General features: G+C 41.3%; 2 protein-coding genes and 1 pseudogene across 2 annotated transcripts; all 3 read right to left on the bottom strand.

Annotated features, from left to right (window-relative positions):
- Nucleotides 1-6,985: 6,985 nt before the first annotated feature.
- Nucleotides 6,986-29,660, bottom strand: LOC120575343 (annotated as a pseudogene).
- Nucleotides 29,661-44,437: 14,777 nt separating this feature from the next.
- On the bottom strand, nucleotides 44,438-47,552 carry LOC120573911 (myosin light chain 4-like). Its single transcript, XM_039823826.1, has 8 exons — nucleotides 47,346-47,552; nucleotides 46,744-46,771; nucleotides 46,453-46,602; nucleotides 45,852-45,925; nucleotides 45,665-45,764; nucleotides 44,782-44,859; nucleotides 44,670-44,706; nucleotides 44,438-44,595 (listed from the first exon to the last, which is right to left on the bottom strand). The coding sequence occupies exons 1-7, from the start codon at nucleotides 47,445-47,447 to the stop codon at nucleotides 44,678-44,680; spliced, it is 561 nt and encodes a 186-aa protein (XP_039679760.1). The 5' UTR covers nucleotides 47,448-47,552; the 3' UTR covers nucleotides 44,438-44,595; nucleotides 44,670-44,677.
- Nucleotides 47,553-52,663: 5,111 nt separating this feature from the next.
- Nucleotides 52,664-55,286, bottom strand: LOC120575342. The gene is made up of 9 exons (XM_039826059.1): nucleotides 55,220-55,286; nucleotides 54,843-55,116; nucleotides 54,585-54,762; nucleotides 54,416-54,492; nucleotides 54,123-54,303; nucleotides 53,762-54,010; nucleotides 53,415-53,586; nucleotides 53,151-53,299; nucleotides 52,664-52,860 (listed from the first exon to the last, which is right to left on the bottom strand). The coding sequence occupies exons 1-9, from the start codon at nucleotides 55,222-55,224 to the stop codon at nucleotides 52,664-52,666; spliced, it is 1,482 nt and encodes a 493-aa protein (XP_039681993.1). The 5' UTR covers nucleotides 55,225-55,286.
- Nucleotides 55,287-61,302: the final 6,016 nt, after the last annotated feature.

Raw genomic sequence — 61,302 nt, 5'->3', positions numbered from 1 at the left:
TTGGTAGCCCTTTTCCGGTTACGTATTTAGCGGCGTTTTTGTACATCTTGACATGTTTTACATATGTGTACCAAAAGTTTACATAGAGTCACGTTAAAGCTTTACAGGGCTCAATTTTTCTTAACTTTCACAGAGTGAAACCATTTTGTCTAGCCTATTCGAAACCCTTAAAATCACGTAAATTTTCACCAGACTTGTCACAATGTGGAATTTGGGTGAGTTTAGGGGTATGTTAGGACCCTCAAAACCAATTAATTTGTTGGGAAGAAAGAAGAAGAAGAATAGATTCCTTCCGAAGTTTCAAATAGGCCTTCCCCGCTGTAGCATTTCGAGACTACCTAATAACAATAAAGATCAACAAGCCACTGGCAGAAATGTTTCAAATTTGAGTTAATTCAATAAATTATTGTTTGTCTTAAATCCATCAATCCATTTTCATATGGCGGACATTTGCAGCATCCTGAGCCTTGTTGGTTACTAGGAAAACTCAAAGAGTAATTGCTTTTATTCTCCCGAAACGAGTTTATTTTCATTTTTAAGGAGTATACCAAGAAACAAATTACAATAGACATCACAACTTTATTGCATTTTTTACAAAAATTCCCTACAATCCAGAATTTTTGGATGCAACAATCTCAAAAAAACCATGAAATACTGGAGACTTGTCTGATGGTAAGGTTTGGGTCGGGGGTGGGGAAGACTCTGGACAGACCTGGTAATATGTCATCAGGAGGGTCTCGAGGAAGGTAGCAGCAGGGCACTGGCGGACCCAAAGACCTCAGTCTTTGGTGTGAAGAGCGTAAAGCAGCGGGTGTGGGAGAAGTTGGGAGAAGATATGGAGAAAGACTTTCACAACTGTTGGACTCATATTGTGTGACATAATTAATATCCATGTGTTTATCAGATCCATCAGATTCCAACACCTTTTATCATCAGAGTGGTAGATCCTGCTGCTGACTCTGCTGTTGGTGAGGAACATCTTGCCCTTTACTTTCTACTACAAGGTACAGACACTGTACTTGTACTGCCTGTTGTTTGGACCACTGTTTTTCAACCTGGGGTCCTGACCCTCAATAGGGGTCGCCAAAGCTTTACAGGGGGCCGCAATGCCTTGTTGATTTAAGGAGGATAGAGAGAGGTTTATAAACTAAGCGGTTAAAAGTTTGTAATACTATAATATATAATAACACTGCTTTAAAATTGCTAAAAAATAACAGAAAACTCATTTATCCAATTCATCATCAAATCATGCAAATTAAAAACTCATCTCTGATGGAACATTCACAGAAATTAATCTGCTGATCAAAATCCAAATCCCTAGTTTCCATCAAACTTCCTGCACTTCACTATTTGGGTTTAATCAGTGTTTATACCATTGTTATACAATATTACACTTAGTCAGTTTACTGAATGATAACAATAACCACCACCACTCCTTGTCATCCTGGACATAACATCTGGCCATACTATATATTATTTGTACATTCTGCACTAAACCATTCAGCCTTGTTTTCTTTATGCAACAGTTATGTTGTATGTATATATTGTTTCTGTATTCATTGTTTATGTAAAATATGTTTGTTTGTTTGTTCATTAACATTCACCCAAGGAAAATTCCACATCAGTGTAACTTGTATTGTGGCAATAAAGCCTTTTCTGATTCTGACATCTGTGTGCTGTAATGTGTCTCCAGGACAGCAGGGGGGAAGCCGGAAAGACAAGGGGACATGGAGCTGGACTATTATAACCTGGGTGTCCCTGCGCACGAAGGAGGGGCCGGAGGAAGAGGAAGCAGCTTCGGGGGCAGAGTAGCACCTCGACTCAAACTTGATGTCTCCACATAGCCAGACATTACTCCACAGTGCAGAGGAACAGATAACGTTTAGTTTGACAGGGTTTGACAGACACCCTATCTCGGTTTAAAATCACTCACCGTTTGTCGGCTACAGCCGCTGGAACAGGCTACATGGTTGTTTTGCCAAAGTTAAATTGCATGTTTCCATTATGAGGAAGCCTTTTAAAAATGATATCATATTAGTAAACAGAATGTGCCTTTGGAACATTGGATGAATGGTTGCTGATAATGGGCAATGTTGAATTAAAGAATCAGCCACTTCTTTCTACAACATTGGAGAACCCTTTTCAAATTCTATAAGCACATGATGTAATCTGAAAACTGCTGCCCTGATTAAAAAAACAATGCAACTGATCTCAGCTGGTATTCTGTCTGGAATGGAGTGGAATGCAGGTTATGAGAGGTCACTAAAGTAGTTTTTCAGATGTCTGATTTCTCGAGAATACAACTTCTGGACAACTTGCGGTGTGAATGCTGTATGCTAAAAGGCAGACACTACACTGGATTATTGAATTGAATTATACCAATGTTTGAAAGTTGTGGAATATATATATATATGTATTTTAAAGCTGACAATAAAAAACGATGGCTTCAATTTGGTAGAAGAAGCAGCTGAAGGAATATGAATGAGATGGAAACATTTAAAAAAAGCTGTGTTGAATATTTTCAGAAAGGTTGGATAGGATATAAAAGTTGTATTAGGGTGTTTTCACATATAGTTCTCTCTACAATACCTCAGTCTTCTTAAACTGGTCCCACAGAAAAGGGACTCAGTTCTTTTAGTGCTCACATTGTCAGTTTACTTAAAGGGGACTCTGTTCTCTTTGTGATTGGGCCTCAGGGATTAAATATACACAGGGTAAAAGGCCAAATCAACCTGAAGCATGTTGTGTTCACAATGCACAGGTGAAGAGAACCACATCACAGACTTGAAGCAAACCGAGACAAACCGAGGGGTCTTAGTCACTCTGGAGTGTTCACATACAGTACGTGCAAAAAGTGCTGACTAATAGGTCTGATTTCTGTTGGAGCGCTGAAACGTACCAAGTGTGACAACACACTCAAACTCTGAATGGTTTAAAGATGTAAAACATTTTAATGTTTGGAGTATGAATCGGTAGATAAGAGTTCAAAATGCCTGAAAAAGCAGCTGAAGTATGAATATTTGGAAAAGTGGGAACAGGATGAAGAAGAGTAGGAAAAGAAAGTTTAAATGTTTTAGAGCTAAAGCTTAAAGGACAATTCCAGTTCAAAATGAACCTAGGGGGTTAATAACATACATATCAAATCAAAACTGTAACCATTTTTAACTATTATTAGTATTATTTTGTTTAGTTGTGTAGTGAGTGAAGGTGTGTGTGTATGAAGAAATGTCAATGATTTCTCTCTTTTTTTATGTATCTGTTTTATAATGTTCTTAGAAATGAAAAGAGTTGAGAATTAGCATTAGCTATAAACTCTATATGCTGCGCATCAGTTACAGGCTTTGTATTGTAATGTTTGCTTGTATGGTCCCTGTTAAATAAACAAATAAATGAAATGAAAAATATATAGTGTACCGAATCGACCGTTCTCTGGTTTTGGTTCACATGTTAAATCGCTATTTTATACATGAGCAGTTGAACGACAAACGCCATGCAACCAGTAACATAGCTCAAACACAGCATTCGTGATTCGACTGCTCGTGACTGTTTTCCAAGATGGTAAACATGAACGGCTACTGTCTTTATAATCTATCTTTTTAATAAACTGTCTGTACAACTTACACAGGGCTTAAAAGTGAAAAAATCCTGAGCCTGAAACTTTTTTTTTGAACGGGGGGAGGGGTTGGGGGAGTTCACAGTGTAATATTTCAATATGCACTCATTAAAAGTGAGTCCTTCTGACATTACACAATAATAAAAGTCATAATTTTTCAAAACTAAAAGTTTTGGATAAATTTATACTGAAGTGCCTAACAGCTTCCCGTCTCCACCCTTTTCCTCTTGTCCTCTATTCATGCCCAGCCATTTGTTTTTAACTCTTTCTCAACTAAAGGGTATCTACATGCTCCAAGTTTGATAAACTTTGCCTCCATTTTTTAGCCGCGTTACCACGGAGACCACACCAGCACTGCACTCTCACATTTCGGCAAAGACCCGCCTCTACTTTGCATCCGATTGGCTAGAACTAGTGGAAGTTCGAGGATTGGTTAAATCCAACGCATCAAAACAAATCCCATGTGGACTTTTTAATGTATTTATTTTTCTAAAATAGTCAAACACCAGAAATCGGGCACCAGGGGCCTGTTTCACAAAACCAAGATAAGGGATTAAGCCGGGATTTCCTGGTTATCCTGGATGAATTAAGCCTTGATTCGGTTTCACGAAAGCGGAGGCACATAAATCACCATGGAGATTTATTCTGTGCAGCTAGCCTGGTCCTGACCAGGCTAACAGCCAGGATTTATTTAATCCTGGAGCCTTTTCTGATCACCCAGCAGAGGTTTTACCCTGTTGTTATTATCAGCCTGGATTAAAATACAACAGGTGCATATTGCCTGTTTATTTAAGTACTGTTATTATTTTATTGTTGTGACCATTATTTTTTTTATTTATAATTATTCATGTGACAGTCATTGTTACTGTTATATTGCTGTATGAAGACTGCTGTTCATATTGTTGTTAGAAGTTTGATGAATATATTATGGCAGTTGTTGAGATAATTAGAAAAGGCTGATAACATTTCAAATGTGTTTTAAATGAAGTCTGTTACTAAGGGCAATACATACAATGCTGTACATTTCTATAGTTGGCCAATGCACCTTGAATTATCTTAGTTGATTAATTTTTTTAAATTCTTTAACAATAAGGATCATGTTTGCATTGTATTTGGCATTCTTAGCACACAATTTATTGTTGTCCAGTAAACTGGGAATATAATTTGGGAGGATTGGCACAATTTAAGAACATATCCTAATGGTACAATCCTCCCAAATGATAGTCTTAGTTCACTGGACCACTAACTATCTAGTGATGTAGGCTACTGTACATTCATGTAACAACAGGGAGAGGACACCTCAATGGTTTTTGACCTCATATTTGGGGGGAAATAACTAATGAATATACTCTGTTCCATTCAGTGTGCATGGAATTTATCACTTCATTTATCATCACTTCATTATTATCTTCATAGTTTCTAGATTTTAGAGTCCAATTTCTTCAGTGTCTTTATTTTCTATGTCCATATATACAAGGAGCAAGGCATATAATATGTAGAGAAGGAAACTCGGCCTCTATAAAAAATTAAAAAATGAAACGCGGAAAAGCGTGGCAGATATCGGACCGACTGAATGATAGTCTAAAAATATACATTTATGAACTACTGTTCTTAACTGAAACCCTTCAATGAGTCACTGTCATTTGCAAAAACGAACAGTTGTACACTTTTGCATTAAAAGCGAGCAGTGGAAGTTAATATGACTTAGGAAACTTATATTTTAGCCCATGAGAGGAGGAGGAACAGAGTGAAAGAGATATTTACGCATCATGCTCACTTTTAAGGCAAAGAGTACAACTGTTAATGTGTGCAAATGATTAGTAGCCTAATCCTTGAATGGAATGATTATGACGGCTTCAATTCAGAGCCGTGGTCAGTTAATGTATATATTTAGGCTACAATTACGCATTCAGTCGGTCCGTGATCGTCTGCTACGCCTTCTCTGCGGTTTCATTACGCAGCCGTTTCTTTTCTTTTATACAAGTAATGTGTTTCCGCGCGTCATACTTCCACAAGAAGCTGCTGCTCACTCTGTATAAAGTATGTACACGTATGCATTCTCCATTGTGGCATCAGTAAATCTGTGATCGACCTCGCGGTCTTTTGAGGAAAGCCGTGGACGCCCAACTCCTATCTGAATTACTTCAGCCTGGCTCGACCTAGTCGCTCCTCCTCAGCCGGGCTTGGTCTTTGTGAAACGCACCAAGCCAGGCTGCACAGATGAGACTAGGTCAAGCCTCGTTTATCAATTATCCTGGATTTAGATATTCTGCTTTTGTGAAACAGGCCCCAGGCCCGAGTACTTAAGCCCTGCGTTAGTTAGAGCTGCGTTCCTCTCATATGATTGGTAGGTGAAATCAATTGACTCGACTTGTGTTTACATTTAGGGACCCTCATTATGCTACCGTGGAAGTGTGGTGCTATCTTGAGCCTTGTTAGTGATATAAAATAGTGATTTACCATCTGCCCCGAAACTAGCATTAGCAGCTAACCACCAGTTTGATGTAGCTTGTCGTCTACCCGTCAACTTTTTTTTTTTTCCAACGTTTTTGATGCCTTTTTTCAGTTTTAAATTGTAAAATTTTTCGCGCTTATTTCTACATCCCATATTTCCCTGATACAAAACAAAAATTGAAAACGGGTCAATGTGACCCGAAGTCAACACAAGGGTTTAAGGTCCAATGTGTAGGAATTTCTCCCATCTAGCATTGAGATCATATATCACAATCAACTCTCACTCGCCATGCAGCTCAAAGTACGTATTGCAGCTATGGTAGCCTTCACGCTTCAAAAAGCGAAGGTGTACAAAAGGCCATGTCTTTCTCTATCACTCTGCTGTCAATCGCCGTGGTTGTTGGAGTGCAAGTCGGAGAGCGAAAGGAGAAAGAAAGCCTGCAGCGGGCCGAGGGATAATGAACTAGTTGGGATTTGGTGTGGCGTCCAAAAGCAGCTCCAATGTTTACTCTTTTTCTGATGGCGCCGGTCTCTCTTCTTTTTGACGCGGAAGAAGAAGACTCCTGTTCCTGAAATTTAGATTTTGAATACGATGTGGCCCTCCATGTTTCCTTCTTCAAACTTGCCGGGGGGCCGGGAAGCTACGATACCCATTAGCAGCAGCTGTGAGTCGAAAACTTAAAAGGCGAAGCAGTATGCAAAATTACTGAATCCCAGCTTTGGGCAGCAGAAAGTAAACGGACAGCGGTGGGTGGGGTTTACACATTTTTATTGATTTATTTCCATAACGATGATAAAAAGAACATAAAAACAGCTGTGATGTTGTACGAGGAAGGCGGGGCTTCAGGGCAGCAGCAGTCTGTTTCAGCCAATCAGAGGACAGGGATGAAGGCTGGGGCGAAACTGGAGATCTGTCTGTTAGAATGTTGCCTAGCAACAGTACTCCTCCAGCCAATCAGGACAGGGGGGCGGGGCTAAAGGATGTCATCACTCTCCGCTGTGTGAAGCTGAGTGTCATCAGCGTCTGTCATCACGCTGCTGTCCTGACTGTCATCTACCTCCGCAGCTAGACAGGTACAGAGACAGACAGGTAGAGAGAGAGGTACAGAGACAGACAGGTAGAGAGAGAGGTACAGAGACAGACAGACAGACAGACAGACAGAGAGAGAGACGTGTATAACATTTACAGTAATCATATTAAATCTTAGCAGATCATCAGGGCTTGATGTTAACTTTGATTGCTGTAGGAAACATCTTGTTTGAATCAAGTTGACTGTGTGCTACAGTTAACTTGAAGAAGAACAAGCCTTTAAATATAAATGAGCACTGTACATGTGTCTAACACTGCAGTCATTGAATATTCAGCTGAGTGAAGCGGAGGACAGAGCAAAGTTTCTGCTGCAGCTGGCAGACAAAAGCCTCAAAAAATAGATGGCAGTTCACGTGTTTACTCAGACTCACATCACAGTAAATCAACTCCAGCGCTGATTTATTGTGATGGGAGTCTAATTCAACATGTTTTTCCTCTATAACATGGGAACTTGAGATGTGCTGCCTTCACTTCCTGTGGTGGGACCTGTCTGTCTGATGTGCCTGTCTCACCTTCGTCCTCCGGCAGGTATCTCTTGTCGATGGCTTCTTTGATCTGGTTGTTGGCTCCTTTAGGATCCAGATCCATCGCCCAGCTGAAGTTCATCAGAGCCAGGTGGGTCTGCCCCAGCTTCTTATACACCTGAGAGACAGACAGACAGACAGACAGGTACATCAGAGAGAGAGAGAGAGAGAGAGAGAGAGAGAGAGAGAGAGAGAAAAAAAAAAAAAAAAAAAAAAAAAAAAAAAAAAAAAAAGAGAGAGGTGGGTCTTCATCTCATTCTTGCCACTGTAAATGTGCTTCTATTCTTTGCATTGACTTTGTAGGTTTGCTCTGCTGCATAACTATAGTCAGTTGTAGTTAACGCTCTGCTGTAGGGGCTTCTTGTATTTCTATAAACCAATCACAGCCGGGGGAGGAGTCACATGAACAGATGACGGGTCAGACTTACCTTTCCTATGAGGAAGTAAACCAGAGACTCTTTGGGAACAATCTGTTTCAACTCCTCCAACTCCTGAAGAGCCGCCTGCAGACAGACAGGTCAGAGACAGTTCAGACAGACAGGTCAGAGAGAGAGACATAATGTGAAAACCAGTTACGTGAAATTTAATTTTTGGATTGAATTTCAACACCTTTTGGGGCTGAGATTAAGCCCCCAGGAACAGCTACTATGAGTTACCCTAACCAAGGTTATTATAGTTTAGCATTTTTCATTAGTGTTTATATTTATTTTGTTTTGACTATTGTTTTGAAATTCTGTTTAGTTTTTATTTTTTTTTAAAATGCATAGTTTTAGTTTTTATTAGTTTTAGTCTTTTTTGTAATATGGGTTATTTGTTGGGGGATTCAAAAACGTCAGAAAAAGTATTGTGTAATAACTCAATAAAAACATCATACAATTTTAGAAATATGTATTCACAATCTATTCAACAGTAACACCAGTTCAAACAATGTACATATGAGCACAGATATGTAAACAGTCTAGACAAGACGCAGCAGTAAGTGCAAAATGCGTAAGTGACGTGTTCCAGGGAAAACATAATAGCCAACTGACTAAAGAAGACAGACATCAACAGGTGTTTTGAACTTTGGTTGAGTAAAGTGGCGAACCTTTTGAAGACAATCGACTCACACAGTTGTGGAGACATCCCAGTATCAATCCACATATTAACCCTCATGCCCTCTTCGGTCATTTTTGTACATTTTTCTCAAGTTTTTTTTTTCATTTCGTGATCATTTTTGCTGTGTTACTTCTTATGGCATGAAATTTTGTAGGAATCCTTCTTTTCAGTCAAATTTTTTAAATCCAGTGTTTTTTACTCTTACATGTCTTTTATACTTAAATGATTCATTTTGTACCCTCTGGACACCTTCGAGGCAAAAATGTCCACGCACACAAAAACTTTTATTAAATCATCATATATCAATATTTGTTTCTGCTTTTTTTTCATGAATCACTTAAACAACTTCTTACCTAATCAAAACCACCAAACATTCAATCATTTTCAGGATTTTAACCCTTTAAATGCCAGTTTATGTATTTGAAGTATGTCATTTTTTATTAAAAAACACAAAAATGATTTTTTTCCCATATAATGAATAATATGTAGATGGGGCTTTGGTGTTTGGTAGTGGGGGGGATATGTCAAAGATAAGCAACAAAACTGATTTGATTGCATTAGTATTTTTATGTAATTCCAGATACTCCCTCTGGACACCTTCGAGGCAAAAATGGCCCCATTGACTTCCATTATAACCACATGTTTTGATCTCTCTGCCTTTACAGTATAAAACCATGCATTCTGTAATGTCAGCATTTCATTTGGAAGAAAACTAGTCATATTTGACATTTTTACAGTATTTCACCAGATTCAACCATTTTGCCCTTGTAGGCCGATGCATGAAATTATAGTTATATTATGGAGCTGTGTGTGTGTGTGTGTGTGTGTGTGTGTGTGTGTGTGTGTGTGTGCACGCGCGCGTGCGTGTGTGTGTGTATATGTGTGTGTATGTGTGTCTCTGTGTGTGTGTGTGTGTGTGTATATATGTATATTTGTGTGTGTCTGTGCGTGTGGGTGGGTGTGTGTGTGTGGGTTGGGTGTGTGTGTGTGTGTGTGTGTGTGTGTGCTTGTATGTATGCGTGTGTGTGTGTGTGCGTGTATGTATGTATGTGTGTGTGTGTGTGTGTGTGTGTGCATGTATGTATGCATGTCTGTGTGTGAGAGAGAGTTTGTGTAAATCTGTAAACAAACAATGATAATTTTAGTGGTGAAATAAGCGCACCTTACTTTAGCCAGTTATATTATGGAGCCGTGTGTGTGTGTTTGTGTGTGTGTGTGTATGCATGCGTGTGTGTGTGTGAGAGAGAGTTTGTGTAAATCTGGGTGAAAAAAGGGCTTCTTTTGAAGGATGCATTTCATGTGTCTTTGAAGACGTGCTTGAATAAAAACATTGTCTCCTGCTTTAGTTGTAAACAGAAACAACTATTAGTGTGTTCATGCACCTGGCTCTAGAGAAGGAGACAGACCTGGAGCAGAGAGAAGGAGCCTTTATCTTCCAGCCAACTGCAGGACTCATCTGAAGATGACACAAGTTTCTGGAGTCTGACAAAATGGTCACTGGTGTCCTCCAACTCTGTGAGTGCCTCTAACCCTTCCTCTGAAAGTGGAGAGGACACTGAAGATCCTGTCCATCCTAACATTGAATGGACAGTGAAGAATTGGCAAGTCTGGTCTCCATCTAATATTGAGACGCTGCGCAACATTCAAGCACCGACCGGCATGATGTCAGAGCCCACGAGATATGCCATATCAAGAATCCATGATGTGGCATCCTCTTTCCACCTTTTCTTCACTCTTGACTTGATCCAGCTGATTCAGGAAATGACAAACCTACACGGGAGGTGTTCAGTCTCAGGATGGAGTGATGTGGATGCTCAAGAGATTTTAACATACATGGGACTTCACACCTGGCTGGTGTGTACCGGTCCAAAGGGGAATCCACCCGGAGCCTGTGGGATGTCCATAGTGGGAGACCAGTCTTCAGGGCCACCATGTCCCACAAACCATTTGAAATGATAAGCGCCAGTTTACAGCAAATGCAGGAGACAATGTTTTTATTCAAGCACGTCTTCAAAGACACATGAAATGCATCCTTCAAAAGATGCCTTTTTTCAGCCCTAAAGTGATCATTGCTTGCTTACAGGTTTAGCAAAACTCTCACACACACACATACAACATATACACACACACCCACACACACAAACACAAACATACACAAACACAACACACAAAAAAAAAACACACACAAACACACACAGCCCATAATATAACTATAATTTCATGCATCTGCCTACAAGGGCAAAATGGTTGAATCTGGTGAAATACTGTAAAAATGTCAAATATGACTAGTTTTCTTCCAAATGAAATGCTGATATTACAGAATGCATGGTTTTATACTGTAAAGGCAGTGAGATCAAAACATGTGGTTATAATGGAAGTCAATGGGGCCATTTTTGCCTCGAAGGTGTCCGGAGGGAGTATCTGGAACTACATAAAAAATACTAATGCAATCAAATCAGTTTTGTTGCTTATCTTTGACATATCCAAGCCTCTAATCCCCACCAAAGCCCCATTCCCCTATGATTTATTTTTTGGAAAATAATTTATGTTTTGTTGGGTTTTTCATAAATAATTGTTACTTCAAAGATTTAAAACTGGCCTTTAAAGGGTTAAAATCCTGAAAATGATTGAATGTTTGGTAGTTTTGATTAGGTTAGAAGTTGTTTAAGTGATTTATGAAAAAAAAGCAGAAAAAAATATTGATATATGATGATTTAATATCAGTTTTTTGGACATGTACATTTTTGCCTCGAAGGTGTCCAAAGGAAGTATCTGGAACTATGTAAAAAATACTAATGCAATCAAATTAATTTTGTTGCTTATCTTTGACATATCCAAGCCTCTAATCACCACCAAAGCCCCATCTAGATATTATTCATTATATGGAAAAAAAATCTTTTTTTGTGTTTTTTGTAATAAAAAATGAAATACTTCAAATACATAAACTGGCATTTAAAGGGTTAAAATCCTGAAAATGATTGAATGTTTGGTAGTTTTGATTAGGTTAGAAGTTGTTTAAGTGATTTATGAAAAAAAAGCAGAAAAAAATATTGATATATGATGATTTAATAACAGTTTTTGTGTGCGTGGACATTTTTGCCTCGAAGGTGTCGAGAGTACGTTTTTTTAAGGAGGGCATGAGGGTTAACCCACACTTCCTCACGCTTTTAATGTTCCTGCGTATTTACTAACCAGCAGCTATCGGGTTGCCGGTGAAAGCCCGCCTGTAGTGTTCTCTGTCCTGCTGTTGTCTCCGTCATGCTGCCTGGCCCCGTACCCATCCATCCATGTCCTGTATCCATCCACCCATATCCTGTATCCATACACCCATGTCCTGTACCCATACATCCATGTCCTGTACCCATACATCCATGCCCTGTACCCATACATTCACGCCCTGTACCCATACACCGATGCCCCTTACCCATACACCCATACCTCCACGCCCTGTACCCATCCATCCACGCCCTGTATCCATACACCCATGTCCTGTACCCATTCATCCACGCCCCGTACCCATCCATCCACGCCCCGTACCCATACATCCATGCCCTGTACCGGGGTTAGCTTCTGTTTAGGGGACTTGGCGTTCTCCTTTACCTTGGTAAGGTAAGCTAGGTTAGCCTCCTTGTGTGCGCTTCTCAAATGTACTTTCCAATTCATGGGATTTTTCCCTTTAATTAATTGTCCACATATTTTACCACCTTCCACTGCAAGGCACTTGCTTTTATCTGACAGTCATAATTACGGTTGAAACGATTCCTCGAATAACTTGAATAATTTCATTACAAAAAAGCAAAATTCTTTGCCTCGAAGCTTTGTTAAATCAATCTAACGGTGTACAGCTCACTGTGTTTCCGCACGGAGGATTATTACTAGCGCACAACTGTGTGGACACAAGACTGACGGCGCAGATTACAAATGAAGGAAGACGAAAATAGTAAAGGCTTCTGAAAATGTGTCCCCCAGAACAGACTAGTCGAATGGACCTGCTGTAAGCTTTGTACAGTCACATTTACCCTCTGGTTAGTGAACAGCTCTTTTACATAGAGCTGGGCAATATATCGATATTATATCGATATCGTGATATGAGACTAGATATCGTCTTAGAGTTTGGATATCTTAATATTGTAATATGGCATAAGTGTTGTCTTTTGCTGGTTTTAAAGGCTGCATTACAGTAAAGTGATGTACTTTTCTGAACTTACCAGACTGTTGTAACTGTTCTATTATTTGCCTTTACCCCATTAGTCATAATATCCACATTACTGGTGATTATTTATCAAAAATCTCATTTTTTATTTTTTTTAAAAAAACCAGTCTTTTTTTTATATTGATTTGACCGTCCCCGCGCCCCCCCGGCCCCCAACATTTCTGCCCCACGGTATCAAAAATAGGGCTGCATTGTTAGAGTGCATGTCGGAGACATTTGTATGGTAGGTGCATTATTTACATGCTGGAGTAGTGACACTGCATTAAGATAATGTAATTAATAGTGGGTTTATTGTTATTTGCTACAGAATGCTTAGCGTATATGTCAAGATAAAAGTTGGATCAAAAATGTTCGGACCTGCCCCCCACTGCTAAAATAAAATCCTAAAGGAAACACTGCCACCAATTAGTCAACACTACAATATCGTTGCGGTATCGATATCGAGGTATTTGGTCAAAAATATCTTGATATTTGATTTTCTCCATATCTCCCAGCCCTACATTTACATATCCATTGCAAAGAGCCAGAGGCAAGAAGGGAAAGGGGCTGAAAAAGATTTTTTTTAAGGGTCTTGGAATATGGCAATAAAAGTTTTTTTTTTTTTTTTTTTTTTTTTTTTTTTTTTTTTTTTTTTTTTTTTTTTTTTTTTTTTTTTTTTTTTTTTTTTTTTTTTTTTTTTTTTTTTTTTTTTTTTTTTTTTTTTTTTTTTTTTTTTTTTTTTTTTTTTTGTGTTTTGCTTTTCTGTTTATACAAGCAGGTTTCCTTTTTGTGCGCTTTTTTTACTATTGCTGTTTACTTATTTCTTTCGTTACTCGTGTCGTGGTATCGGTGTACTCGTTACTTGTCGTAGCTGCAGCCCTGTCTCAAGGGCTCTGCGCTTCTTCTGCTTTGGTACCACCACGATGCTAGGCGAGGGCGGTGTTGTGCTGTGTTGTCGTGTCAGGACTGTTACCTTGTTGTTGAATGTATGGGTGTATAATCAGATGATCCCAAGGACTGTTACATTGTTGTTAGGTGTATGGGTATATAGTCAGATTACCTTGTTGTTAGTGTATGGGTGTATAGATCGGGTAGGTAGGGTGGTTACCTTGTACTTTAATGGGTTAGCCCAACGTATGGGTACCGATTGGAACTTGCAAAGCGGGTTTTGGTTCGTGCCCGATCGCTCTGTTCAGAGTCTCTAAGCTGCATCGACTTCTTCGGCGCATGCTGCACCTACACCCCACACGCTTATTAGTGTTGAACGTACTGCGTGCTATGGCAGCTGCTGTGGTGGGTGCTAACTGCGCTGCTTACCACTCTGTGACAGGCGCCAGCGCTGAGAGTTGTGGGTTTGTCTTCTCTGTTTGTTTCCCTCTGGCCTTTGTGTTTGGTGTGGGGTTGGCTTGTGTTCCCTTGTTTTGTTGGTGGTGCCCTTTGTTCTCTTATGTTGTGGGCTTGTGTTGTGTTTTCTTTTTTTTTTTTTGTTTTTTTTGGGTTGGTGTGTCTCGCTTGTTTGTGTATTTCTCTTTTCTCTTTTTTTTTTTTTTTTTTGGTTTTTTTGTGTGGTGCGTTAGGAAATTTGTTTGTTGATGGGGTTGTTTTTTTTTTGTGTTTTTTTTTGTGTTTTGTTTTTTTTTTTTTTTTTATTTATTATATTGTTTTTTATGTGTGTAGTGTTAGGGGTGTACTCCCACCCTGGTTACCACGGTGATCGTATCACGTGCTGTAGTGCCGGTTGTTGACTCTGATGGCGCTACGGAAACAGGCGAGCTCGGTCCAACTCCTCCGGCCAGAACAAACTCATGACCCAACAGAGTGTACGCATACGCAAAACCTGGGTCCACCTGAGAGACAGACAGGCAGGTGAGAGTCAGGTAGAGAGACAGGTGAGAGAGAGAGACAGACAAGCAGAGAGACACACACAGGTCAGAGAGACCGACAGGTGAGAGTCAGAGAGAGACAGGTAGAGAGACAGACAGACAGGTAAGAGTCAGGGTGCTTCCACACCGATAGTATGGTTGGGTGTGGAGTTGCTGCATGTTTCATGTTGTTGTGTAAGCATTCACACTTTCTCCTCCAAACCATACGACGATGTCGAGTAACATCACTCGCAAAACAAGGTCTGGAAAATAATGAAATGAGCTGCTTTGACTATGGAGACTTCCAGAACACAGGACCGTGTTCTGTGTTTTTTTGCTCCTGCACCAGACACATCTGACCAATAAGCAGCAAAAACATTGAAAAAGTAACAAAAAATGTGAAAAAAGCATCAAATAGGCGTGGGTGAAAGAAACCTAAAACTAACCCACAGACTAGAAGGAGTCTGCCCGTCTAACCTTAGTAACCATGGAAACTGCAGCTCACCTGGATGGCTCTCTGGAAGAACTTGATGGCGATGTCGTGCTCCCTCTGCAGACTGAAGCAGTTTCCTGCTACACACCAGGCCTGCAGACAGACAGACAGCTGCTCAGATAGACATATACGTATTACAGCTACACGATGTGAGGAAAATATGTAATAACGATGTTGACTATAGCGATATAATTTCAAGATAATAAAGTTTTCAGTTCTGCTGCTTTCAGTAATTTGCTAAAAACAAAAAGCAAATTAAACAAATATAACGTTGAATTATACATAAAAACTAGGGATGCACCGAATACTTTTATCACCGAAACAGTATGCGGCCGAAAATGTTGTGATGACGCAAACGAAACCGCGACCTGCACGGTGTGTCAGTACCGGATCCACCTGCAAAGCGTCTCCTAAACAAAGATGTTGAGACGGACCACGGAGTGAAAACAATGAAAAGTGCTCTTAGTCTGTCAGCACACGCGTTACAGTGAGATCTATTCGATCCTCTGGCACTTCATCACGACTGTACTTGATCCGGCTATATATAAAAGACCATTACTTGGATGCGGAAATAAAGCAGCGCCGCACGAAATGATCCAGGTCGGCGATGGATGCGGAGAACCCGCTGGAGACGGAGCGCCAGCGCAGGAGGAGATCGGAGAGCCGAAAAAAAAAGACTTTTCTCTGCACCAGATGAGGGGCATGCACCCTCGTTGTCTGATATGTTCAGTGAAATCCTGCAAGAAAGTGCCTCAAATAATAACAATAGGTAAGCTATTCTGTTCTAGGCTACTGTATACTGTATGTGACTATCAGATTGTACCCATATTTCTGCTAGATATTTTTTATTAAACTTTAATATTTATTTATACAATTGCCATGCCTTGATTTTTAGTAAAGTTAGTACACAGTCATACCAATAAATGCAATGGCACTAATAATTGGCTTAATTTTCTTTGGTTCGGGTCTTTGGTTTCTCTTTTTCGTTTTCGGTTTCGGCCAAGAATTTTCATTTCGTGCATCACTAATAAAACCAGCAATAAAAAGAATATTTTTTTCAACTAAGTCAAAAAATCTGAATTGCTGCGATGTGTTTATTTTGCCAGTTGTTTTGCGATGATGATAAAAAAAACGTATATACTGTGCAGCCCTATCATGAATACTGAGAGAAATAAATAAAGTACACTGGGACACTAAGGGCGTTTTCACACATCAAAGTCCGAACCAAGGTTCATGTTTTTGTTACATTGTGTATATGTATATATATGTATATATATATATATATATATATATAAAAAACTTTATTTACAGACTCAAGGTCCAGATATAAAAGTACACATAACATATTACAAGAAGGATACACACACCATAAAAACATACAGACATACTGTCTATCACATAGTACATAGAAGGAACATACAAAACATACATACCTACATACATATAAAGACACACAATACTTAAAACATATGCAAATGCTTGTGCCAGTGTTTCCAGAGTTTGGAAGTAAATCTGGTATCACTAAGTACAGGGTTAGTTAAGGCAGTTAAAATTGTATTCTTTGACTCTGTTAATCGGCACCTAAATTTGTACATAAAATTCCTCAGCACAGCATGGAAGGTGGGAACATTACTCGTCACATACATTACATATACATTTGATCTGGCACTAAAGATCTCTACGTGACAAAACTACGTCCTGCCATCATCACATACGTGAGCTGCGTCTCCAGATACTTATATTTGATTGGTTCGTTGACGGCTTCCCCGTCCTCTCATATCCTCTCTCTGTGTCGGAATGTTTTCAACTGACTGCTGCTCTCCCCTACTGACTGCTGCTCTCCCCTACTGACTGCTGCTCTCCCCTACTGACTGCTGCTCCCTCCTACTGACTGCTGATCTCTCCTGCTGCTCTCCCCTACTGACTGCTGCTCTCCCCTACTGACTGCTGCTCTCCCCTGCGACTGCTGTTCTCCCCTACTGACTGCTGCTCTCCCCTACTGACTGCTGCTCTCCTACGGACTGCTGGCCCTCCTACTGACTGCTGCTCTCCTACTGACTGCTGATCTCTCCTGCTGCTCTCCCCTACTGACTGCTGCTCTCCCCTACTGACTGCTGCTCTCCCCTACTGACTGCTGCTCTCCCCTACTGACTGACTGCTCTCTCCTACTGACTGCTGCTCACTGCTGCTCTCTCCTGACTGCTGCTCTCCCCTACTGACTGCTACTCTCTCCTACTGACTGCTGCTCTCTCCTACTGACTGCTGCTCTCCTACTGACTGCTGCTCTCCTACTGACTGCTGCTCTCCCCTACTGACTGCTGCTCTCCCCTACTGACTGACTGCTCTCTCCTACTGACTGCTGCTCTCTGCTGCTCTCTACTGACTGCTGCTCTCCCCTACTGACTGCTGCTCTCCCCTACTGACTGCTGCTCTCTCCTACTGCCCTCTTCTCCTACTGACTGCTGGCTCTCCTACTGACTGCTGCTCTCCCCTACTGACTGACTGCTCTCCTACTGACTGCTGCTCTCCTACTGACTGCTGCTCTCCTACTGACTGCTGCTCTCTCCTACTGACTACCGCCTCTGCTGCTCTCCCGATCGCTGCTCTCCGACTGACTGCTGCTCTCCTACTGACTGCTTCACTGCTGCTCTCTCCCTGACTGCTGCCTTCCCCCTACTGACTGCTACTCTCCTACTGACTGCTGCTCTCCTACTGACTGCTGCTCTCTCCTACTGACTGCTGCTCTCCTACCGACTGCTGCTCTCCCCTACTGACTGCGTGCTCTCCCCTACTGGCACTGACTGCTCTCTCCTACTGACTGCTCTCTGCCGCTCTCTACTGACTGCGTCTCCCCTACTGACTGCTGCTCTCCCCTACTGACTGCTGCTCTCCTACTGACTGCTGCTCTCCTTCTGACTGCTGCTCTCCTACTGACTGCTGCTCTCCCCTACTGACTGACTGCTCTCTCCTACTGACTGCTGCTCTCTCCTACTGACTGCTGCTCTCTCCTACTGACTGCTGCTCTCTCCTACTGACTGCTGCTCTCTGCTGCTCTCTCCTGACTGCTGCTCTCTCCTACTGACTGCTGCTCTCTCCTACTGACTGCTGCTCTCTGCTGCTCTCTCCTGACTGCTGCTCTCTCCTACTGACTGCTGCTCTCCCCGTGCTGCCGCGCCTCTTTGTTTTGTTGTGATGTTGAGAAGCAAGACACGCATTTATTCAGAGACAAACGGAAACCTCCACTGTACATTTACTACCACTTAACAAATAAACTGCTGATGTATTCTCTGCTCTGATAGCTGACAGCTGTCTGCTCTGAGCACATTCACCGTCACTCTCTCTCTCTCATGTAGCCTACACACTAAGCACCGAGCTATTCCTTAAAAGGAGCTTCCCCAGTCTTGTAACACAGGGAGAGCCTGCCAGAGCTTCTTGTATTTCGTCCGAAAGTCCGAACCATCCAAAAAATGCTTTCACACTATATATGAACTGGACCATGGTTCAGTTTGGTCCGGACCGAGACCACCTCTTTTTATCGGACCAAAATTTGGTCTTTTGATCCGGACCGTGGTCAGGTTTCACACCTGTAATTTTGGTTCGGTTCAAACTTAAAAAGTCCGAAAGTCCGGACCAAATAAGGTATGTGTGAAAAGCCCTAAGGCTAACGCTGCTGCTGCTGATTCACAGTCTCTGACAAACTAAAGCTCCCGACCGCCGGATGTTTTCTAACTGGCTGGCTGCAGTGACTTCTCTGTGCGTCGGTCTGCTGTTGTCGGAGCAGTTTTTAATATTCCAAAGCAGCAGAGGACGTTGTCTTTGAAGAAGAAACAAAACCTCCTTAGGCTCAGTTTAAGGTCTCAGTCAGTCAGGGTAAGAGCCCATTTTCGGCCCGTGCAGAACCAGGGGTCTCATTTATAACGTGGCGTACGCACAAAATGGGGCTGAAAACGTGCGTGATTTATAAAAAACAAACTTGACAGGAGAATGTGCGGTCCTCCACGCAAACTCTGACCCATGCGTATGCACATTTTGGAGACAAAATAGGAATTGGCGACGCAGATGGTGAGGTGGTGAACTAAAGTCAGACTGCAGAAAGTACATGTGGGAATAAGGGTTAGGCTACTCTTAATATGTTTAAGTATTAAAAGTAATGCTTCACGCCACATTTCTTCACACCATATGAAGATTAAATCCAGAAGTGTTATTTGCGCTTGTACTGAGTGATAATTGTTCCATAAACACCTCCAACTCAAATCTTAAATCAAAACTAATTCTTAATATTTAATCAGCGCTTGTCTCGCGCCACATTGTCCTTCGCGAGCGCAGGAGGAGATGGCCCGACTGCATGGAATGCAGAACACAGTGTAAATAACTAAATATCTGTCTTTAAAACTGTGCATATATCATCAAATGTCAAAGTCTGGAAATACAGCCGTTAAGCTCTCGCGCAATCGTTACGCTCTATGTCCTTGTTATCGGTCTAAAATTGAATACTGTTTATAACAAACCCTGCATGAAGAAAAGTGTGTTTGCTTATTACATTTCGATTTCAAATTGTATCTCGGGGTGGGGGATACCACTAGTTGTTGCTGTGATTTTAGCAAGGTGTTAACAATCACAAATTGTTGTAGACTAAACATATAAATACTGCGGTGAACCCGTGCGTAATGCTGCATGATGGCCCTGCTGGAGGACTGGAATGGAAGAATCAGGAGAAAAAGAGACTTCAGGGACCATGACGATGACTGGCTAATATGCCGATTTAAATTCCCTAATGTAGCTGTAATAGTAATATAGCTGCGCTCTTGGATTTATGTACTGAATCGGGTCCAGTAGAGAGGGCAACGCGCCGGAACCGTGCCATATCCCGGTCCAAATACAGGTCCTCGCCACTCTGGGTGAAACTGGCTGTTTTCAGAGGGAAATGGCTGACAGCTAAGTGTTTTTTTAAATAAATAATATATATAATCTTCAACTTCATCACTAAGGCTTGTTTGGATATAATATATAGTTCTGTTAAATCTTATTATATACGTCTGGTATATCGAAGCTGTCCACGAGTACCGTAATGCCTGCTGTTTTGGAAGATTTTATTAACCCTCATGCCCTCCTTAAAAAAAACTTACTCTCGACACCTTCGAGGCAAAAATGTCCACGCACATACAAACTGTTATTAAATCATCATATATCAATATTTTTTTCTGCTTTTTTTTCATAAATCACTTAAACTTCTAACCTAATCAAAACTACCAAACATTCAATCATTTTCAGGATTTTAACCCTTTAAATGCCAGTTTATGTATTTGAAGTATTTCATTTTTTATTACAAAAACACAAAAAAATTATTTTTTTTCCAGATAACGAATAATATCTAGATTTGGCTTTGGTGGTGATTAGAGGCTTGGATATGTCAAAGATAAGCAACAAAATTAATTTGATTGCATTAGTATTTTTTTTTTACATAGTTCCAGATACTCCCTTTGGACACCTTCGAGGCAAAAATGTACATGTCCAAAAAACTGATATTAAATCATCATATATCAATATTTTTTTCTGCTTTTTTTTCATAAATCACTTATACAACTTGTAAATTGCTCAAAACTACCAAAAATTTTATAATTTTCTGAATTTTAACCCTTTAAATGCCAGTTATAAATCTTTGAAGTAACAATTATTTATGAAAAACCCAACAAAACATTAATTATTTTCCATAAAATAAATCATAGGGGAATGGGGCTTTGGTGGGGATTAGAGGCTTGGATATGTCAAAGATAAGCAACAAAACTGATTTGATTGCATAAGTATTTTTTATGTAATTCCAGATACTCCCTCTGGACACCTTCGAGGCAAAAATGGCCCCATTGACTTCCATTATAACCACATGTTTTGATCTCACTGCCTTTACAGTATAAAACCATGCATTCTGTAATATCAGCATTTCATTTGGAAGAAAACCTAGTCATATTTGACATTTTTACAGTATTTCACCAGATTCAACCATTTTGCCCTTGTAGGCCGATGTACTGAAATTATAGTTATATTATGTAGCTGTGTGTGTGTGTGTGTGTGTGTGTGAGAGAGAGTTGCGTGAACCCTGTAAGCAAGCAATGATCACTTTAGGGCTGAAAAAAGGCATCTTTTGAAGGATGCATTTCATGTGTCTTTGAAGACGTGCTTGAATAAAAAACATTGTCTCCTGCATTTGCTGTAAACTGGCGCTATCATTTCAAATGGTTTGTGGGACATGGTGGCCCTGAAGACTGGTCTCCCACTATGGACATCCCACAGGCTCGGGTGGATTCCCCTTTGGACCGGGTACACACCAGCCAAGTGTGAAGTCCCATGTATGTTAAAATCTCTTGAGCATCCACATCACTCCATCCTGAGATTGAACACCTCCCGTGTAGGTTTGTCATTTCCTGAATCAGCTGGATCAAGTCAAGAGTAAAGAAAGGTGGAAAGAGGATGCCACATCATGGATTCTTGATATGGCACATCTCGTGGGCTCTGACATCATGCCGTCGTGTGCTTGAAATGTTGCGAGCGGCGCTCAGTATTAGATGGAGACCAGACTTGCCAATTCTTCACTGTCCATTCAATGTTAGGATGGACAGGATCTTCAGTGTCCTCTCCACTTTCAGAGGAAGGGTTAGAGGCACTCACAGAGTTGGAGGACACCAGTGACCATTTTGTGTCAGACTCCAGAAACTTGTGTCATCTTCAGATGAGTCCTGCAGTTGGCTGGAAGATAAAGGCTCCTTCTCTCTGCTCCAGGACTGTCTCCTTCTCTAGAGCCAGGTGCATCAACACACTAATAGTTGTTTTTGTTTACAACAAATGCAGGAGACAATGTTTTTATTCAAGCACGTCTTCAAAGACACATGAAATGCATCCTTCAAGAGAAGCCCTTTTTTCACCCAGATTTACACAAACTCTCTCTCACACACAGACACGCATGCATGCGCACACACACACACACACACGCATGCATGCGCACACACACACACACGCATGCAGCATACGCACACACACACACACACACACACACACACACACACGGCTCCATAATATAACTGGCAAAAGTAAGGTGCGCTTTTTTCACCACTAAAATTATCATTGTTTGTTTACAGATTTACACAAACTCTCTCTCACACACAGACATGCATACATGCATGCACACCACACACACACACACACACACACATACACGCACACACCCAACCCACACACACACACACACACACACACACACGCGCAATACACACACCCAACCCCACACACACACACACACACACACACACACACACACACACACACACACACACACACACACACACACACACACACACAGAGCTCCATAATATAACTATAATTTCATGCATCGGCCTACAAGGGCAAAATGGTTGAATCTGGTGAAATACTGTAAAAATGTCAAATATGACTAGTTTTCTACATAAAAAATACTAATGCAATCAAATCAGTTTTGTTGCTTATCTTTGACATATCCAAGCCTCTAATCACCACCAAAGCCCCATCTACATATTATTCATTATATGGGAAAAAAAACATTTTTTGTGTTTTTTTTATAAATAATTACATACTTCAAATACATAAACTGGCATTTAAAGGGTTAAAATCCTGAAAATGATTGAATGTTTGGTGGTTTTGATTAGGTTAGAAGTTGTTTAAGTGATTCATGAAAAAAGCAGAAAAAAATATTGATATATGATGATTTAATAACAGTTTTTTGTGTGTGCGGACATTTTTGCCTCGAAGGTGTCCAGAGGGTACAAAATGAATCATTTAAGTATAAAAGACATGTAAGACTAAAAAACACTGGATTTAAAAAATGTGACTGAAAAGAAGGATTCCTACAAAATTTCATGCCATAAGAAGTAACACAGCAAAAATGATCACGAAATGAAAAAAAAAAAACTTGAGAAAAATGTACAAAAATGACCGAAGAGGGCATGAGGGTTAATAAAGGTAGTCTATAGATCCGGTTTCCCTACACTATGCGACAACAGGCCGAAATTATAATTCAATTGGCAGCAATTCCCGAGTATCTGAGAGTTTTTTTTTTGTTTGTTTGTTTTCTCCGCCAGTCGTCATGATTCGGCATGTTTCGGTGTAACGAAGAACAACTGCCAGGGTCATTAACGTACTGATCAGCATTCACGAGGTGCTTTACATTGACTATTTATGGTTAAAAATGGGCGTGTACAGGGCGGGATAAGAGGTTGATCCACGTACGCACACTTGTAGTCAATCTCTGATTTATAAAGGGAACATTGCTTACAGGTGTGCGTACGCACGGTTTTATAAATCTGACTTTTTTTCAGCGTACGCCAATTTGGGCTTTTGGGCGCACGTACACTTATAGTAAGGATCCTACGCACAGTTTTATAAATGAGACCCCAGGACATGTGTGATTCTTACCTTGGGACAGTTCTTGTTTATGTCGGTCAGGTCTTTGGACAGGTGTAGTGCTTACCTCGGGACAGTTCTTGTCCATGTCGGTCAGGTCTTTGGACAGGGCAGACAGGGCGACGTCTTCGCAGGTGCCACAATGTGGTCGAATAAATCTCCATCCCTTCAACTCTGTACGACTCGATCCTGCGAACCTCGCTGAACAGACGCTCCGCCTGCCAACAAACATCATGACATCATTATTCACCTGAACAGAAACCATCTTAAGTTACCTGTGTGTACTGGGCCGTAGCGTGTGTTACCTGTGTGTACTGGGCCGTAGCGTGTGTTACCTGTGTGTACTGGGCCGTAGCGTGTGTTACCTGTGTGTACTGGGCTGTAGTGTGTGTTACCTGTATGTACTGGGCTGTAGTGTGTGGTAATGTGTGTTACCTGTGCAGACCTGCCAACCTTGAAAAACTTTTTTGAGAAGCAACTTACTGATTTATTGTCGAAGTTCTGGTTCATGAACACGGCAGCACACACGTGGAAAAAATGCCATTAAATGTCAAATCTGTATACATTTTAAACCCTAGAAAATAATTATGTTCAAGTAGGCTACTTGAATTAAATAAAACATTAATTATATTAAATACAATTAATTGGATCATAATATAATCCAATAAAATATAGTACACTGCATAATGAGCACTTCTACTTTTGGTACTTTAAGTATATTTTGATAATACTTTTGTACTATTACATAGGGAAGATGTTGAATGTAGGACTTGTAACTGACAAGTCATTTGTAACTCTACCACACTGTTTTTTCTACTTTTACTGCAATAAATGATCTGAGTAAGTCTTCCACCTCTGGAAATCACCACCAACAGTCGTGCATGAACACCTGCAGCAGTGTTTAACACTGGAAACACACAGCTCAGTTCAGTGTTTCCTTGCAGCGAACCTTTAACGTTACCTGCCGGTCACATCGTCTCTAAACAGTCCGCTCACAGTGAAGTCCTGCACGGATCAATAGGTGTTACAGTCCAGCGGCTGCTCGCTCTGTTTGTTATAAGACACACACTGAGCAGATTGATGCGCTCACAGAGCCAATCTTTGCAGATGTTACCGCTCGGTGTTTGGCTAGCTAATAAGCCATAAGCCTGTTAGCTTGAGCTTTGTTTGAAGGTGCCGAGTGGCCAGCCAAGGTCCGACAGACACCGAAACATTCTGCACAACCTCCGCTCAGTTTAACCGCACTCCGAATCCAAGACTTTGTATACCAAATGCAAGGCTTCATTAATAATAATATAAATAATATTTCTCCAAATTTGACAGGTAGGCTACGTAAATTAATTCATTTCACAATTTCACCTTTCTACATTAAATCAGTTTACCTTTGCAAGCACCGTCCTCCTTTGGGGAAACCCATAGATATATGGGGGAAACCAACCAAACTAAAACGGGAATGAGGGAGGAATAACACTTGCATTTGATGCTTTCGTTTTACTATCAGTAGCCGATATCCCCGCTTGACATTAGAGGACATAGACCAGCATGCTTGTGGCTGCTACGCGGTTTATCCATAGGTTTTAGCCGCCTACTACTATCAAGTGTTACCGGGGATTTCCACCAGATGCGGAACGGCTGCGAAACGGCTCCGAAATGGCGGCGGAGTTATTAGGTTTCCATTAAAGTCAGTGTGTGCATTTCCACCAGTTGCATAACGGCTGCATTCCGACTCCGGCACATCTCCGGCGGTCCGCAGCCCTCCGCAGCAGATACGCAGAGCTTCTATTTTTGCCGGACAACGGAGAGCTCCGCAGCAATTCAGCACACGGCAGATAGTGCGGGACAGGAAGTCGAGCACAGAAACAAAATAAATATCTGGTTAATTTTCAAAATAAAATACACCGTGCTCACGGCGGATCGTATACCCTGCACTACACCTTGAAAACACAGCACAGAGTTGTTCCCCCTCTACTCCTCTGGATGGAAACTAACTGGTGGTGGTTTGGTGGTTCTATTCTTCGTGACTTCAGCTGTCAGTCATGGCCGCAGCAGTGCTGCAACAAATCCGGACCTGGTGGGTATTGACGGACGGCGGAGCACGCAGCGGAGCCGGTCCGCAGTCGTTACGCATGCTGTGGAAATGAGGAGTTAGACTGAGACGGCTACTGCACGTCAACGAGTGAACTCAAAGCAGTCACCTGATTTTCGTGTAGTTTAAAGTGACAAATCATATCGCCGTATTTTGATGTCAAAATGCGTATCTACTACGCAAAATGCGTACAGGTTGGCAGGTCTGCCTGTGTGTACTGGGCCGTAGTGTGTGTTACCTGTGTGTACTGGGCCGTAGTGTGTGTTACCTGTGTGTACTGGGCCGTAGTGTGTGTTACCTGTGTGTACTGGGCTGCAGTGTGGTAGTGTGTGTTACCTGTGTGTACTGGGCCGTAGTGTGTGGTAGTGTGTGTTACCTGTGTGTACTGGGCCGTAGTGTGTGGTAGTGTGTGTTACCTGTGTGTACTGGGCCGTAGTGTGTGGTAGTGTGTGTTACCTGTGTGTACTCGGCCAGTTCGAAGTAGGCCCTGCCGATGTGTGTGAGGACCCAGCCGGTGTTGTAGTGCTGAGGAGGGAGTGAGGTCAGGATGTTGATGGCTTCTCTGCAGTTGTACGAGCACAGCGCCTGGTAACCACGGCCCAGTTCCCGTAGCAACGCCATCACGCTGTCTGTACACACATATTCATAAAAGACGTGATTTCCTGTCAGACTTCACATAGATTTTAACAACTTCCTGCTCTGTTTAGAGCTGCAAAGATTAAAAGGATTAGTTATTAACTCTTTTTTTTATTAACCATTTACATAATCCATGAATCAGTTTGAGTCATTTTTCATGATAAAAAAAGTGAAACTTGTGTGATGTCAGCTTGTTAAATATGAATATTTTCTAGTTTCTTTTCTCCTCTGTGACAGTAAACTGAATATCTTTGATTTTGAGAAAACACTGATCCCTTTTTTTTCTTTTTTAGCATTTTCTGACATTTTAGAGAGCAAAGAACTCATCCACTCATCCAGATAATAATCCACAGATCGGTAGTTGCAGCTCTGGTTCTGACTATAGAAGCTGAAAACGTTTGAGTTGACTCTCAGCAGCACTGTAGAGAACTGCAGTATGTTATAGTGTTAGTAATAGATTACCTGCAGCCGCCCTCTGGTACTGGGGGATCTTGGTGTCTGGTAGACTCAGACTGGGATCCAGTCTCAGGATGTCCAGACTCTCGTTCAGGTTGCTGCTTTTTGGACGTCTTTGCTGATTTACATTTAGTTTTCTTGTTGGGGATCTTCGTAGGGAAACTTCATCTTTAACTTCTTGCTGTTCTCCTGCACAGACAGAGACCAATGTTTGTAGGCAGCAGTACTATTTAGTTTACTAGCATTAGTTAAGGCAGAACAGTATGTTAAGTGTCCATGTTCGGACACATTCAGTATGACCCAGTATCCGTAGGTTTGCGTTCTTTTCCTGGCCACTGCCCCCATAGCACAAATTGCAACATGTGTTCACACATCTAAGAATCTACATGTGAGTTTTCATACATGTACCTGAACATTTACATGTGTAATTAGTGTCTGAAAGTGAGCTTGCTGAGAGAAAGCAGCAAGAAGGCTTGGGTATAACTTTACATTCAGAGCTTTTCCTGCATCATCTGGAGTTGTTGAAGCATGAAGATCAGAAGTACTGAAGATCAGAAGTACTGATAGTAGTAGGATGTGTTGACAGCGATGATGTTTATTTGGGAGACTTGTTAATACGGTAAATACCACGAAAACCCAGGAGCAGGTTCCTGGTTGTCATGGTGTTCCTGGCGCGAGAGCCAGAAAGTGCGTCACCCCAGCTTTCTTTTCCACCTCGAAGGCTCTGCAAGCTGTCGCGGCACGTGGTCGTGCACCTCTGAGTTTTTGTAAGCAGAGCAGCTTTGCCTCTACAAACACCCGTCCGTTTCGTCATGTACAGTTCACAGACATTTAAATGGCTTTAAATTCGTCGTGAGAGAGACACACACACCACACTGGAAAAACGTGAGTCACAGCTAAAAAGGGGGGCACAGGGCTAACCCCCCGCTGTAAGCTTCCTTTAGCCCAATCTTGTAAAGACAAAGCTAAAGTCAACGTTTAAAATATTTGTTAGAAAGTAAGAAATTACTTTAGTTTGAAACCTTAAAGGTCCCATGACATGGTGCTCTTTGGATGCTTTTATATAGGCCTTAGTGGTCCCCTAATACTGTATCTGAAGTCTCTTTTATATAGGCCTTAGTGGTCCCCTAATACTGTATCTGGAGTCTCTTTTATATAGGCCTTAGTGGTCCCCTAATACTGTATCTGAAGTCTCTTTTATATAGACCTTAGTGGTCTCCTAATACTGTATCTGAAGTCTCTTTTATATAGACCTTAGTGGTCCCCTAATACTGTATCTGAAGTCTCTTTTATATAGACCTTAGTGGTCCCCTAATACTGTATCTGAAGTCTCTTTTATATAGGCCTTAGTGGTCCCCTAATACTGTATCTGGAGTCTCTTTTATATAGACTTGTTAGTGGTTTTCCATTTCATTTATACCTATTGCCCCAACTATATCTGAGTCTTCTTTTTATATAGGCGCGGTGGTCCCCTAATACTGTATCTGGAGTCTCTTTTATATAGACCTTAGTGGTTCCCTAATACTGTATCATATATCATATACTGTATCATATACACACACATTATATATACATACATACATACATACATACATACATACATACATACATACATACATACATACATACAAACATATATATATATATATACACACACACACACACACATATCAGGGCTCCACACTAACTTTTTGCCTTGGTTGCACTGGTGCGCCTAACTTTTTTTATTTAGGTGCACCAGCACAAAATTTAGGTGCACCCAAATTTTTCCTCGCATCGCCGTAACACTGAATGGCGATAGACGATATATAGCTCTGTATTTTTTTACAAAGTTGGGCAAATGTTCAGTTTTAAGTCAAAGCCACTTTTCACAAGCTCTTTTATTAAAACAGGTTGTGATTAAAATTAAATGCAAAGACAGGGTTTTCTTTACCAGTTTGAAAATATACAGCTGCAACACATGTAAATGAAAGTTATCTAAAATAAATAGCATGAGAAAGCTCCTTCATAAGCTTTCAACAACAATAACAGACTGATTAAAAGAGAGAGAGGATGAGCTCGGTTGGTAAATATAGAGGTTTGACTCTGACCTGCAGCCCTTTCCTATATGACAGGCATGAAACGGGTCGAGGTGAAAAAGGTTAGAAGGATATTACCCCTCGAGGGGTCCGGGGCTCCCCCCAGAAGAAAATTTTAAATATTCCATATTTTAAAGCATCAATCTGATGCATTTTGAGATGCATTTTTTGCCAACCAACAGTGTAATATTTCAATATGCACTCATTAAAAGTTAATTTGACTGTCAAAACAGTTAAAGTCCTTCTGACATTACACAATAATAAAAGTCATAGTACTGAGGCCAAAGATTTGAATCCTGACTGGCATTTAACCGCCGTAATGAAATAAAAAGTCAATGTGGATTTACGCCATTACGTATGTCACATAATCTAATGAATCATTGGGCCCCAGAATGTCCACTCCACTTTCGGCTCCATTGGGGCCCCCGCAAATTACTGCTGCAGAGGTGCATTGGGTGGAGTGCGCTTTCGGGCGGTGCAGGGGTCCTGGCACCAGTACATGTAGCTCCACATCCCTGTCGACAACCAGATTGGTGAATCACCTGGCGTTGGAGGTCTTTGGCATTTCCATAGTGCCCACCCGCCCAGCCGATGGACAACCCTGGACTTGGGGCCGAAGATCCGCGGGGCACCAGTAGCTGCAGATGTCATTTTGCTACGTCAGGCCACCACCACCTCGGTACATCCACAGCCCATCATGGGTTAGTGCCCACTGGGGTGGTAGGCCTTCTTACCTCAGGCTTAAAGCGCCCGACACCTCTGACCATTTAGATTGGCGATCCTGTCTCAACCAACCCAGCACCAGTGCAATGTCACCTCTGCCTCTTGCGTTTCCGGCTGTTGTGTCGTAGACCATCCCTCCTCATCACTGGCGGTCTTGGCGGTTGCCATTGTTGGCAACCGTTTTGGTCCGTGCCTCTTGTCGCGCGGCAGTAGCGACACTCCACTGCCGCACAGGACGCCGGAGAGCGCGTCGGCGTTGCCATGTTGTCGCCCCGCCCGGTGCTGGATGTCAAAGTCGTATTCCTGCAAGGCCTCCAGCCAGCGGGCCACCTGGCCCTCGGGATGCTTAAAGTTCAGGAGCCAGGTAAGAGAAGCATGATCAGTGCGAATGATGAAGTGGCTGCCATGCAAATACGGCCGAAAGTGCCGTACTGCCTGGACCACAGCCAGCAGCTCACGTCGTGTGACGCAATAGTTCCTCTCTGCCCTACTCAGGGCGCGGCTGTAGTAGGCCACAACCCGCTCCCCATCTCCTGGCTGTTGGGAGAGAACAGCACCAATCCCTACATTGCTGGCATCGGTGTCCACAATGAAGGGTTGCTGGGCGTTGGGGTAGGCCAGGATGGGGGCTTCAGTGAGGGACGCCCTGAGTCGAGTGAAGGCTGTAGCACATGCGTCATCCCAGATGAACGGGCGGCCCAGGTCAGTCAGGCGGTTGAGTGGGCTGGCAATGGTGGCAAAGTCTCGGACAAAACGGCGGTAGTATGATGCCAGACCCAGGAAACTCTTTAGTTCGCTGGCATTGGCAGGGGTTGGCCAATCCCGGACGGCAGCCACCTTTTCCGGGTCAGTGGCTACACCAGAAGCGTTGATCACATGACCCAGAAACTTTGTCTCCCTTGTCAGCAGGCAACACTTTGTAGGGTTTAGCCGCAGCCCGGCCTGACGGATAGCAGTAAAGACCTCATGCAGGTTGGACAGTGCTTTGTCGAAATTGTTGGCGTGCACCAGCAGATCATCGAGGTACACGACACAACGACTCCGGGGCACGTCTGCCAGCACCCTCTCCATCAGTCGTTCAAATGTAGCCGGGGCATTGCAGAGCCCGAACGGCATGACGCGGAACTGCCACAGTCCTTGCCCAATGGTGAAGGCAGTCTTTGGTCTTGCTTCTGGGGCCAGTTCTACCTGCCAGTAGCCACTGCGCAGGTCGAGGGAGCTGAACCAGCTGGACCCTGCGATGTAGTCCAGAGCATCATCGATGCGAGGAAGTGGGTAAGAGTCCTTCTTGGTGACGCTATTAAGGCGTCGGTAGTCCACACAGAACCGCCAACTTCCGTTCTTCTTCCTCACTAGGACAACTGGCGCTGCCCATGGACTGTTGGAGGGCTCAATTATCCCAGCGGCAGCCATCTCCCGGATCTTATCCTCTGCCACCTGACGCCTAGTGAGGGCCAGCCGGTGGGGGCGCAGTCGGATGGGCTGGGCATCACGGGTCTCAATAGCATGCTGGACCAGCCCTGTCTGCCTGCAGTCTTCATCCCTGGCAGCAAAGATATCCATATAGTCATCAAGGAGGTGTTTCAACTGGAGGCGCTGCTGCGGGTTGAGACCGTCGCTGCTGCGTTGCCACAGGTCGTGCATGGCCTCCGCCAACTCAGTCAGGGATGGGACGACCGGCTCTTTGGTTGGGACAGGAGCAAGCTGTGGCTGGGCAGGGCCGCTGATGGTGGGAGTGCTGATGACAGGCACGCTGGTAGTGGTCGTGCTGGTAGTTGGCGTGCTGGTGGTGGCCGTGTTGATGGTGGGCGATGGCACACAGAGGCTTGGTGCCCGTTTGACAGCGGCTGCCGGATGATCGGCCCGTTGGGCTCTGGGCCTCTTCTTCCCCGACCGCACCGAAGTGCAATGGTCTCTGTGCCAAGAGTGATGACAGCCCTTGCAACATTGACACAGGCCCACCCCGCGGCCAACACGTCCAGCCCAATAATGCATGGGTCCTGGATGTAGGCTAGCCAGAACTTGTGTGACAGCTCCTGGTTCCCAGCTTCGGACTTGTAGTAGCTTTGTTCCACTCATGCCAGCAGTTTTCCCTGTCACCGTCATCAGCTTGATATCTGTTGGTGACCATGCCACAGGAAGTGGGCCAGTAGTACCTGGAAGGACGCCCGGTCGCACCACAGGGAAATGGTGGACCCCTGCTGTCAACTAGGGCCCAGCAGGGTTGGTTGTCCAGATGGCAGTGCAGGTACAGCCCTTTGGCGTAGCCTAACGGCCAACCCGCTCGCATCGGCCTTGGAGGGGGTAGAAGCTGGAGTGGTGGTCCCCCTCATTAGACCACTCCGCGGTAGTTTTCCGCTGGCTGGGTGGCAGTGGATTTTGGAGTTGGTGCTGGGCAGTTGCGAGCTCTGTGGCCAGGCTCGGCCCACAACGGTAACAACAGTCGGTCTTTCGGGGTGGGCGACGTCTTGGTGGTGGTGGGCGAGCAAGGCAGACATCTTCAGCCTCCCTCCTCACAGTCAGCCATCCTTATGTGTGGTTGGAAGGTGGAGGTTTTCTGCTGGGCAGGCCGTGCAGAGAGTATCACCTCAGCTTGTTCAGCTTCCGCAGATGGCTTCGTTGAGGGTCAGCGGGCCGGGCGAGGCCGAACATGCGAGCGCGCCGCTCCGGTACGAGACCTTGCAGGAAGGCATGAAGAGCCAGTTCCTCTTGAGCTGCTGCATTGAACTGTGGGTATCCTTGTTGAGTGTGTAGCCGAACATCTGCAGCAAAGGTGCCCAGGCTCTCCCCCTCTTGGCGGCGGCGATTGGCTAGTTGCTCTCTGCTCTGCTCAGTGAAAAGTCTCTGCCCAAATCGCCTCTCCAGTGCTGTTGTCAGGGCTTGAAGGTCCCGTTGCTCTGCTGGGGCTAGGTCAAGGAGCACCTGCAGCGCCTTTCCTTCCAATGCGAGCGCCAGATGTACAGCAGCTTCCTCATCACCCCAACCGCTATGCCATGTTGCTAGTCTGACTTGGGAGAGGAATGGCTTTAAGGGTGTCATCCCGTTGTACTTGGGCAGCTTGGCTGGGGTCTTGGGCACAGCTGCGGGGTAAAGTACACTTTGTAAGGGGGCAGGTGGTGATGGCTCATAGACAGCAGTGGCAGTGACGGGCAGTAGATTGGCATCGGTCATCTGCAACAGAGTATCACTGACAGGGGCACTTCCAACCTGTAGGGGGCGATGGCATGACATGCTGACACTGCCAGGGCGTAGTAGTGGCGCTCGCCGCGGCGCGGGGCGGCGTGGCGTGCTGAAACCTTCAGAGTGTGTAGTGGTATTCCCGCCCTCCAGAGAGCGCGCTGGTGTGCCGCGCTGAAACCGTCCGGGCGTGTAGCGGCAGTCCCGGCCTCTAGGGGGCGTTGGCGCGCCGCGCTGGAGCCGTCTGGGTGTGCGATGATGCTCCCGGCCTCCAGGGGGCGATGTCGCGGCACACTGGAGCCATCTGGGCATGCGATGATACTCCCGGCCTCCAGGAGGCGATGTCGCGGCACGCTGGAGCCGGGAAGAGCCTTTCCTGGTCAGCGTTGAGGCGGTCCAGGCTGCGACGGGTCAGCTTGATTGCTCTCTCCATCGACTGGATTTCAGCTTCCATTTGTTGTACCATTTCTTCAACGGTTTCTTCCATTTTCAAAACGTGCTCAATCCCACTTCTGACACCAATGTAGCGAGCTACGTGGAAGAAGTTGAAGAGCCAGAAATATAGAACTGTGGAAGTTTATTCAACCGCTACACATAAGCGATACATAGAGGTCATTAACCTAACCCAGTGTTTCAGTCATGGTAACAAATGTAACAAAGGTAATGTAAATAAACATGAGCACATTATCAGGACTAAAACCTAGGTAACGTAAATGCATAACAAAAACACTAACATCATTTACCCACTTAAACTAAACACTTAAACAACACTAATAACCTAGTCCCATGATGCTTTGCACTGCCGTGCAGAACAGCCAACACAATGGCCTCCTGTCGGCCGTTACAGTATTATACTTTCCCGTGTTCGTCAGCATGTCCTCTATCAGACTATGCTAAAAAACAACATGCTCAAAAATGTTACACCGCCGCAGAAGTGCATGTGTGCTCAGAGGGGTATATATTCAAAGTCAAAACACATGTACAATGTGTGCAAAGTGGCTATTGCCTCTTGCAACCTCATCGGTACCCCTAACGATATCCAGATTCATCCCTTATCCCTTCCACCTCCTTAATTTCCTTCGGTATAAATAGAGTATTTATATCGATTTACCTAAGGCTAAAGAAGTTGAATTTAAAATGATGAACGACATTTAGCTGTGTAATGATTTCTTGCATCAAAGGTTTAACTTGGATTCGATTGTTTGTATACTCTGTAGCTCAGACATTGAAAACATCTTTTTTTCTCTTATTGATTGTAATTAGAGTTTCTGGGATGTTTTTTTAATACCGGTTTACTTATATTGACCGATTTTAACATATAAAAATATGATCTTTGGTCTCCAACTGGAGGACAAGAAAGCACAATTTGGGAACAACAGTTTAATTATCTTGGCAAACTTTTTTTATGCATAGTTGTTTCTTGAAATCTATTCCTACCTCACCTGCATCATTCATGGACTGTCAATCATTAAACCAGACAGAACAAAGAGAGGATAGATGTTAGGGCCGTTACAGAGTCAACGCATCGGTAACGCGATAATGCCATCGGCCCTCATATTATCGCTACGCCGCCATTATGCGTCGATGCGTATGAGCAAAATGTCCCAGTTTTTGATACGCTGACGCTGGCGATGGGCACAATACTATGCGTTGTCGGTGGGGCGAAACTGACGTATTGTACATTAAAAATATTGAATCAACATATCTGTGCAATTTCATCAAACATAGGACTACTGAGTCACATTTTTCGGTATCAACGTTGTGTGTAGTCTATGCTGTGTGCCCTCCTCAAGAGGCGAGAGAGAGACCCAAATGTATCTATATATTTTTAAAACCTGCTAAACCATGTTTAAGCAACCTTTTATCAATGTATTGGTCAGTGCTACCCAATCGTAGCATACTGTACTGGTGGGGAAACATGCCAGCATCTGATAAAAAGAAATCAGCCAGCCAGCTGGTCCCTGACAAGAGCCACTCTCCGGGAGGGTCTGGCTCTGCCGACCGAACACCGTGGAGCACTCTGCTACCCTCTGTTGCGTGGGCGGTGTATTGCATTTCACGCATCGCCCGTGACGCTTGGGTCTACTTGCGTCCGCTGTTTAGACTATGAAAGGGAGCGCGTCGCTCGCGTTGCTTGTTTGCGTTGCTCGTGTTGCTCACGTTGACTCTGTAACGGCCCTTAGTCTAATGGACGTTTTCACCCTATGAAGGCCTTTACACACCAGGGGCGCTTTTTTTCATGTGAATTGCACATCAATATATTTTTTCAAACTGTTTTTGATCACGAATACTTTCACAGAGAACGCAAATATTACGCAGCGTTAAAGTGACGTAATTTTTTCCAAAACGACCAATTTCTCTGAGCTTTGGCAACGTGAATAAAGACATCAACCAATCCCGTTGTGTTTCCTGATGATCATATTACAACAACACGGAGGCTGATGTCTGACCTACGGACTGTACAGAGGAAAACTTTACTACTCCAACTACAACTATCACAAAGGCAGCATTTACCAGAGACTTTCTTTCCATTCTTACGTTTCACAATAAAAGCCCTAGACATATGCTACACTGTTTGGAGTATCATGCATTATGCAGATCGTGCTCATGTTCTACCGGTGAGCATTATCAGATATGGAATCACAGCATGGTTTGGCGACTTAAAGAGAAACTATGCAGGTTTTTTTAGCTTAATTTAGCTTAACTGAACAGCTTCGGAATCAATGAAGCCTGTGAGCAGAACAACCACCCTTTCAACTGAGGAAGTCAGGAAGTATGGCGTGATATCAGGTCTCGCCATCTAACAAATTGCTTCACGGCACTGCACACATCCACGAACCGGCTAGCTATAAGAACAAGGTAGCGATGGAGTTTTTCACACTATTGTCATGGCTGAGCTGGCAAAAAAGAAGCAGAAAGCTAGGAAAGCATTGTCGGAAAAAAAAAAAAAAAAAAAAAAAAAAAAAAAAAAAAAAAAAATTTCAAACAAAATCTCCTTTTTTTTCTTTCTTTTTTTTTTTTTTTTCTTTTTTTCTCCACTTTTTTTTTTTTTTTTTTTTTTTTTTCTTTTTTTTTTTTTTTTTTTTTTTTTTTTTTTTTTTTTTTATTTATTTAATTATAATATTTTTAATTAAAAATAAATAAAAAAAAAAAAAATAATTATTTTTTTAAAAAAATAAAAAATTAAAAAACAGTATAAGACAAACAGTGCAGTGATAGTTTTTTATTGATCCCAAAAAAAAAGGGAAATTACGGTGTTGCAGCAGCAAAATATCAGACACACAGCACACATACAGAATATACCTTAAATAACAGGATACAATATACATGAAATAATAATATACAAGAACAAATATAAAAAATATATATACACAAGTTGGGAATTAAAAAAAACTGTTTCACTAGTATTGATAAAGATGTGTAGATAGTAGTATACAGTTAAGAAAGTAGTATGGTTTACAGTAATATAAATTAAATATAAATGTGTGAAGTATATTAGCATATATTGGAATCAATATATGGAGCATGAGTTTTCCCCTGCTGAAAGTTACATTATTTGCAAACATGAGAAGTACAAGGTTCAGACACACAGCAGGAAAAGGGTAAAAGAAAAACTAACACAGTGTGAAACACTCCATGCTGGGAAATTGCTTCTCGCTGCTGAAGGGAGAAGGGATGAGTCTCTCCTTCTCCATATAGACATATAGATAAATAATAACATTAAAAGAAATACATATGAACCATGATAATATCTTGTGAATAATATCGATTAAAACAGCGGTTATTGGGCTAAAAATACCAATAATAAAACTGTCACAGATTTCAAGTTAAGGGGGGGCGTGATTTTTCTTTCATCAATATACGACGGTGAGGGATTAACGTGAATGTCTGTCTGACGGATCCCCCCGTCGAAAAATAATGCAACGGGTACCCCTATTTCGTTGAAACTTAACGCCAGGGGTCGTTGACCATGCGTCATACATTTGACGAGTAGGGAGTGAGACTGCGTTGGTTCAAGCTGACTGACTGAAGGATGCTTCTCTCTTTAGATCTCCTCACATGTTCACCAAGGATACCCCCCCCCCGTCATGTTCAAGCTCACTGACTGCAGGAGGCTTCTGTCTTGAGGTCTCCTCATTTGCAAACTCCAAACACTTTCAATGGAATCACAAGTTGACAAGAATCCTGGGATCACAATCTTCTGTGAAACAAAATGAGACACTCGACAATGAGTCACATGTGTAGTTTATTTTAAGCCTCATGCCCTCTTCGGTCATTTTTTACATTTTTCTCAAGTTTTTTTTTTTCATTTTGTGATCATTTTTGCTGTGTTACTTCTTATGGCATGAAATTTTGTAGGAATCCTTTTCAGTCAGATTTTTTAAATACAGTGTTTTTTACTCTTACATGTCTTTTATACTTAAATGATTCATTTTGTACCCTCTGGACCTTCACACCTCACAAAAATGTCACCCACTACCAAAAACTATTATTAAATCATCATATATCAATATTTTTTTCTGCTTTTTTTTCATGAATCACTTAAACAACTTCTTACCTAATCAAAACCACCAAACATTCATTTTCAGGATTTTAACCCTTTAAATGCCAGTTTATGTATTTGAATTATGTCATTATTTATAAAAAAAACACACACACATACACACACAAACACACACACACACACAGAGCTCCATAATATAACTATAATTTCATGCATCGGCCTACAAGGGCAAAATGGTTGAATCTGGTGAAATACTGTAAAAATGTCAAATATGACTACTTTTCTTCCAAATGAAATGCTGACATTACAGAATGCATGGTTTTATACTGTAAAGGCAGTGAGATCAAAACATGTGGTTATAATGGAAGTCAATGGGGCCATTTATGCCTCGAAGGTGTCCAAAGGGAGTATCGGGAACTACATAAAAAATACTAATGCAATCAAATAAGTTTTGTTGCTTATCTTTGACATATCCAAGCCTCTAATCCCCACCCAAAGCCCCATTCCCCTATGATTTATTTTATGGAAAATAATTAATGTTTTGTTGGGTTTTTCATAAATAATTGTTACTTCAAAGATTTAAAACTGGCATTTAAAGGGTTAAAACCAGAAAATGATTGAATGTTTGGTAGTTTTGAGCAATTTAGAAGTTGTTAAAGTGATTTATGAAAAAAGCAGAAAAAAGATATTGATATATCATGATTTAATAACAGTTTTTGACATGTGCATTTTGCCTCGAAGGTGTCCAAAGGGAGTATCGGGAACTACATAAAAAATACTAATGCAATCAAATAAGTTTTGTTGCTTATCTTTGACGTATCCAAGCCTCTAATCCCCACCAAAGCCCCATCTAGATATTATTCATTATATGGAAAAAAAATAATTTTTTGTGTTTTTTGTAATAAAAAATGAAATACTTCAAATACATAAACTGGCATTTAAAGGGTTAAAATCCTGAAAATGATTGAATGTTTGGTAGTTTTGATTAGGTTACAAGTTGTTTAAGTGATTTATGAAAAAATAGCAGAAGAAAATATTGATATATGATGATTTAATAACAGTTTTTGTGTGCGTGGACATTTTTGCCTTGAAGGTGTCGAGAGTAAGTTTTTTTAAGGAGGGCATGAGGGTTAAAAGTACTCTTAACAGAGTTTGGAGGAAACGAGTTCACTTGGACATCCACATGTTGGGTTAGGGTTAGAGTTGGTTAACCCTTTTTGTTTTATATCAGAAAATATGGGACGTAGAAATAAGCACTAAAAATATGTAGAAGAAAACTTTAACAATTTAAAACGTTGGAAAAAGCAAAAACAAACTGTGAAAAAAAGGTGTCAAAAAACAGCCTTAACACAAGGGTTAAGGCTGTTTTATGGTTCTGCGGAGGCTCCACACAGAGCTTTCTCCGTAACCTACGTAAGTGGCCTGATGTTTATACTTGTGCACTGGTGTTTGCGTCGAGCTGGCATGTGTGTGTGTGCGTGGGGAGTGTGTGGTAGAGCGAGGGAGAAGTCAGAGTGTGACGGCGAGTAGCGACTCTAGAGTCATAGTGAGAGAAACAAAGTGTCTCCCCTGTTTTTTCTGACCACGGTGGGAAATCTGGAGCAGGAGAAGTTAACCCTCTCCTTGATTTCATGTTGTTTATGGAGAAGGTGAACCAGGAAATGAGTCGGGAAAAATGCAATGCTTCCAATCCATGACATGTAGTTACATTTTTAGAGAGGTGCACGTCAGGCTACAGCGTAGGGTCCGGCGCAGCTTTGTGTCTTCACGTACCTACGTACATAGCAACAGCAGTAGAACCAAGATGAGACACGTTGACGTGTGTTGTGTATTTTAAGCATATACTCTTAACAGAATTTTGTGTGACAATGTGAAATCCAGGGAGCAAAGAACCAGACACGAACTGACACGGGGAGACACGACAACGACAAGGACAAGGACTAGCACAAGCACAAGCAAACACACACACAATGAGCTGACACAAGACAAAAGAAACAGAGGCTAAATACACAAGGTAACAAGCAATTAAGGAACAGGTGATACAGCAGGTGAAACACATCAGGGCAGGGTTAGGACAATCAGACAGGCGGGAAAACACAGGAAGTAAAACTAGACAAGACAAGACAGAAAACCAGACCACCAAAATAAAACAGGAAACAGAAACATACACTACTCACAAAAATACACAATCAAAACAGGATAAACAGAAACATGAACAATCCTCAGAATGATACAAAATCAATATACAAAACAGGGAACAGCAACAGAAATATACAAACAGGCAACAGAAACATCCACAACCACAACAGTTTTGTAGATGAACTGTAATATTATCATGCAGGAGAGTGGAGAGGGAAACACTGACAGTTCCATGATATCCAGTTCAGATCATTGACTTTTTCAAAGCTATACATGCATTTGTATTAAAGAGCAATTTAGTAAGTTGAACACAAGAACAAAGTTGCATGAACATGTCTAATGATTACTATTACTACTACTATTATTACTATCCCATACTATGTCCAAATGGACAGAGTAAGGATGAAAATGTTACTTTTGCATCCAGTTGAGTTATGTGTGTCTGTCAGGGTAAACACAGACAAATCATGGACAAAGAAACTGGACAAATGTCTCAAATTCACCAATAGTTTGTGTGTTTTTGGTCGTTTTTCCTTTTTTTTTTTTTTCTTTTTCCCCTTTTTTTTTTTAAATATATCTTCCCCCCCCCAGACCAACGTCTCCCACCCTGGGTGGGGGCGCCCGCCGGCTATGGGATTGCGGTGTGCCACAGATACTGTGTTTTCAGTTAGCATAGTGAAAATTAAACCTCAAAATAGACCCTTATATAACTCAAAACAGACCGTAACCCTGAATAAAACTTCAATTGGCTATGGGACACATTCCAAGGACTGATCAACCTTGGGAGGGCCACCCTTGGACTGACTATGTGTCCTAAAATTTAGAATAAAATCTAGGCAAGAATATGCAACAATTTCAAACAAAATAGACACAGCACAAAATCCAGACGGGAAAATAATAAAATAAGTGACTAAGTGTCTTAAAAATGTACAAGCATGACCTAAAACCACGACTGTGCAATTTAAAGAAACCGTTCAATAAACCTACAGGCTAAAAATAGACTTTAAAGCCTACAAGCATGACTATGCAATTTAAAGAAACCGTTTACTAAACCGACAAGTATGAATATGCAATTGCAGTTACTTAAAAATAAGTAACTTAGTGTATTCAAAATTTCAAAACTATGCTGGAATACAATATGATAAATGTAACTCATTCATATGGCATAATATGGCATATTATGCCATATTATTAGCCTAACCCCCTGATTAATTGACATATGTGTAAATAAATAGTACATTTACTAAACACAACCATTCCATTTTGCTGCCTAACCTCAACTGGTTAAGTTAATGAAAACCAAAAGTTATAACAAGTCAACCCTCAACCAACAGTTATCGCAAAACCATATCCAATCGACTCCAAATTGACTGAAATGTGCTCCTAATCCATTTCTGGGGGACTTTTTCAGCTCCACACTTGTTCAAATGATCACTCCTGTCACCCATTGCAAACTGAACGCGTCAGTCTTGGTCCTGATTCTCTATGAGCTTCCCTTCTAAAGATACAGCAAGAAATGTGCACCATTTCAAAAACAAACACGTTAAACATTATGTAGCACCACCACAGAATAGTATGTGCACACAGAGGTGTACATATACTAAGTCAAATCAACAACAAAATGTGTAGGATGTTACTATTGCCACTCTGAACTGCTATCGATAACCCTACTGTCATCTAGCTTCATCCCTTAACCCTAACCCCCTAGTGTTTTATGATGCCTTTAGCATTAAAATGAATAAAATATGGCTTTGTTAACGCTCAAGTTAATTTGTTCCCAAGAAAGAAAATTTAGATGTAATTGATTTCAATAAATTAATTCAAATCAATGCATTAATTAATGTATATCATTATTACTCAATTATATATTTTTGATATGTAGATTTAAATTATTTTTTGTTATTAGTATTTACAAATTTAGAAACTTCTGTGTTTCGTATTCACCCAATATTTTTGTTTAGGTTTTAATTAATACCTTTTACTTTTCTAATGAAATTTACTCATATTAAATAGATTACTATGAAGGGTGTCATTTAATTTATATTAACTTCATTCCAAACATAGTTTAATTTAATAATATTTTTATTAATGTGTTGCACTTTTTTACAGTGTTTGCAGTGGGTTTTTTTCGACATAAATGCTTATATCTCAGCAATTAAACATTACACATTCCCGTGGTCGTCACCATCTCAGCTATCACAATATGCCTGTCATAAAGTGATCCCTCCCCTATCAGTCCCCTGGGAGACAAATAAAGTAACTCTCTCTCTCTCTCTCTCTCTCTCTCAGACAGGATGAGTGGGGAAAACTGTGGTAATTTTATATATATATGTGGCTGCGTGTGTGTGTGTGTGTGTGTGTGTGTGTGTGTGTGTGTCTCTCTCTCTCTGTCCATCCGTCGGTCTCTCCCTCCGTGTGCCTGAAATGCATGTCTCGCTGTGAGAAGTCAACAGTGGCAGTTCTACATTGAATTACACCTATGGCGAGGCCCTCTTCGAGCGATTGTCTTTCATCAGAATCAGAATCAGAAAAGCTTTATTGCCAAGTATGTTTACACACACGATATATTGTTATAATAATAATAATATATATATGTGCCAAAAATATATACAATCAGATATATAAAAAATTTAACAAGAGCAGAGAGCAACAATAATATAAAATATTAAGAATAATATGCAAATAAAATATAGAATAAATATTCTAAACAGCACAAATCCTTCACACAAATGTGAAAACACAGTAAAGAGAATCTAATTATTACACTTTAGCACCAAGAACAGAAACCACAAACTAAAACCTTTCTGGCATTCCTTTATGCAAAATCATCAGTGATGTCATCATATGAAATCTGCTCCCCTATTGAGTGATTGATCCTGACGGAAAGGCCAGTGATCTGTTCCTGGGATATGGTTGACCTCAGGTATGACTTGATCAACTTTAGTTTTGAAAAGCTCCTCTCTGTTGGAGCCACAGTGACTGGCAGAGTAAGGGCAATGCTCAGAGCAGTCCAAAAGTTGGGGTAGATCTCTGATAGATCCTTATCATACCCCATTCCCCCCCTTGTCCGGACCGTTCCATTTGGGAGACCAAGCAACATAGGCGCCGATTTAAGTTTTACCTCCGTGGGTGCTCACGGGTGCACGGCCTTTAAAAAAAAGTGCATTTCAGAAGGCCGACATGAACACACACGCCTATCAACTCGATAATAAAGCCATAAAGAAGGCTATCTTTTGACTCTGGATAGAATTGGAGATGAAAAGTTGAACTGACACATAACCACAATCAGCTTTGTGGGTGCTCAGTATTAGTGGTGCACCAATGGTATCGGCGCCTATGCCCAGCAACCCGTTTGACCCAGAGGTGAATTGTACCCCTCCCCCCTCCCCTTTCCCCTTCTCACACAGCTTCTCTGTGCAGTGTGCATGGTACCTTCTCAGCAAGCAGGGACGCCAATTTGCCAATTCCCCACACATGATAGATAATACAGTAGAAAACTGCTTTTTTTTTTGTAAGTGCTCGTGCCGCCCTCCATGTGTCATGAAATAATGCCGGCCCGGGCGGCTGCTCCCTTCGCCCATGCCAAAAACGCTATTGGAAGTCAAGACTACCAAAATCACCATAAACCTACAGTGAGAACTCGCCTGCTCAACACGGGTAGGAGAGACTAGACCGCAGCCGCCGTACCGACTCATCGAAGATCCAGCAGATCAGATAAGCAAAGCCCATGACGTGTTGTCGCCATAGCAAATGCAAGCAATGGTGATTAGACTGTGTTGAAAGCAAAACTTTTCAAGCTGAAGCCAAGAAGCCTCTACCATTAGGCTACATTCAAGTCAAAGTGGTGTGAGAAGTGGTTCAAGTTGGAAATTGCAACTAAGGACTCCTCTCTATTAACCTTCATTACAGTGCTTAGCCTACATGTTTTGGGGATCAATCTGATGTGCTGGTGTTTCTGGTTATTACATGCTACAAGGTGGAAAGGGGAATCTAATTCAATAATTAAAATTCCAAAACTAATATGTTTTGAGTATAAGGTGAAAGAAAAGGACAACATAAGTTTAAGTACTGCTCCATGACTCCTCCAAATCTCAGGGAACACAGATGGGATGACTTATACTTTGAATGTGCACAAGTTTGGAATATGAGCAGAAATCTTGCTCAAACACATCTGAACTATTACAGTCCAGGAGTTTATTAATTCATTAAAATGAATCAATGTATCATTGAGGTAAATAATTGTCATATGCACATTTAAGGAGGTTACTTCCCCAAAAAAAAGACGCAAAAGAGGAGGGAGGAGTAAATTATGCCTAGGCTACATGTGTGCTGACTCAGATATAATTACAAAAGTTGATCCAAAGGAGAATAAATAGATGAAAGCAATACAGAATGCCTAAGAGCCTTACAGCAATATATTCTATTATGTTTTTATATTTTAATTGTCCCCTATGTTGCCCTTTACATATTTTACATATTTTATAGAAAAAGGTAGTAATAGGTGCATAAAAATTCACCTGAATGCAGGAAATGAAGAGTTTAATGTTCAAAATTTTCTGGGGGAGGAACCACAGACCCCCCCCTGCCCACCCAGCATAAGTCACCAGACAAATTTAGAAACAAAACCCTGTCCTTTGGGTTGCCAGACCAGTTATGATTAGGCCAAATATTGGTGCCATATCTTACTAACATCTACAAACTAGAAGCTAAAATGAACATACACTGGCTATTAATAAGCTGGGCAAGCCAATCGCTGTTTAGCAGTGCATTCAGTTTATTTAAATGGGTCCGGGCTAATCACCGAACCTCCTCAAGTCCTTGAAACGCCCCTGGTAAATACACAAAGTGAAAACCTTAAGGTTTACTGAAACAGTGGAGGATAAAACATGTTTATAAGTTTTATTTTAACACTGGATTCTCAACTGAACAGAAAATTGTTTACTGCAAAAAAGCAACAGTTCCAGATGTAAGATGTTCTCATTTTAAAGATAAGAACAAAACCATGAACATGGAGAGAGCAGGAACTTCTCTCTGAGTAGGAACCTGAAACAAACAGAGAGGGTTGGTATCACAGAAACAAGATTCTACTTCTGAAACAAATTGATGAACTCACTCACATTTTGTTTCAGCCAGCCATGATGTGCTTGACAAAAGCTGAAAGACATAAATACAGTTCCCATCAGCCAGTATTTGAGAGTGTACTTTGTATTTATTGACTGTGTGCAATACCTTCATAGTTAATACATCCATTAGCATCTTCCTGTCCTGCCAGCAGGTTGTCCACTTCCCCCTCTGTCATCCTCTCTCCTGATAACACACAACATTTAGACAGAACATCTGAGCATGCTCAGTGTGGATTTAGGCTGTGTGAACCAGAGATGCTAGAGTCCAAATCTTGAGTCTCTGGTGGTTATAAGGAGTGTTGTATCAGCTGCTGCGTGGCATCCACGCTGCTCATAACACTGCATAGCCATATACAGTATTATAACACTCATTCATCTTTTCATAACATCTTGTGAACGACGTCAGAGTTAACCTCCCATAGGTTGTAGCTAAAACAAGAAGCAAGCTAACGGTAGCTGAGCTAAATGTGTTTGCTAACCTATAAATGAGCAGTTAGAGTTCACAGGTGTCTAACAAAATTAGATGTGTGTGAACCAGAATCCTTTATCTTGATGCCACATATTTAGCATTTAGTACTTGTTTTAGGCCTTGTCTTTTTTTAAAACACAAGCTTCTGAGGAATGGCACAGCACATGCCACATGCATGCTGGGTAACTAGGACTACAGTTGAAAATTAGCCATCTCGCTAACACTGGCGCATTTACAGAAATGTTGATTAATGTGCATTATCCTAACAAAAAAATAAATCCTACTTGCTCCCGGTGCAGTCGACATGTTTTCTTGTCCGCTCTCACAGTAGATATGTTACGTGTTACGCATTTACACTGACTTTAAGTTAGAGTGATTATATAAAAAGTTATAAGTTGTTCCATTTGCATGCTTTCGAGGAAAAAAATCTCTCTTAACTTCACTTGTTCAGAAATAAACATCTTAACCTTTCATGAACAGTTTTTATTTTTAACATATTCAGAATCAGATATGATCGTACCCAGAGTGACCAAAACATGTCTCAGCTCAGCACCCATCACCGACCCGTTTCCTTCTTTATCAAAAACTCTCAGGCCTTCCACAAAATCCTCGTATGTTCCCTGTAAACAGACACACACATAGGCTGAAAAGTAAATACTTTAAATAACTCCCTGGACATAGACCGGACTCTGAACTCTGTGTCATACTTTGTCTCTGGACTGAGCCACATGTTGTAGCATCGGCAGGAAGGTCTCAAAGTCCACCAGTTTACTGTCCATGTCTGTTCCAAAAGAGAAGAGAAACATATGTTGTTACATAATGTCTGAAATCTTAAGAACACAGTAAGATCTTAAGTTTATCTGCCTGCTAAGTGGATCCTTTTAAAAATATATGTATTTGTTTTAGAGCTGCACAATATATAATTTCTTCACCATTGTCGTAATATCAACTGGCGCAATCACGAAAGACACTCAGAGATTTTTTGTATTAATTGAAAGAAAGTATCAGCAGAAAACTGAACTTTAAAATGTCATTCTTTTTTTAGTGACGCCTTTCATGTTCAGTTCAATTTTCAATTTGTTCAAGAAAAGAATGTTGGAAATGATTTTCTTCATTAGTTTTGTCTTATTTATAGTATTTCAGCAGAATACTGAAAGCAGCAGAAGTGAGAACACTTTAATATGTTTATTTATTGTAAGTTATGCTGTTCAATATTATTGCAGATTTTCCTCTTATCATGCAGCCCTAATATACCAGCCCTAATATTAGGGCTGCATGATATATATATATATATATATATATTTGTACCCTCAGGTTTGGGTCGTCCCAGCACTCGGAGGACTTCAGCGTTGGTCGGATTTTGTCCGAGAGCTCTCATCACGTCTCCACACTGAGAGAACAAGATCTTCTTCTGATTCTCTGCAGTTCTGTCAAACAGCTGGAAGGCTTCTTTAAACTCTACACACACACACACACACACACACACACACACACACACACAGACAGATTATATGAACAGTGTGTGTGTGTGTGTGTGTGTGTGTGTGTGTGTGTGTGTGTGTGTGTGTGTGTGTGTGTGTGTGTGTGTGTGTGTTTTACCTTCGATCTGATCAGTGCTGAACTCAATCTGAAAAAGAAAACACTGATCTGAAATCAGCACATACTGATGAATGAGCTCTTTACATAACAGGCATCAATGATTTGTCAGTTACTTCTTTGTACCCCGACCAGATGTTAACATTCTGATAAGTAAGTAAAATGTTTTTATAGAAAATCACAAAGTAATACAGTATGTGCAGACAGGTCAACTCAAAGCCTTTTAAGGGTAAGACAAGAGTCCAGAGAAACAGCAGACGGTAGAGGAGGCAGAGAGTTCCACAGTCTCGCTGCTGTGGACTCTACAGTAAAGCTTAAAGTTAAGGAACAGGTAGAAGATTGAACATGTTAGACCTCAGAGAGCGAGCTAATTAATAAGGCTGCAGTAGGTCGGCCACATGCAGGAGCCTGACCAATGATCAGTATGTGAGAGTGAGGATGTTAAACTGAATCCTGTATTTTACAGGCAGCTGGTGCAGAGACTTAAGAATAGGGCTGTTGTGAGACCGTTCAAAGAGTACGTTTTTAGTCTGAACTAACTTCTGTTTTGTCATCTTAAGCTCTAAAGGGATAACATGTAAAAACAGACAGACAGAGAGACAGACCTTGATGCTTTGTGGGTCGAAGTCCGGTTCTTTAGCCGTTTCTGGTTCTGGAGACATTTTCACTGCTTCCTTCTTTAATTCTACTTTTTTGGGTGCCATCATGGAGAGATGGAGACTAAAACAGGATGGAAAGAAAATATAGAACAGAATCAGATAATAGAGGTGAATGCAGGAAGACAGAGAGGAAAAGGATAGATAGAGAGGAGATTCCTCTGTGAGTCAGCTTAAATACTGTCACACTCACAGTCTATCAGGCCCATTTAAGGTCAGAGAATTAACTAACGAATGATCCTCTTAGGATTTCTACTGCAGAGAGACAAACTTCAAATAGATCTGAAATAAATTCCACAATTCTCTACTGAACCCACACAGAACACACATTTACTGAGACCACCTTAAATAGAAGACACGACTCCTCTCTATTGAGACCACCTAAAATAGAAAACACATCAACTTTTATATCTCTGTCACAAAGACAGCCCTGCCTCTAGGTTTCTCAAACATTTCGTGTTCCCCTTCCCCCTGTCACCTGTGCTCTCGTTCACACAGCCTGTTCTTCTCTCTCTCTCTCTCTCTCTTTCTCTCTCTCTCTCTCTCTTTGGTGTTTGGTCTGTCGCTCTGTGACTGAAAACCGACACTTTGTGAAGTTTGCTGATGATACGGTTATTGTCAGTTTACTGAACAATGAGGAAACTTCACACGGTTCGGTCATTGACCACTTTGTAACATGGGGCCAGTTGTTCAAAGGTAATCTGATCGGATTTTGGTTATCGGATTGGATCAAATCTTGAAAATGGGTTGTTCAAAAGGGAAAGAAGGATTCTGAAATCCGATTAGATTACGGCATCCAATCCTTGTTTTAATCTGGATCAAACCTTCAGTTTGTGTTGTTCAAAACTTGTCAGTAGGATTTGGATAACTTTGATCCAAAAAAACAGGATTCTCCTGATCCCAACAGGGGGTAGGATTTCAAGGTGGATTCCAGGAAGAAAATGTAGTAAAATTTTAAAATTGGTCAAATAATACATTTGTATCATGTAGTGTATATACTTTTATTTATATTTTGCACTTGACTTGTGTAACCGTTGTAACAGTGATAAAGTAGATGAAGTAGACATAGGCTACCAATTAATTTATTCAGTATAGTAAAGTAAAAATAAAAATAAAAATGATCGTGTCCCCATGTCGAAATGAGAAACTGAAAGAGCAGAATACTCCATCAAGAGGAACAAATCAAGCTGACCAAACTGCAGCAAACCAAAGCCAAACTTCAGATCCGCCTCCTAAAAGCAGGGCTTGGAAATGCTGGTCTTTCCTCCTCAGATGGAGAACCCTGAACATTCTTTATTTTGTTAACTATAGGACATTTAGCCTTTTTTTTTTTTTTAAGACGTTTTCAAAATATCCACAATGTATTTGTTAAAGAGGTGATATTATGCTCATTTTCAGGTTCATAATTGTATTTAGAGGTTGTACCAGAATAGGTTTACATGGTTTCATTTTCAAAAAACATCATATTTTTGTTGTACTGCACATTGCTGCAGCTCCTGTTTTACTCTATTTCAACAGAGACTGTTGAGCTCTCTGTTTTAGCTACAGAGTGAAGCATCTTACCGCTATCCCATCTTTGTTTGGAGTCACACATGCGCAGTACCTAGGTAAGGACAACTAGCCACTTACATGCAGAGTAGGGCGGGCCCTGATAGCATGGTAGTGTGATCCAAAACAAACGGATCCGATCTAGCATCTATCTACCGGTAACCATGGCTTCAGCTCAGCCGTACATGTTCCAACCAGAGTCTGATCCCGAAACAGAACCCGAACCAGCTTCACAACCTAGACTGGAGCAAGATGTTTCAGAGTGGTAAGTTAATTAAGTATTTCAGTTTGAATTCTGCACCGTTTCTATCACAGTAACAACTTTATGTCCATTGACTGTCTGGAGGGTATCTAACGTTTTTTTTAATATTTAGGTGTACTTGTGGAAATTGCTCGACAATGTCCACTGAAGTTGAAAACATCTGTTGCCAAGAAATACAAATGGTAATTATAATATATTAGAACGTATACAACAGTCATGCAAAGTGGATATGATGTTGACTAACCTTCCTCTGTTGCGAAATACTACAAAATGTGTTGTCATGTTTACTTTTACCGTTGTGTAAAAATGTATCATTTCACATCACCTCCTGGATGTAATTATTTGTAATCAATTATATTATAGGGGCCAATCATTTCTACGATCTTTGACAACACCATTTGTTTTATACATACAAGGTTAACAAATAAATGTAGCTTCATCAATCAGTATCTGCATTTTGCGGTAATGTTGCCTCCTCAGGTAATATTTATTCTAAATGAGTTACTTATTTTTATTATTAGGTTGTTAGAATGCAACAGGTTCCTGTCCCACCTACCTGCATGGTTTATCATCCAGACTTGGAGCCAACCTGTTTGAACCACTACACCCTGCGGAACTTCTACACTATATACAGAGCAGACTATGGACCTTTGAGGTATCGAACAGAAAAAGAGTATGTTTTTAAAACATGTAATTAACTGTCCCATAAAATTATTTTACCAATAAACCAAAGACCTAATGAAGAAATCACAATTACAATGTCTTTATTTTTATCAAATGTTGAAACGCTTATATAAATAGAACAATCTTAATATACATAATAGGGGTGTGACGAGACACTTACTCCACGAGACGAGACACATCACGAGATTGGGTTCACGAGAACGAGACGAGACGAGATTTAAAAAACAAAATTTAAAGAAATCCTCAATGATGAAATATATGAATGGAAAATAGTTTTTTTATTCAACTGAAAAATCACAAAATGCAAAACAATTTAGGTGCATTTTGAAATCAACTATTAATGATGAATGTTATTTAACTTTTTTTTACTATTTTAATGAATTATATGCAGTAAAGGACGTGCAAACACTGCAAAATGTTTTTTTCCACCACAGAAAATGGCCTCATATCAGCTGCAATGAAAACGCCTATGTCCCTCGTTATTGCCGTGGCTCTTGCACTTACCGGTGGCAGAGAAGCAAAGGTTTTTAGAGTTGTTTGCCCTTTTAATGTTTTCGTTGCGGGTGCAGTAGTTAGGGTGACCACCTGCTAATAAGCCCAAGGGGGGACAAGGGGTATGTTTCTGAGGGACAATGTGGGACACTGCTTGGCGCGGCGGTGCCCCAACCCCACGGGCAGTAAAATGTGTACGGTAGGGTTGCATAATAACTGGCCTGGCAACCCAAAGGCCAAGGTTTTGCTTCCAGATTTGTTTGGTGACTTATGATGTGAGGGTCTGTGGGTCCTCCCCCAGAATTTTTTTTAGCATTAAACACTTCATTTTCTGCATTTTGGTGAATTTTTATGCACCTATTTCTACCTTTATCTTTATGTAAAGGAAAACATTAGGCTACAATCCAAATATAACAACATAATGGAAAATATTGCAGTAAGGCTGTCAGGAATTCTGTATTGCTTTCATCTATTTATTCTCCTTTAGATTGACTTTTCTAATTATATCTGAGTCAGCACACATGTAGCTTAGGCATCATTTATTCTTCCATTTTTTGCATCTTTTGTTGGGGAAGTAACCTCCGTAAATGTGCATATGACAATTATTCACCTCAGTGATACATTATTCATTTAATTTATTAATAAACCTCTTGATTGTAATATTTCAGATGATTGAGCAAGATTTCTGCTCATGTCCAAAACTTTGTGCACATTCAAAATATAACTCATCCCATCTGTGCTCTCTGAGATTTGAAGGAGTCGTGATATTTTGTGAAAAAATAAAGTTATAATATAGGCTATTACGACGAATAAAGTCACTATATTTTAGAAAATAATCTATAGGCTACCTGCACCGTAGTCTGCTGTGCATTACGTGATTGCTCTGCTGATACGGTAGATCTCAGACCTCCTGACAGACACAGAGCCCCGTCTGAAACACAGAGCCCCGTTTGAGACGTTTAGGGAAGTGGCTGTAGCCTACGCTGCTAAACATCGGAGGTGGAAACCCGAAACTTCTGGCAGAAATACACGGAGCTCAAACGCGACACATCTGCCGCAGCATGTCCACAGCAGAGCGCATCCATAAACCTGAAGCTGCGCAGCTTTTACAGCGGAATGGACATTAAGCGCGTCCGGTTTCATATTTGTCAGTCAACTTTTCAAAATACATTTGGGGTTACACTCAAAACATTCGGGGCTGAACCCCCGGCAAAATGTTTTATGCTGAAGGAGACGGACCTGAGCTCCAGCAGGGTGTGTTGTGGACCTGAGGAGGGGAGCTGCGCCCGTGCGCTCCGGCCCAATTTAACCTCTGCCCTCAACACCTTTCAGCCACAAATATTCATTTTCCCAGTCTTTCTTGTACCCACACCTTCTCTTTTAATTGATGGCGGTGCCTCAGAGTCAGACTCAGTCTCTTTTCTCAATTTTTCGAATTGGAAAGCCGCCACCAAAAGTTCCTTCCCAGTGTGTCTAGTATGCATCGCGGCGCGCATGGCGCGTGCTGTCATGACAACAACAAAAAGTTGACAACAACCTAGTAAGCAGTTCAACTGAGGGGTGGGTGTGGCAACAGTAGCGTGCTGAACTGTCAAGTAATGTTCGTTTGGCTGCCTTGGGCTCGGCGGGGATATAGAGCGACCAACTTTTTGAGCAAGCATTGATTATGTGGACACGGTCTCAATTTGCGGGACGCATGAATTGGGCTTCAAACGCTGTTGGCGCACGGCTTACGCTGGTACGGGTGGTCACCCTAGCAGTAGTTAGTAGAGAGCTGTGGTGGTGCTGTAAGTGTTTTTGCATAGTGCTCGTGTTAGCCGCGGTATACGGCATTTTTCTTTACAATGTTTACATATTGTGTTGCTCTTGTCTGTCACTCTTTCGCCGTTTATTATTTCCGCAGGAAAACCAAAATGTTGCCACACAAATGATTTAAAAGTGGCAGGGGGATCTTCAATAGTAATTTCACGCTCCATCACGCTGACATCACATCGCCTCACGAGACAACTTTTCACCTCGACGAGAAATCTCGTCACGTTTTAATCTCGCGAGATCTCGTAAAACGAGATCTCGTCACACCCTTAATACATAATATGAAAAAAATACAGATATACACTATAAATAAGAGTGATGTTCACTATTGTCCAATCCTGTCCATACAGGCACCTTGCCTATCTTGGCTTTGTGAACTGGTGCTGGGGCTACTTGGGAAGGACTGTTAGGGTGGTAATCCCGTCGTGCGTTGTACGCCGGATACGCCTGCAGTTTCTTGATCCGGTGCCTAGTGGCAAATGTCGGTTCCGACTGTCCCTTGAGCAAAGCGGGACAGATGGCGTGCAACCACTTCCTCCTTTGAGGGTCTCTCATGTTCCGATGCCAGGTCCTTGGGGATGGGGATCAGTTTCAGCACCTCAACAAATGGAGTTGGGTCCTCAAACACCTCCTCGAAAACCAGCCTCATAAGTTCTTCCACATATTCTGTGAATTAATGCATATAAATAATCACTTAAGTGCTTAAGAAGAGCGTTCTTCTCAGACGCCACCTTATTTCTACATATTTGTTTTTTAGCCTTAACAATTTATTTGTTACGTTTACAATACTTGTACACACACACATACACACACACACACACACACACACACCTATGTGTCACTATTTGTAATTACAAGAGATGTTTTTCTAAAGTTAACACTACTTGTAAATATTCAATGTGTCACTATTGATGTTACATTATTTGTTATATAGATAAAAGTAGTTTAAAACTTACTGTATGTAGGGTCTGTTTTTACTGGCCTCGCAGTCACCTCCCCCTTCCTGGACTTGGGAAACACAACCATGAATACTGGTTGTCCTGCAGATGTTGTGGCTTGCTCGCGGTCTGCATTTTCATTGTAGTGCATGGCTGCAAGGTACAACCTACAAAAATACAATTGCAAACTGAAGTGACACAACAATTTTGATATTTTATATATATAAGCCATTAGGCAGTAGCTGTGGTGTATAATGTTACTGAATGTATTCATTCTATTACCTGCAAAGCATGCCCATGAAAGGGAAAACCCCATTCTTGGGTGTGAAGCGAAGGATCAAACTGTGGAAAGCCTCCAGGGATGATGTTTGGTAGTGGTGGCTCAGCTTCTCCACATCTTTGACAACCCTCTTATTGACCAGGATTTTTTCCACTTTGTAGAGCGCCATTGACCCTTAAATAAAATTAAAAAACATTTTATTAAAATTGCAGCCCATTAACACAGTAAATACAGCAATAATATTTCATTATAAAGGGCATTTGAGGTGAAGTTGTTTTTTGTTATTAATATTATGCAAGAAAAAGGTTTTGCATTTTAAAATTCTTTTAGTCACATTTTGTTTACATACCTGGTTGAAACCATTTACTTGGATCCCTTGACACTCGATCAGGATGTTGGCACTTAGGGAAAAGAGGGTTTTCATGCAAGTGCACGTTCTGGATGTGGTTGACAATCGACATCCACTTGGCTACCTTCTCTGGCCCTGATGTTGACGATGTTGCACTCCAGTAGACATGGCTTTTGATGCTACGCAGCCACTTCTTCAACACCCCGCAGTCCTTGTTTTGCGCAACTTTTTCAAGTTTCTTTGACAAACCTTGCAGAAAGTACATATGCAATAAATTTATATTCAGGACATTCTTTGACGAATAACTAAACACAAAGTATGTCAATGAGCCACACTGACATAAACAAGGATGAAGACGTACCTTTCTCAAAGTGCCACACATCATAGAAGTGGGTGATGCTGCGCTCCCTCAGATACTTCTGGATCTGTGGATGACGGTCGGTGACAATGTAGTCCATCACCAAACCGTTTGAATCCAGTAGATCCAGGCAACGTTTAAGGCCCTCCTTCTCCATGTGGTAACTACCACCTACTTCATTGCTCTGGTGGTGGGACAAAAATGCATAGATATAAATGTGAGACATTGAAAGCTATACAGAATCATCTTTCATCATGTCGCAAGGCAAAAAAAAAAAAAATAAATATGGGACCCACCTGAACAAGCTGAAGGTCAATAATGCGGTTACTGTCTAGGTGCATCAGTGTGTAGCTCCCATACTTTGCTGAGTGCCCTGAAGATTATATAACAAAGACGATGTCAAGGCTTTGCAATTCAAATTGAATGTTTAAGTACCATGCTTTTAAGAACAGACTTTTGTCTTACCTGGGGAGTCAGCTCGCATATCTCCACTGACTCCAATCTTTCCTCCATGCTGTAACTTTTGAAAAAGATGTTGCTGATCCGTCTTCCATTTGTGGATTATGGCTGGCTCCAGAAAACTCCTAGCATGCCTCCTGAAGGTGTCATACTGGAAAATCTGAAGATTCATGGCCTTGCATATCTGTGAAAACATGTAAAATTGGTACGTTTGTGAAAACAGTACAGTGATTGCCATTTCATATTAAATAGTTATAGCAATACCTTTTCCAGTTGGATGAAGGATGAACCGGTGAAATATGTTGCCGCTGACAGGTGTAGGTTGCCGACGGGGGTACTTCCTACAACAGGCTGACTCTGCCACTGTCTTGAATAGTTGCAGTGCGGGCAGAGCTGTGTGAATGACACATATGTTCCCATTTTTCGGCGCTGAACGTCACACTGCCTCTTGCATACAGGACAGCTTTGAAAAAGCTCCCTTAGGCAACTTTCAAAAACAATGTACTTATCATCCTTATAAGTAGACACTGGCTCAGACCTTAAAAAAACAGAAAGAATACATTCTTGCTTTAGCTTTCCTACCAAGTTTAACATTTCTGCTGATAAGTCATATTGAAATGTAATACAAATATCGAACTTACGACATGGCAGATTCGTCCGTTAGAACAGAGTCACCAGGGATATATGTTGAGTCTTGTGGCTCAGCTTGCAACTCTGTTATGTCCCTCTCTCCCCCCTCCCCCAAAAAAAAAAAAAACTCTTTTTAGCTTTTTAAAAAATTTTTATTTTTTTTTTTTTTTTAAAAAAAAAAAAAATTTAGTTTGTTTGAGGTTTTGTTTTTATATAAATAAAAAAAAAAAAAACAATTTTTTTTCTTTGTATAAAAAAAAAAAAAAAAAAAAAAATAATTTTTTTTTTTTTTGATTTTTACCCCCCCCCCCCTCCAAATTAAAAAAAAAAAAAAAAAAAAAAATAAAAAAAAAAAAAAAAAAAAAAAAAAAAAAAAAAAAAAAAAAAAAAAAAAAAAAAAAAAAAAAAAAAAAAAAAAAAAAAAAAAAAAAAAAAAAAAAAAAAAAAAAAAAAAAAAACAACTCTGTTGAGGGGTCCCCCCTTCTCCCCCCCCCCCTCAAAAAAAAAAAAACCGGGTCTTGAGATGAAAATTTTTTTTTTTTTTTTTTTTAAAGGAAAGAAAAAAAAATGTGGAGTTTTTGGGGGGTTTTTAATAAAAACAATAAAAAAAAAACACAATTTTTTTTTTGTAAAAAAAAAAAAAAAAAAAAAAAAAAAAAAAAATTACTTAAATAACGAAATTAAATTCTCATGTTTATTATATATTGGGTTTTCAGCAGAGTAAGGCATTTACAGGTACTGCATGTGAACTAAAAATGCTAAAACATGTGATGCTTTTGTTATTTACCTTTGCTTCTCATGGAAGCCCTCAGCGTACTACGGATAGCTGTGTGCCAACTGTTCTCATTTTTGGAGCACTGGACTGTATGCCCACTGACATATTTTGTGGTGGTTCGGTCTGGCATCCTATGTCATGGAATGTAGTGGAAGAGGTGGGGTTTCGAGGGGCTGCTGTGATGTACTCTGTAATAAGACAGTAATCAGATGAAAAGAGTCAGTATCTGTAACGCTAACGTTCTTATCCCTTGTGAAATCAGGAGACAGCACAAGTAGCATATAAACAAATTAACACACCACATGACATCCTTTTGCTAGTCAAAGCCCCGGTTGTGTAAGTAGGGAGCAAATATACTGTTGGTTATGGACAACGGTCTCCACGTAACAAAAGCAACTTAAAAGCACGTGTCGTTTACCACTTTACAGAACGTTAGCCAACACTACCAAATTAGCTGAGCTTATACAGTGGTTTCGATGCCCTTACCAATCAACCTGTAAAGTAGCATTAACGTTCTAAACATACCTTCACATGCACACTTGTACACTGTTCTACATATTTTGACTGAAAAGCGATAGCCGATTTTAATGCAGTGTTACGTAATTGTGTTCAAAAGCTTTGAACAAAACGGTTTGAACACAAAACGTTAGCGCTAGCTAGCTAGAAAGTTAGCTTCTGCTAACTTTGTAATGAGGCTACATTTCACTGCCACCGTAACAGCAGCTGGTATAAGTTATTAATAAATGCACATCCACACAACAGCAATATTTCACATCTTTAAATACACAACCCATCGCCATATTTAAAAAAAAATAATCTGTTAAAAATGAGCTAAACAATTTTACACCGGATATAACATTAGCTACAGCTTTAGCTGTAGTTTAGCTACAACCTGCCCACTTCAACTGCCCACTTGAACACTTGGTAAAGGTTTATAAATTATAGCTAGCGTACTTACAGGTTGTGGTTCTGAATCTCCATGATGACCAGACAGAGTCGGAACTGCACTGTCTTTCAGAATTAAACGGTTTGAAAATCCTGAATTGAACTGTTGCAGGTTCAGGAAGCAGTCCTCCGTAAAATGAGCAGAACACAACATAAGGTTGGGGTTGTAGTCCTGGGGAATAGTGCCAAAAACAAATTTTAACCACTGGCTCTTAAATTCATCGTCTTTTGGAAGACGAAAAAGAGGAAATTTCCCCGTGCACTGACGAATACAGCGTCTCCTGGACATGACCGAGACTCTCAACTCTCCAGCCGCTCTGGGTCTAACAAACTTGAATTAGTGGTGGTGGTGGGGGGGGGAGCTTAGCAGCTAGGCGAGCTTTATAACTTCTGTTACGAGCTGACGTCAGCTCGTCACGGAAGAAAAGGCTTCACTACAATAGAGCTGTTGGGAGCAGTTTGTGAACAGTGTTTTCTGCTGGAAATGGAAACTACCTTTGGGGTGGACTTTGGGCTTTTTCACTTTTTAAACCTATTACATGCCCAAAAAACATACAACACAGTTAAGGAAAGGGAAAAAGCCAAAAAGCATAATATCACCTCTTTAAAGTGATGGTTCGGAGTAATTCACCCTAGGGTCCTTTGCACCATGACCTCGAGCCAAACTTTTTTCACCTGGGTCTAACATTGGGAGAGTTAGCTAGAGTAGCGTTATCAGCTGAATAGCTTAGTGCAGGGGCTAATGGAACCACGTTTGTATCTTGTAAGTTACCTCACTAATAATGCCCGAAATGATACCAAACGTCTACAAGTAGTACAAATAGGTTATGTACTCATAAAACGATGTTATTCAGCTCTACGCTAACTCTCCCAATGTTCGACCCAGGTGAAAAAAGCTTCTGGGGGGGTGTTTGGCTCGAGGTCATGGTGCAAAGGACCCTAGGGTGAATTACTCCGAACCATCACTTTAATGTACTGTATATTTGTTTTTATTTGTTGTGGGTCAGATGAGGGGTAATAAAAGAAATTATGAATGGAAGTGGATGGTTATGTTGTTTTTGTGTTTCGTCTCAAAATAAGAAACACTTACAGTGACTCCATGTTGGCTCTTCTAACTGTTCTTTACATAGCTGGTAGCCCACATTGTGATATGTTGTCCCATTTAGAGCACTGGTAATCCGGATTTGGTAATCTTTAAAACTGTGTATCTGGAGCAGGGTGATCCAGTCCAATGTTGCTTTGAAAAACCGGCATAAAAGTAAGACAGATCACTTTGATCCAAAAAATCTGGATTAAACTGATCCCATCAGAAGGGTGGATTCAGCGTGGATTTCATGCCCAAAATGTAATGAAAACATTAAAAATGTATCAAATAATACTATATTTGGATCATGCAGTATCTTACAAGATATCCTATTTATTCATAAGGTTTTAATTTTATTTGTTCATCCGTCAGGCTACAGTGATTAGGTAGGCTTTAACGTATTCAGCCTTTCAGTATAGGCCTACAGCAAAGTATAAAGTGTTTGGCCTCATAAAATAATCCCCCAAACAGCTGTCAAAATTGACCAAAAACAATAAATTTTATTCTGTCACTAATTGATATATATATTCATCACAATCGAAAATATTTTCGTTTTTAGAATATTTATTAGTGATGCATGCAATGATTACAGAATAACCAAAAAAATGCAAAGAATGGCAATCACAGATTTTTGAAATCCAAAACAAATCCAAATCAGAAATAGTGTCTAACTATTGCGTCCCTTGTTGCACGTCCTGTTTGCTCGTTCTGGCAGAATGCAGGAGGTTGGTTAGGGTCTCCAAGGGGCTCAGGTGCATCATTGTCAGCACAGAGAGGGACATTGCGCTTAGTAGCGATGTTGTGCAGGACAATACAGGCAAGGGTTATGTTGCATGCTTTCTGTGGTTCAGCTCTCAGGTAGTTAAGGCATGCAAAGCACCTCTTAAGAACTCCATTTAAACGCTCAATTGCACATCTTGCTCTGCAATGAGCTTTGTTGAAGCGTGCCTGCGCCGGTGTATTTGCTGTTAGAAAAGGAGTCATCAGCCATGGTAGGAGTGGGTAGGCACTGTCTCCTAATATTATGCCATCCGGTCGGTTGGTTTGGAGGTCTCTATATAGAGCGCTCTCCCTCAGGATGCGTGCATCATGGACAGACCCAGGCCACTTGACAACGCAGTTGGTGATGATGAGGTCAGCATCACACACAAGTTGGACATTGATGCTGTGCCTCCCCTTTCTGTTTATAAACTCCCATTCATTCTCACGAGGTGCTTGTATATGCATCGCTGCAGCTCATTGTCTCATAGGGCATATTCCCCAAAGAAAAAAGCGCGCTGCCTTGGCCTGGGCAATCTGGTTGTCCTTGGAAAAGAAACAAATTCATTGACCAGGCTGGCCAGTGCGATTGACACATCGCTCACCACATCACACACAGCTGATTTCACCACTCCCATATAGTCACCAACAACTTGATAGAAAGTCCCACATGCATAAAATCGGAGAGCAATGAGGATCTGGTCTTCCACAGACAGACCGTGACTCCTTTGGGTTCTGTGTTGAAGTTTTGGCCTGAGAAGGTTCACAAGGTACTCTATATCAGCCTTCCCAAAGCGAAACCGGACATACAGCTCCTCAGTGGTGTATTGCTCCAGTGGCTTGGTACGTTCAACATACACCTTTTGACGGTATCCTCTCCTGGCAAAGTGGTGGTGGCGGTGGACAACACCTGCCATGTCACTGTCTCTCTGTGAATCCTCTGAGGAAGGCTGATTTATATGGCTGTGTAGTTGGTCGTTTCAAACACACCTATAGACCTTTTTCACGGCAGACATGTTGACATGTCATAGTAGGAAAAGCACAGGTGTATTCAAAACCATTAATGATGGCTACATTCCACTTAGGAGAGGCCCTGGTATTGTGCATGCTGACTCACTGAAATAGCTTACTGGGACACTTGATGGAATGGAGCCATCGTTAAGGTTATCAATTTCAGCTTTGCTTTTCCTACTATGACAAGTCAACATGTCTGCTGTGAAAAAGGTCCATTCCAAATGATTGGTTTTAACTTGTGTTCAATTGAGGCAATTGGACCCAAGGCCTATAATTGATGAACAATGTTCACTATAGTAAAGCAACGGAACCATGGACTCAAGAAGCTGTACCTTCACTGCTGCTGAAACCAGTGCACTACTAGAGGGTGTTCGGTGACATTATGGAACAATAGTGGGAAGTTTTAATTCTGCTAAGGATACCAACAAAAAGAAAAATGATGTTTGGACTTTAATCACAGAAAATGTGAATGCCATAGGGTCTGGCCAGAGGAGGACCACAGACCAAATCAAATTGCGGTGGAAGAATCTTAAGGCCAGGCCAACAAAGGACCATGCTGAAGCCAAAAACCCACAAACAGGCAACAAGCCATTTAAGAGGGGAGATTACACGTGGTCCTCGACATCATTGGAGGTGAGAAGTCGCAAGCTCTCCATGGTATTCAAGGTGTTGTAGGGGATGGCGAGCCTTGGATTGAGGAGAAGGAGAATCTGCCAGTTCCTCCTGAGGCTGATCCAGAGAGCGTATTTATATTGGATCTCAGCTCTGTTCCTGAGGAAGAAGCTGGATCCTCATTGGTTGAGCCAGTGGTAGTTGCCACAGGATCTCAGAGGAAAGGCTTGAAGCGCCCTTCATCAAACAAAGATGATGATTACAAGGCACTTCTGCAAAAAGAGACTGAAAGGGCAGAAGCACAGCTTCATCTGGCAGAGGAACAACTGACTCTGACCAAACTGCAGCAAACCAAGGCCAGACTTGAGATCCACCTCCTAAAGGCTACGCTCAGACAAGCTGGTCTCTCCACATTAGATGACGAAGTCTGAAATTATTGTGGAGTATTTGACATTAAGTCTTTTTTTTTTATTCAATACATCTATATTTGAAACTTGTTATTAATATCCTCAATGTACAGTGTTTGTGTTGTAGGTCTCAGATGAGCGGACTGCTGGAAGAGGATGGGGTGGGTTTTTTCTTGTTTTTAGTTTTTTTTAAATGTGTGTGTTTTCATTTCAAATATAAATAAACTTATATTGACCCCACACTGGCTATTCTACTTGTTGCTCTTTACATATCTATAGTTTCTACATTGTGATTTCCTATCCTGTTTGAGCACTGGTTATCCAGATTTGGTGATCCTGAAAAGTTCCTATCCGGATCAGATTGATCCAATCCGATGTTGCTTTGAAAAAACTGCCTCAAAAGTAAGCCGGATTACGTGATCACGGATCGCAAAAAAAAGGATTACTAAATCCGGATCAATTTTATCCGGATTAAACCTTTTGAAAAACTGGGCCCAG

This window comes from Perca fluviatilis, chromosome 15, assembly GCF_010015445.1.
Source record: "Perca fluviatilis chromosome 15, GENO_Pfluv_1.0, whole genome shotgun sequence".
NCBI lineage: Eukaryota > Metazoa > Chordata > Actinopteri > Perciformes > Percidae > Perca > Perca fluviatilis.
The sequence above is the reverse complement of the archived record's forward strand: the minus strand, read 5'-3'. Positions and strand labels throughout refer to the sequence as shown.

Excerpts from the sequence above, each read along its gene's own strand:
- LOC120573911 (XM_039823826.1), bottom strand. The coding sequence starts at position 47,447 with ATGATGGCACCCAAAAAAGTAGAATTAAAGAAGGAAGCAGTGAAAATG. Across the intron at positions 46,772-47,345 it reads TCGACCCACAAAGCATCAAG|ATTGAGTTCAGCACTGATCA; the intron begins GTCTGTCTCTCT and ends TTTCTTTTTCAG. Across the intron at positions 44,707-44,781 it reads TGGATGTATTAACTATGAAG|CTTTTGTCAAGCACATCATG; the intron begins GTATTGCACACA and ends TATGTCTTTCAG.
- LOC120575342 (XM_039826059.1), bottom strand. Across the intron at positions 54,304-54,415 it reads TTGACCTTCAGCTTGTTCAG|AGCAATGAAGTAGGTGGTAG; the intron begins GTGGGTCCCATA and ends TCCCACCACCAG. Across the intron at positions 54,011-54,122 it reads TGTGTGGCACTTTGAGAAAG|GTTTGTCAAAGAAACTTGAA; the intron begins GTACGTCTTCAT and ends ACTTTCTGCAAG.